Source organism: Thalia democratica, chromosome 5 (assembly GCF_965202585.1).
Source record: "Thalia democratica chromosome 5, ktThaDemo2.hap1.1, whole genome shotgun sequence".
NCBI classification, from domain to species: Eukaryota; Metazoa; Chordata; class Thaliacea; order Salpida; family Salpidae; genus Thalia; species Thalia democratica.
Genome location: NC_139169.1, coordinates 21,208,051 through 21,280,139, shown reverse-complemented (window position 1 = coordinate 21,280,139; position 72,089 = coordinate 21,208,051). Strand labels below are relative to the sequence as shown.

Genomic DNA, 72,089 nt, shown 5'->3' with positions numbered 1-72,089 from the left:
TAAAACATTTTTTGTTCATAACAAAATATCTTTAAAATAATTTTTAAAAATAAATTTTAACATAATTTATTTTTTACTTTTAAACACAATGTGATTAAACATATCTGGTTAGATATCATTTAATTAGAATTTATCTTTAAACAACGTTGTATACGTTTTGCTCTACAACCTCTGTTGACTTTCCCATCAAACAAAATCAATACTTGCAATTGTATATATTGAATGTAAAGTTTTAATAATTTTCATTTTTTTATGCAGATATTATGGTGTTTATAAAAAACCCTTTTAAAAAACTTATATCAAATAATTTTATCAAAACTTTTCAAAAAACTATGTAAATCTATAAATTCTATGATGTTTTTTATATGAATCAATAAAACTCCCTTGATTTCAAGTTAATCGGATAAATTGTAACATTAAAAAATACTAATATAATAAATAAAACGTAGAAAAAGTGTAATTAACTAGATAATTGAGATAAGTAAAATAACAGCATTTTTTATTGAACGATAAAAGAAAAGTACTCAAAAAGCTCGGTAAAGGATTTTGTAAACGAAAGAACCTTTTGGTTATCGAATCTTATACAACGATATATAAGATAAATAATTTATATTTTTTCCAGTTTATTTGGAAAATTATGCTTGGTTATTAAAATATTAATGAAGTGTTGACAATTTTCTTAAGCGTATTGAATGAAATCAATAAAGGTTTAGCCAAAGAATAGTAAAGTTTGAAAGGAAAAGTTTATGCTAGTTTGTGACGTAATGTTTAAAAACAGGTTTCCTTTTTGTGCAGACGTAAAACATGTTTTCTTAATTTTCATTTCCTTCTTTATGACACAGTTATAGAAAAGTATTAACTAATTAAACTTAGGTAGAGATTTCAAAACAAACTGAACATAAACACGTAAAAGGTGAATTAACTCAAAGTTTAAAGCAAATACATAAGAAAAACTATAACCATTTTATATTTCTACACATTTTTTCTAATGATAAAAGGTTTATACAAACTAAGTATAAAAAACGCTAAACTACGGCAATTATCACTAATAAGTACTATTTAACCTATTTAATTACTAAAGTTTAAAAAATAAGCCTATAAAAAAGTTTATAAGTTTGTTTCTAATTAGCTATTGAAGTATGTTCAGACTTCGATCACTTTAAACTTATCTATTGTAAATTTAAAGTTTTTTTTTCATTTTCAAAAGAGCTTTACATTAAAATAAAGTTTTTTTCAAGAATACTATCTACTCCTTGAACATTTTTCTCAGATTTAGAGTAGTAGAACTTATTTTTTTTATGAAATGATTTTATTTAAAATTATTTTGTTTTTGTATATTTTTTTACTTTTCTTTTTTTCTTAAATGATTGTCATGTTTTTAAACTCCTTTGTTGGAAACTGGTAAAACAATATTAGATTTTCTGTATCTCGATTTAAACAACATAACAACTTCAAAAAACTGAGTAATTTATGTTCTTTCGTCTGTTTTTTAGTATATTATGTTAGGCTGTTAAAATATTTATTGAAAGTTGACAACTTTTCTGAAGCGTAGAAATTGAAACCAAAGTAGTTTTAGTTAAATGATAAAAACCCTAATAGGAAAAGTTTATGCTAATTTATTTTGGAAATTTAAAAAGAGTTAAACTTTTTGTGTAGACATACTATTCTTTTGAAACTGTATTTTATAAGTTTTTTAGTATTCTAAAAGCAATATACTTTTTTTATTTAAAATTCATTTTAACTTATTAAAAAATTGTAAAAATTATTTTTTCTACAATTTTTATTATATTTTTATGAATTTAGATAGTGTGGTTACCTTTTGTTTTTTTGTTTGAATATTAACGGTTATTACTTAAAACATTTCAGATAATATTAAACTAATACAACTAAAATAAAATTTTATAAACAAAACACATGCAAAGTCTAAACATTTAAATAAAATGCTTGTGAATATACTTATTTTTGATATTTACTACAGATTTTGGTTGGCTTTTAGAACAATAAAATTCTTTAAGTACTTAAAAAGAAAATATCAACTAAAATTGATTTATTCTTTTTACAAAAAGCACATCATGTTTCTTTAGGACTTTATTGATTTTAGGAAGAAGTAATAATTTAATGTTAATGTATTCTTGAATACGAATAAAAGTCAACATGATAATTAGTTACAAATTAAACTTAAGTAGTTATTAATGAAATTACTACGTTAACACCTCGCCTAAAAATGATGATTATTTGTAAATATAGCGTTGTTATCTAATCTTTTATTTATAAAGCTTTTTATCAACTTTCACATTGCTCACTATTAAGAATGGCAATAGTATAAACCAAATGTTCAAGTTTTATCAGCTTCAGTTTGAGGTAAAAAAAAACTTATAACAATATCTGTCACATTTGTGAATAATTTTTTATTGAAATATTCATGTGAGGTTGTCTAAAATGCTTTCTTCTTAGGATAACAATTCTTTTTAATTCAACTTACAGTAAATTTTAAACTTTTGTTTAAAATATGAGGTTTAAATAATAATGAAAATCAAATAACAACATTCAATTTTACAAATTTTACAATACAAATATTAGTTGTTTATTTATACTAGTAAAATATCGATAAAAAACTACATAGTTTATTTTAGTATTTTTTAAATTTTAAAACATCAAAACAAAAAGTATTAAACTAGTCAAAAACATTAAACCTAAACTTATAAGGTTTATATTTATACTTTTTCTCTTTTAAAACTCTATAAAAAACGGTAAAAAAATTATAACTGTAGTTTACTGTTAAGTAATACTTAAATTATTACTAGTTAAACAAAGTATGTTTTTATTTTTTATTGACGTTTATAAATTTAAGGTATCATGTTTTTAAATTAATAAAAAATATTTTAAAAACTTATTGTTTACTTTTAAATAATCACAAACAAACAGGGTTTTGACTTTTATTTTACTTTTTTTTTAATTTAAATTCCAATATTTTAACTTGATGAATATCAAATTTGAGCTAATTATTTAACAAAGCATAGAACAAAATTTGGACATTTATATTTTGATAACTTACAACATATACGCTTATAATTATTAATTGTGTTAGTTTTAGACTACAATCATTTGTTAAAGAATTTTTATTGTTTTGCACTTAAAAATAGTAGAACAACAAATATTAAAACTTCAATCGACACGAAGCTATTAAAATAAGCAATTTAGACAGTTGGCCACATAATACCTTAAATATCGGTCTTTTTTATTTATATATAGTACTTTAAAAATGAGCAAATAATTACTTTAAATGAAAAAAAAGCTTTTAGTTTGATTAAATGAGACTTTTTAATGTTCTAATAATTGGTCTAGTTTCTACCAAAAGCTGTCTTTCAAACTCGCGTACTAAACGATTTATATAGAAAATATACCTCGTGGTCTAAAAATAAAAACAAATTACTGCAAAATTTTACCATTACAAAACTTACAAATGTTTTTATCAGCACCTTATGCGTTTTATTGCTTCTCTCTACCATAGTTAGTTTTTATTTAACTTGTGAATGTGCTTTTGTTTTGTTATTATTTGTAGTGAACATACAATTGTACCGACCAAGTGAAGAAAAAATTATGCTTATTAAGTTAAATTCGAATTACTAGCTAATTTTATAAATTTACTAACTTTTATTAGTATTTCAAGAAATAAAATTAATTTTACACATGTTGTATGCTTTTTAAGAAATGGATTTTGAACTGGTTTTAAAAGAAAATTCCGAAAAAGAATCTAAAAAAAGTGACTATCCAATGATTTTACATAAGCTCAGTCATCCATTTTCTTAATTTTAATTGAAATACAAGTAATTAAGTGTTTCAAAACATTTTTTTTGCTTAAATGTAAATTAGTGAAAACTGACAAATACAGCTAGTAATTCGAGTTTTCTTCAAAATTTTAAAATGCAAAGTAATTTAAAAAAGGACTATTTTAAACTTAAATTGATTAGTACAGTAACACATTTATCATAGAAAATTTAACTTTAATAAAAAAAATATCTACAAAATTTGTCAGTGCAAAAGTCATCACAGACTTTTACGTGCCGTGAGACGAACCGAAAGTTTTAGAAAAAAATTTAAACTTTGCTGCAAACTTCATTTTATTAATTAGTTTTAGTTTCTTTTGGCTAAGAAAAAATCCCGTGTTTGATAGAAATTTGTACATTACTTATCGTTTCAAGTTTTAGATAATATAATGAATTATGTTTAATATTAAGTATCTTAATAAGATATTTTAAGTTTAGTAAAATTCAAGCTAATAGCAGTTAGCAGTTATACTAATGCTCTGATCAAGCAAAATATTGGTTTTAGTAAATTGCAATGATTATATAGAACATAACACGCAATTATTTTAATGTTTCATTTAATTGTTTTAATGACTAAAACTTCGCTTGTGCAAACAATATATCAGACTTTATTGTAAATAAAGTTGTATAATGCATTTTAAAATGGCCCAAATGTACTTATAAAATATAATTTCTTATGACCAATTTAAAACTTTTCATAATTAGTTGGTACATAAAGCATCAAAACTAAAATACATGTAGAATAGTGAATGCACAATGTAATATATGCTTTATATATTATTAAAATTAATTATTCATTAATACATAGTATTAATAATACAAAAGCTTGAAAATTTAAAAAAGTAGGTATTAGAATAAGTTAAAAAAACGTATTCTACTTCTTTTATTTTTTATTTTTATATGAACTTCACACAAAAATGTACACTTTTTAATTTATCCTTTTTTTATTTAAAATTTTTATTTATATTTATTTTTCAAAACCTAAGTAAAATACTTTTTATATCATCAGATGCTGTTTTCTAGTTGGCAAATAAGGTTAGAACAAGATTAAAGCTTTAATTACAAATAAAATTGTTAAAGTTTTATGATCTAAAGAGATGTATAAACATATAGTTATGTTAAAAATTAATTATTACGCGGAGGGTATAAAGTAAAGGTTAATTTTAAAAACTGAAGTGCTTGTCAGTTTCAATGCAAAAAATCTAAAACTATAATTATTTATGATTTTTATTTGTGCGATAAAATCAAATAGTAAAAATTATGTGAGCTTTAAAAAGATTGTAACACTATAGAAATGAATATTTAAATTAATTAAAAGTTTTGAAGTTACATCACAATAAACACAAAAAAAACGGTATTTAACATGAACTAATTACTTATTTAAGAGCTATAAAAATCAAAATATTGATAAAAAGTTTGGCACAATTTCAGTAAACTATCATGAAAAATCTAAAATAAAACATGTAAAATTGAAACTTAGATACATTATTTTAATTATGTTTTTGTAGAAAAAAATTCTAAGTATCTCTTTAAGAATTTTAAAAACTTGTCTTTACAGTGAAAATGGATTCGAACCAAAATCAGATTAAGCAGTTTATACAAACTATCTATATGTCTGCTTAGAACCAGATCTTTGAAAAAGTTTAAACTGAATTAAAAGCGATCTTTCTACTGAAGAAAGACCTACAATAAATATTTTTGGAAACTCTTACTGTTTTTTTATTATTTGTTTTTACTAAATATTAATAATTTATATTTATCAGTGATTGAGCTGCGCGTTGACCAGTGAGAAGTAGCTTCCCTTCAGTTCAAGCAACTTGTCGTGACTTCCGCTTTCCACTACCACCCCGTTCTCAATCACCATTATGACGTCACTGTTGCGAATGGTGGACAACCGGTGCGCGATGACGATGCACGTCCTTCCCTCCGTTGCCCTGTCGATGGCCGCTCGCACGATTTGCTTTTGGAATAAAAATTTATTTTATTATGACAATTAACGTTAAATAAGTTTTGATTATTTTTTAGTGAGTGAAGTGTACTTTCAAAGAACTTAAAACAAAGTAGTAACGAATAAACAACATATATTATTAACTAAAGTGTTTCAATAGTCAGTTATATCATTTCGATTTTTTAGCCGTTTAATGCAACAAAAATTTAAATAAATAAAAAAAGTTTATAGTTTAAAACAATCGCTTAATTTACTGTAAACTATTGCAAACGCATTATTATGTTTTTTTTACCAAATTTCGATACAAAAACTTCCGACCTTGTCAAATACTAATAAAATCGTAAACTGCACTAAACAATGTCCATTTGAGCAGTGTTTAATGTGTTTTATTTGAAAGAATATTGTTCAGTGCAGTTAACTGATTTACTAATACTTAAAAAGGTCGAGATATTTTTCACTGAAACTTAGTAACAAATAGAGTAATTAATTCCGGCTTTTGTTGTTATTACAATAAACAGTTAAAAAAATATATTGGCAATAAAAAGTTTGAAAGATACTGTTTTATACTTGATTTAAAAATATTTAGTTTGCTAAATATCCACTTTATAAAATTAAAATTTTTAAAACAATGTTATACAAATAGGTCAACTTTTTTAAACTTAATCCCTTATAACAAATTGTTTCTTATAAAAATAAGACAAGTTAGTTCATGTTTAAGTTGTTAACAAAAGCTATATACTATAATAACCAATAAAAAAGATAGTTGTATATTATTACCTTTTTATTTTCAGTCTATAGCGCAGAAGAAGCTTTATCCAGTAATATAACTTTCGAATTTCTAAACAATGCCCCGGTGATTTCAAAATTCTGTTTCTGACTTACTGACAGCTTGGCACCTTTAGATCTACTGAGAGTAAAACGTTAATCGCCATCACACCATCTCTTCAAGTGCTTATTTTCGGCGAACACCTGTTGTCTTCGTAGCTCGACAGTTTTGATTTCATAGCCAGCGACAAGTAGTTCTGCTGGGAAAAACTTCCGCTCGACTTGGAAGATTGCGGAAACGAAACTTCGCTCGGATTGGACAACCTGCCGATGGAAGTTGAGTTTGTGACGTCATAGTTGAAAACGCTCTCTCGGTGCGGGTCGTAGTAGAAATTGGTGGGTTTGTGCACTTGGGGTCGCTGCTCATCGTAAGGAAGGGTTTTTGGCTCGCTGCTCGAGGTTGATTCTTCTGGTAAGTGTTGAAGATGAATCGTGTTTCTTTGGAGATCGTTTACTGTTATTTATTTTTTTTTACTTTAAAATATATAATAGTCCTTATTCTTTTTATTAAATCATAAAATTAAAAAACATAGTTTTGTTTTCAAATCTATTCGTTTAAAGTTATTTCATCCCTTAAGACAAATTTTTGAGTTTAGTTTAACGAAATCATAGACTAAGGCTTTTGCTTTTGTTTTCTATTTAGTCAAATGATTCCTATCAAAAAAAGCTGTGCACAGTATATCGTAAAAAAAATTGCACCTCATTTTAAATACTAAAATTTTATACCAATCTTATTTTTACTGGTCATATATAGTTTAAGTGAAAATAAAAATATAGAATAATCCTTTTTAAAACTTATCTTTTTAACATTTTAATTTCTATGCACATTATTTTGATTTTAGAAAATGTCTCTTTCAAAAAATATTAACTTGTTTTTTAGCTGTTTATTTAAGTAAGTAAATAATTTAAGTACCACATTTGTTTCCAGGTAACCAACAGTTATCGCTATGTCCGTAAATATTACAATCTTCAGTGCATTGTGACGTAATAATACTTTTTTGAGTTTCTTCAAACTTCATGGGAGGACAAGATGGGATTGGTTTGTATATGTGGCCTAAAAAAATGATAAAACTTTCAGTAAGATTGTCAATAAATTAAACATAATCTTTCTTTTTAATTGTATTGTAAAAGTTGAACATACCGTTGTAAGGATTTAGACTTTTTATCAGCAATTCATTGCAACCGCCAAATCTTAAGCAAGGGTTTCTGCTTAACGGGTTTGTGTTCTGTAAAATTATTAAATAAAAATTCATTTTACTTTGAATAATACTTTTAAAATTATAAGTGAATAAGAGTATAGAAACATGCAGTTTTTACTGAATACAACTGGAGTTTATACAGCACAAATATATAAATTTAACAAACTAAAAGTTTAAGGCTTTAATGGATGTTTTGAGGTTGAACAGATACTGGTTTTAGAGTAGACGTGTCTTGTTTACCGTCAGTTTCATTGAAAACTTTAATTCAACTCTTATTCTTATTTAACGAAACGTTAAAATAATCTAAACGATAGTTTTTTAACCTTAAATCTCTAAAAAAGTAAAAAAGCAATAAAAATTCTTTGTACCCTTTGAAACCTGTTCATTTAGTAAAAAGATTTTTTGAATTTTTAATTTTGTACATTTCTAACAACCTGGCTAGTAAAGTTCATTGGTTGTTGAATGTTGGTGTATAAATTCGATGTATATTCATTGTCACGTGACGTCATAAGTTTTTGTGACATCATATCTTCATCATTTAAGTTTTCTTTATTTCTGAAGAAACATTATAAATGTTAAAACAAACCAAAACTAGTGTAATGTTAATAAAAAATTACAAACCTTGGAAATGTTTCAGTGTTGTATGAGGAAATAGGTGACAGTTGATTTGATTCACTTATTTCCGTTTGATGCATTATTTTTTCGTTATTGCAATTGTAAACATGAGTTGTTTCCTATAATTTTCATTAGAAATTTTTATAATATGATCACACGTATAACAATAATTTAAACGTTTTTAATTTACCATGTTATTTATATGTAAGCTGCAAAATTATTTCATTTATTCGAAGTATATTAAGCAACAAAGCATTTCTTATGTACTTGATAATTTTCTTAATTTACTTAATGTTTAGTACTTAACAATTTAAATGAAATAACAAAAGGTAAAAGCAATCACTTAAACTCAATTAAAATAAAAATTCTTCTTTCAACTAACCTTCTTTCTTTGTTTCTTGATAACACAACCAATCATAAAAACCAAAACAACTACAATTAGAAGTATTACGATCACCAAAATTAAATTCATTGTGTCATCGCCAACTTTCACACTTGAAGTATATGTGTTAGCGTGTTTTATATTAATGTTTAAAACTGTTGTTGCTTCTTCTAAGTGACCTTTAGTGTCAGTACTTGATGCCTATAAACATATACTGTTTTAATATTTTTAACAATTATTTCAGAAATTTTCTGTGCATATTATAGTACATAAATAGTATTTATTTATTTATTAGTATAACGGTCATACTAGTTAATGATATGTTGATTGAAAACTATAAAAAATTACTAGTTTATTTCTAACCTTCACCACAAGCTTATGCATTCCAACGAGAGAGTCGAGATTATTTTTATTGTGATTTATTTTCAATTCATTATTTTTTATCACAAAACAAGGTACAAGATCCGGTTTACCGTCCAAACTTAAAACTTCAAAAATTGTTCTTTTATTCCAAACTTTATTGACCTGTTTACGATTCATAAAAAATAAACTCTTTACTTTATTTCTTTATAACATCGTATATAAACTTTTAGTGTTACTTTAGTATTTGAATTAAAATTTTCTTATTTAAACATAACAAATATCTTTTTAACGAAATCTATTTTTAAACTATTATTATTACAAAACGTTTTAAAACCTCAAATGTAATTATGACATCATGACTGCTTATTGATGTATTCACAGTCGAGTAATTTAGTGAAGGCGACTTAAACATCAATTTGTTTTCCATATTTGTTTTGTTTATTGTAACTTTTACTATTGTGCTTGACGTTAACGGTTCTGGACTTCCAAAATCCGAGGCAGTAACATTTATCTTAATTATTAAAAAAAAATTAGTTTGTATTGTTTATATTTTTCACAATCTAACATTAATGATTATTTATAATATTTGAACTATTAAACTGTAGAATTGAATACAGGCAAATTTTTATGTCAAAAATGTTACAATTCTTATAAAGTTTGCTTTCTAAAATATTGTTAAAACTACTACAAAGTTAATGCGTTTAAGAACAGAGCTGTTTCAAAATTCTCTTTGTAAGGTTTTATTAATAGATTAACTACAAAAAAAGCGCATTTGAGCTACGCAAGGTTGTTACAGAACTTTGCTCTGTAAAAGCTTTAAAATGTCATGACAAATTATATTCCATTAATCATAATTTTCGTGAAAAACAAAGTTCTTTCGACATTTGAAAATATTTCGAGCTTGAACATAATTACGGAAAAAGTTTAGTGCGAATCTTTGTTGCTATGACAACAAAGCCTAAAGGCATTGAAATTTGAAGCAAACTGTATCTATTAATTTAATTTATTCAACTTGATAAAAATTAATAATATTTAAGCAAGTCTTTGTTAAAAAACGCTATTATTTTTTAAAGTCAATTAGATTTGTAAATTTGCTGAGTCAGTAATAAAAGTTTTTTTTTTATTTTAAGTTTTAGTTACTAAATATTTATTTTTAATTATTATTTATAAGTTCGGGTAAGTTGGATAAGAGATAAGGGTATAAGTTTAAAAAACAAAATAAAGCTTTTAAATATTTTCTGGCTCAGCAAATATGCAAATCAGACAGACTTTTATGTAAGCTTTCCCTTAAAATGCTTATAATAGTACTACCAGGTTTTAATATTTGATATAGTTCCAAGCTTATTAGGTTTGTTTAGTTTAAACAAAGCCTATACTAGTTCAGAAAACATAAAGAAATAAATTTGGTTTTAAAAATGTTATTTACTCTAAAAATCAACTTACCATTAAATACTTTTCGTAATATCTATCAAGTTTTGTTCTTAATGATATTTTTCCTGTACTTTTATTTATTCTAAAATATTTTTTGGACTGTTCATCAATATCGTAGCAAATAACTCCGTTTTTGGAAGTTTCTACATTTTGAGTGTCCTGTAATTTTATAAACAAAATTAAAAAGTGTTACCAAGCTTTGGTTGAGTTTTAATTCAAAATATTCTCAATTGTATTTATTTAAATAAACAACAAGAAATTAAAAATAGTTTAATTAAACAATTACAGTCTACTTTAGGTATTCATAAATTAATTTACACCATAAAAAACGTTTTTCAGTAATTTAGACATACGTTTTATATAATACAATACAAAACATAGATACAAAAAACTATAAACAAATAATCTTACTTCATTAATAGAATACACCGGTTCGTTTATCGAATCGTAGTCTTTTGCGTTGACACTTATTATTTTCTGTCCAGCTGTAAAATTTTCATTGATAGTGACTTGATATTCACTTTTATCAAATGTTGGAGAATGTTCGTTTACGTCCAATACGTTTATTGTGTAGTTATCCAGTGTACACCTGTAAAATATTCAAGTTTAAATATACCTTCAGTTGAACTACAACCAAAGTATAAAATTGCATTCGAAATAATTTTTCCTATCATTAATTACACTTTAACTAACAACGAAGGTACTCCATTATCGCAAGCTCGTATTTTTATTTTATAGCTATTTGATGTTTCTCTATCTAGATTTTTCTTTAACACAAGCAGGCTTGTATCTTGATTATACTCGAAGTATTTTGATTTTTCGTTTGTTTCTGCATGTTTAAAACATTTGAAAACTTTTTTAATTTCATTGGCTTTTTAAAATATTTTAAACTTTGGTGTTATAGCTATTGAGTATTAAGTTGACTAAGAAACTGTTAGGTACTGTAAATGTACTCCTAAGTATATATTTAAACGAAAATGTAGGTTAAAAATAAATAACTAGTTTAGGGTTTTTGTGAATAAACAAACCTTTATCAAATATTTTTATATTTGTCATGGAATTTTGACCATTATCTGCGTCAGTTGTAGTTATATACGCTATGACGTCTCCTAATGAACTATCTTCTTTTATTAATCCTGTTTTGGTAATTTAGCTTGTTTAGATAACTTTATACAACACTTACTTGTTTTAAGTAGTAATATTAAAAGTCCTTTATTTAGTATTAAGTTTTCAAATTTCATCTTTGAAAATTATATATTGCAAAATCTATAACTTAAGCTAGTCTAACATTGTTTTGATAGCAAACTTGCTTATTTATTTTGTCAAGAATATGCTAAATTGGAACACTCGAGTGCTAATAAAATGTTAAGTAATAATCTGAGTACTCAATTTAGTATATAAAACCTTTATATATAATTAATAAGATGTTAGTATGGTCTTAAAATACTTAATTGTTATGACTATTCGCTGTCTTCAATTATTTACATACAAAAACAGAAAAAACCTTTATTGTTTATAAAAAAATACAAGTAACAAAGTAAAATTTAATAATTTATTTATTATCATCTATTGACGAAATAAATTCTGAGAAAATAAATAAAGTAGATTATAAAAATGGTTAGATACATTCTAAAACTAAATAAACAGCAAAGCTTATAATTTTTTATAACCAAAATCGCTAATTAAGTAAGCTCCAATCAACTTTGTAATAAATCAGTTAAGTTTATACATATTTAGTTTTATAAAAATATGTTTTTCTTTTGCAAATTGTTTACTACACATCTTAATTTGCACAATCTAACACTGAATAAAATTCGTTTGCTGTTATCCAAATACACAAATAATAAATAAAGGTATTTTGACAGAAAAGTTTCAAAAGTATACGGTTTAATAAGTAGCATTTTAGATGTTTTAAACAAATGCACTTGTTTTCGTATCAATCTTTTCTACAATGTTTATTGTGTATAAAAGCTTTTAAAACACTGTTACTTGATATTATAAGGCGCTTAAAATATCTGTACAAAGTTTAAGTTGCGTCTATTACCAGTTTACTGCATAATGTTTATAAACACTAAAAAACGTTGTAAATAAAAAAAGTTTATATTTTGTCTAGATTGGAGCTTTAAAGGTTATAAAGTTAAGAAACTTAATAGTTTCAGACTATATTATATAAATTAACACATTTTTTCCGTAAACTTATTCAAAAATAGGTAGATAAACCATTAAAAAAACATTAAAAACTATTTGAAATATTTTTTATCTATACTAGTGTCTAATATTGTTAGTACAACATTTTCAATTATAAACTCACCTGTGTTTTTATTAAAACTATCAGAAGTTGTAAAGAAATAAACTTCTAGAACAGGTTTGTGATCATTTACATCTTCGATATTCAGAATTACTTTTGTTGTAGCATGTTGGGGTATTTTACCGTTATCACTCGCTTCAATTATAAATGTTATGCTGAAAAATATAAGTGAGAGTTAGTTTTGTAGAGATAATCTCAAACATCCAAAAAATATACAAAGGTTAATTTTGTACATACCCGTTATGGAGTTGCCAGTTCAGTTTCTTTTTAATGATTACGTCACCACTTTCCCTGTCAACCGATAACAAATCAGGATATGTAGATTTATCAACTCTAGGTGGAGCATCCATTTGACCCACAATTTTGTAGTGAACCTGATTGTTGTCATGACTACCATCTTTGTCCTTAGCAACCACAGTGGTAACCAACGACCCAATCGGGGAGTCTTCTGGAACTGAAATAACAGAATTTTCAACATCAAACTCGGGTTTGCAGTCGTTTACGTCACTGATGTGAATTGTGACGTATGTTGATGACGTCATTGGGGATTTTCCCTTATCAGTTGCAGTTAATCTTAATTGAATCATCGACTTGGTTTCGTGATCTGGTAGGAATAAACTGGTAAACTAAATTTACACAGTCACTGATTTGAAACAGTCAAAGCAACTAAAAGAAGTAGTCTTATGAATACTTTTTTTAACAATAAATAATTAATGAAAACTGTAAAGAACCTTAAAATATTTTGTAAAAAATGAATAATATTTTGAAGTTAAATTGTTTTCCATTTAATTTAAAATATAATGTTAATAAGTTTTTTTTTGTAAAATTTAAGTATAATCCTTAACAAACTAGTAGTTTCACACAGATTTTAAAAATTTACTTAAAAATTTTAGAACTTATAATTTGTGAAATTATACTAACCAAGTTTCCTTTTAGTTCTTAGTTCAAGATTTTGTCTTTTTGACAACAAAAATTGAGCATTAGCTGTATAAGGATCGTAAATTTCAAAGTAGTCATTATTCTGCAGTTTGTATTCAACTACTGCGTTCTTGTCTAAAAAGGTAAAACAACTATTAAAAAAAACTAATATTTCTAAATAAAACTAAGCTTCGGAAGATACAATTTATATAAAAAAAAACTAAGTTATACAGTTTACAGTAAGATTCTATTAACTTTGTAAATGTAAAATAATCTTAAATTATTTTCTTCAATTAGCCATTTGATAATACTATAGATGTCGTAATTCTCATGTTTACTATACACCTATCACAAAATACTTATTTATAGTAAAAATTATAAAGCTTTTTGATAAGAATAAAAAAAATTATGTAAGCTAGTTTGTGTCAAAAATAGAAGTTAAAAGTGACTTTAACTGTCGGATGTTTTCGGTTGTCGTAAATTTTGACATTAAAATCAAAAAGTCATTGATAAGAAAAATATGATGTTGTAAAAATAACACGTTTAAACCATATGGTGAACTATTGTTATTTGATCTGACATTTATAAAAGGTTTTAGATTTATCTTATGAAAATACTTGACTTTTGCAAGGATAGATTTACACGTGTTTTAAAATTGAATTACAAAAGACACAGTTTTATATATACTTTCTAACAATCCTTTATTTAATTAAGCTTTTGTCTAATGTAGATAACTTACTGTTATCATAAATTCAAAAACACCTGTAGAACCCAACCTAGTTTTTTTTGGTCAAACTTAAAAACTAACCGTTATATCAAAGCATTGTTAAGCATTTAAAATAAATAATATTTTGTTTGTACAAATTTTATTAAAGTGGAAGCGAGTTTTTTTCTTTTGTTAAATACTTTTACTTTTATTATTTTAGTCGCATAAAATAAATATACTTAATTTTCAAGCAAAGTAATTTCAAAGCCATATATTCTAAAGCCTGAAGGAATTTATTATCATTAATTGTATACATATGTTTTTTTTAAAACATAACTTACTACAGTCTGCATCGGATGCTTTATATTGATTTATGTTAAACAGAGATCCAACTTTTGAGTCTTCAGGAATTTCTAGCGGACTCAAATCTCTTGCAAACACGGGAAAGTTATTGTTGACGTCATCAACTTTAACTCTGACAATTTTGACGGCGCGAATGTTGTCGCTGTTCAAGTTTTTTGACAAACCTACCTGTTATGTGATCAGAACCGTTTATTTGAACGTTTTTATTGTTTACTTACGTTTATACTTTTTTTTAGAAGTCTTGTAATAACTTAGAATTTCAATTTATTCTAAAAAACTTGATATTCAAGTTTGAACTGGATATCATATATTTTTTTTAATTCAAGTTTATGTGAGAAAATCAATTTACTTTTTTTATTATATCATTTATCAAAAAAAAATAATACTTATTTTTTTGTTTAGTAGTAACAAATAAAAGATACTAACTAGTACATTAAGAATGCAATAACAGTTCCCAGCACAGTCTGATGTGAAGTTGATGTTTCTATTTATTCTTATGTTTCCAGAATAAACATCAATTAAAAACAAGTCTTTAACTTCAATCTGATTATCTTGTTTTTGAGTGTAAACTTTTTTGATTGAGTAAAACCAAGTTTCATTATTATCTGAGTTCGTAGCTGGCATGTACTGTGACTTTTCTGCTATTGTTGAGCCTAAAGTTGCATAAAGCCCATTAGAACTATATAAAAAATCATAGAACTTACTTGATAAACAATATTTTGTCAAAAGTATTCAAATGGTTTGTAAAAAAATATTTTGTTTTAAAGATTATATCATTAAACAAACCTATTTTGATATCTTCTTTTATGATGACATCAGGTATTTCGACAGATCTTGTTTGTTTACAAAAACTACTTGAAAACACAAACAAAAATAAAACTAAAACTTTTATCATTTTAAAATCTGAATAATGTAAAAATGTTCAAAAGTACGAATAAATATTTTTAAAACAAATTTCACAGTTGTATAAATAACTTAATCATGTTTTATAAACAAATTTGATTCTAACATAGTAAATATCTGCAACCAGTATTTAAATAAAGGATTTGAAAAACAGTAATTATCTATTAAATAGTTCGCTTAAAGACTAGATATAAAAAATAGCGATCACTTAAAGTAACAATAGTGGTAGATTTAAAATAATTTCAATCATTTTATCACTGAATCAAAGTACTTAGCTCAGCTCAAACGCGTGTCATTTCACTTTTTTCAATACTTACATCAAACACACAAAAGTTTATAAGCCGAGACAGGTGGGTATAAATACAAAAGTATTACAACTTATTACAACGTCACTCATAAACGTAATTATCTTCACTTTTGGCGCACTTTTAACATGTTCTTTGGTAGTTGCACAAAATACACGTCTATTACACAAAATGACATTTGAAATTACATCCGCTGCAACTTTGAAGCCGGTTCGGTTTCATTAAAAACCAATTTTGTCAGGAGTTATTATGTATGTAATCGAGTTTTAAATGTTTTTTTATTTCAAAAAAGTTTTTCTCATTTAAAATAACCTTACTTTTTTATTCTTTGTTTTACTTTTGTTGTTTTACTTACTTATTCTCTCTACATGCACTATTGTTTACTAGCTTTCTTTTCATGGTGGAAAAAATTTGCTCAGAGTGTGGAAAAGAATATTAATAATGTATGATTGTTGAATGCTTTCCAAAAAAAAAGTTTTGGATACGATAATATTATATTCAGAAACGTTGAAATATTAGTAGTAGTTTTCAGAAGTATTAGTTTTGAAATATTTTAGTACAACTAAAGTTCATTTCAAAACATCTAGTTAAAATTTGAATCGTAACAAGATTAAACATATATATTTTACTTAAAATTATCAAAAACAAACCTTTATTTTGTACTTTACAAATATACAAAATTTTACTCAAAATAGAACTTTATGATAAGCTTGAGTTTCTAAGTTAAGTAAAGAGTATTGCTAATTGGATTTTCGAAAATGTATTGAAATTTGTATATATACTTGAAGCATCATCTACCAGACGCAGTAAATGTAATTATAATCAAGATAAACGTAATAAACCATTGAAAATTAAACAACAAAATTAAACAAAGTTGTAAAAGTTTTAATTAAGCAGTCATTAAAGTTAATATGATACTTTTACATTTTAAACTTTAATATATAAAAGATGTTATGCATTCTTTTATTAAAGTATCCTAATTAAAATCCCTTAACTAAACTAGTTTCAACAAAATTTATATTACCTAATAATGTTACAGTTTAAGATGAAACTCTTTAAATATAAATCATATGTTAGTCATAAAACAAAAATAATCTATTTTCTATACTAGCACAAAATTCAATAGAAGTAAAAATAAAACCAGCTATTATAAAGAAAAATTAAATTAAGTTTAAGCACAACACACACCTTATTGTGTTTAGCGTTAAAACAGATTGAAAATTTATTAATGAGAGAAAAGATAATTTTGAGAAAAAATACAAACCGGTTTTTAAATGAGAGAGAAACTTTAAATTTGTGTTTTGAGTTTTGTTGCAGCAAATTCTATGTAAAAATATTTTTCAAATGCATTTAAAATAACTTATAAGGTTTTTGATCGTTTATATATTAGAAAACAAATATTCAAATATTCCTCAACAGTTTGGAAATAAATTTCATAAAAAAAAACATTTGACTCGTCTTATAATTTGAAACAGTTTCAATTCGTAATACCTTATCATCACTGAATGATTAAGTTAATTAATATCTTTAATAGTTGATAGAAAATAATGTAGATGATTAAATAATTTAAAAAATACTTAAGTTTTCTAAATAAGCTTTAAAAAATCATTAACGAAATATTTGATTGAAAATTTATTCAAAACTACGTAATATTTGCGCTAAACTCAAAATTGTTTGATTACTCAGTATTCACCTTAAAGTCTTTTTCAAAAATAAAATCTCCTTTTTAAACTAGTTAATCTTCACTACTAGCTTTAATTAAAACATATAAGTCTACTAATATGTTAATGTATTTAAAGTATACTATAACTTAATTTTCGACTATTATTCGTTTTGTTCAAATAAAAATGTTAATAGTTTACCTGTAAATCTTGTTATTTATAGAGTTAATAAATCTATACAAAAAACGAAACATAAACTAAAACATCTATGATTTAATGCACTGTATCGTTGTTTTTTTTTTTGTCAATTTTAATTTAATTGAACTGCATATCGGTTAAATGTGATCTTAAGTAAAATTATATCGTTGCTTCATATAAAAATTTGTTGACTTTCCCACAAAAACAAAAACCAAATCTTTGTACTTGTATATTTTCGCTATAAAATATCACTATAAAACTTATTTGTTTTGTTTGTCTTTCTCAAGAAACAAAAAAACACTTCTTTTAAATGATATTAAACGTATATTTACTTCATAAAAAATATATCTAGTTATATTTTTTAAACTAGTATTACAAATATACACTAAATAAAACTTAACACTTTTTTAGTAATTTCCCATACAATACTAAAAAGTTGAATCGTATGCATTATATTCTATTTAAGATATATAATGTTACTTAAAACTTGTCTACTTTTAATGGATTTTCCCACCTAGACGAGTAAAACGCTATATTTTAATCGATACCACGAAGATAAGGTTAAACGGTGTAGGTAGTTAAGACAAGTAAACGATATTTAAACTGAATTATTTATGTTCTGTCCGGTTTATTTGGACAATTATGCTTGATTATTAAAATATTCATGAAGTGTTGACAATTTTTCTTCAGTGTATTGAATGAAATCAATAAAGGTTTCGCCAAAGAATAATAAAAGTTTGAAAGGAAAAGTTTACGCTAATTTGTGACGTGATGTTAAAAAAGAGGTTTCCTTTTTGTGTTAGATGCAATCATGTTTTCTTAAACTAAATTTCCTTTTGACTTAAGTAAAACTCGGGTACAATATAAAATATTAAAAGCTTGGTTAATAAATAACATAAACAAAAACTTAAATATCAGTTACTTTTATTGAGAATGAGTAGTTAAACAAGCTTTTAAAATGATAAACTAACAGTTTACTTTACATGAACAAAAAGAAAAAGTTTAGTTATTAACAGTGACTGTTGTAGAAAAAACTAAACTTTAAAAATTGATCTAGAATTTAATACTTTTAAGTGTGAATTTATCACATGCTTTTTATCAAAACTAAAAAGTAGACATTAATACTTAAATAACTAAAACTTATTTCAATTGTAATTGGGATAAGTGTGCAAAATAGATGAGTATAATTGTACTAATTGATAACAATTTATAAACAATAAGTAAATTAAAAATATTGAATAAACTAAAATTATTTATAATTAATTTTTCATGAATTTGTAATTTTAAAGTTTTAGCCAGTTTTGTATTAACCAAGGTTTAAATTTTGTCAGCTTGTTTTGGAAGCACAATTTAAAACTTATTTACACGTCAGTCAGCTCAAATAAATTTATTCAAAATTGAAAATCAACATTAGATTTTTTTAGCTGAAAACTTTTAATTCAAATGTTTTTTGTAAACACTTTTAGGATGATTATTGTATTTTTAAATCAAACATTTTCAAAATAAGAAAGTGTATGCTATAATAAACTGTGTAAAATGACTTAAACTTAGTTCTTTAAAACACAGCTGCAATTAAAAAACATAAGTCTGTGTTAACTTTAAACTGTAAACTCGTAAACAAACACTTAGCTTTTATAACAATTATCCGTCTAAAGTTTTGATATTAAACGCAAGTTCATGTTTTTACTTCAAACAGTCAAATCAAATTATGTTTATCGAGGTAGTAGAATTTTTAATAACTTGTTTGCATAAAAATATTAGGATTACATGTTATATCATGTTTTGTCTCTATGTATTATTTTGCACACAAAAAGTAAAAAAATGGTTTTGACCTTATTTCTTTCCAAATTTTATCTTTAGAATTTTTATTTTATATAGATATTTAATAACAGAAAAATAGTAGTCTATTTAGAAAAATAGTTTTTAAAGCTTACTAAATTAGAACTAAAAAATAGTTTTATAATATTTTGGTAATATAAAAAAAATTGCTGTTATGTTAAAACTAATAAACTTTAACCAAAGTACTAACAAAACAAAAACTCATTTCATTCTAAAAGATTAGTTTAGATTTTTGTAAACAAAATTAAAATTAAATAAAAAAAAATTCTGCAATTACAAACTTTCAAAACAAAAATTAAACTTTTTGCTCAATAAAAAACTTTAATAAAAAGACAAATGAAGTCTTAAAATTTTTGAATTCAAATATTAAAGTTACAGACGATGCTCGTAAAAGTATTATACCATCGAAGTTAAAATTTTTAATATTCAGCTTTTTAGCAATGTTCTACTACTACAAGTTGCTAGTTGTTTGTTTATGACAAAATAAACAATACACCTTCTGAAGATACTCAAAGTGTTCAAGCAAACAAAAGCACACTTTAAGTATTTATATAAAATTGTTTTAAAAGTGCTTTATCAAAAATACTAGTAGACAAACAAATTAAAGCATATCCTTAAAAAATGCTACATCAAAACAAATAAGGTAAAAATTTTATTTTTTATATTTTTTTTTCAATCTATTTTGTTATTCATTTGACTTTTATAAAACAAAAACTTACACTCTTAAATGTATTAAAAGTTCTAAAAAATATCAAAGACAATACATAAACTAAAGCATATTATTAATTTTTTTTAAGTAGTTCCACTTAACTTTTGCAGAACATAGAGGTTATGTATTCCACATACATCTTGTAGTGCATTCTGCATGGGAATAAAGAAAATGTTAAAAAGAAGAGAAATAATGCTAAAGAAAAACAATTGTATTACAAGTTAAAATATGAGAGAATGTCTTCATACGTTTTTTATAGCTTGTTACACTTAGAAGTTTTATATATAAATTGTCTCAAACTTACTTTGTAGTATCAGAAATTATAGTTAATGTATAAAAAAGGTTGCTTTGATAACTGCTTTTAATATAAAAACTGATTAGTTTTTAATCTTAAGTTTGTATAAAGAAAAAGATCGATAATATTCAAAATCTTGTAATAAATTGATGTACGCTTAATTAATAAAAGTGTCGATAATGATTAATTTTTTTGCCACAATTATTTTATTTTTTAAGATCAAAAACTGTTATAAAAGTAGCATTTATCTTCAAAAGTTTACTTGATAAAATTTTAATTTTTTAAATCACAAAAAAGTTATCAAACTGTCATTATACATTAACTTATTTAAAACAATAGTTAAGACGATCAATTTATCATTAGATTGCAAAGTAAAAAATAAATTATTATCTATTTTATTTTTTAAATAACTGTTTTTTTAAAAATATCAAGTAACATCAACAAACAACAGTGCTGAAGAATATTTAAACGATAACTAAAACAAAAATTTTAAATACTTCTATATATTTAAAAAACAGCTTTCATACCTACCTAAAATAATTTGATTGTTTTTAATGTTAAAGTATTTAACTAGGTCAGGATTTCCAAATAATTTTTTCATGGTCGTTTTTGAAGAAATTAAAAAAGCTACGGCCCCCTTTAATACTTTTTCTCAGAAAACTACCCGTAGATACGTCTAGTACCTTTTTTTCGCTCTTCATTATCGACTCCATAAAATTTAGTATAAGTTAAAAATAAGGCCTCATGGCCCCCTTAGACCGCTTTACTACTCACGGCCTACTTTTTCGACCCTTTGTAGTTTATAACCCCCTAAGTTTCTAAAAAATCGTAATGTTATGGCCCACTTTGAAAAACCCTGATCTAGATACTGTTTTACTTTAACGAAATGTTTGTAAAAATAATTGAAAATAAATTCTCTTTATAGTTATTGCAATTAAAGTTGATACCATAGTATCCTACTAATTGCTTTTGTTTTGTCGTTGTTACTTCAATTGATATTCATTAAGTTATATCAAATCTTTTACATTTTTCAGAAAAAAACCGAAATTAATTTTTCCGACATAATATTAAAAAACAAACTTGTAAAATTTTCATATTCACTAAAAAAGTTATATTAATTGTTCTAAAACTTAACTAATAAAATAGAGGTCTTTAGTGTGTGTATTACTAAGAAACGTTAGTTGTTGCTATTATACAACATAGCACAAAATAACTCAACTCTGACAACAAAAATGTGAATTATTACATTTGTTAATATTACAAAAATATAACTAATCTAATTAATTTTATTTGCTCAAAAACTGAACAAAATTAACCTGAAACACAACTAGTTAACACAAGAAATAAAACTGAAGCGTAATATGATAGCAAAATGCTAGTATAAATAAGTATACTAAGTTCAATTTGGCTCAAGGCAATTTGTATGAACTTGATAATCTGTGTGAAATGCTACTTAGGGCGACATTAAAACAGCAACATTTACTTTGTACTTTAAAGTTTAACTTTTGTTATTTGTTAAACACTAATTTAGTATTGCTTTTTTTTTAACGATACTGTAGTAATAAGTTCATAAAATTAATAAGCTATTGGTTAATACTAATTCATAGTTTTGGATTAAGTTTCTTAGAGTTAAATTTAAATTGATAATAAACTGTAAACTAATTTTTTTTTAAGTTTTAGTAACAATTTGATCTGTTCAGTGAAGTTTTTAACATCGCTAATATTTACTTAAGTAAACTGAAAATATAATTTTTTCAATTTTGTTAGGCCAAAACACTTTCCTTTTGCTAGTTTAAAAAAAAAAATAGCTAAGTTTCAAATTTAACAGTTACAAGTTATATTTTATTAATAATGTTGCAGTTTTGTTTAGTAAACTGACGAACAACAACTGTTTTTGTTCGAATTCGTATAAACCAAATGTTTACCTTACATTATCTGGAATTCGAAGTGTAGTTATTTCTATCAACTTTTAATTTTATATTTGTCAAAATTTAACTATTATGTGACTAAAGAGTTTCTTAAAGTTATATGATCTAAAGTCAAAAGTTGCACAAAAATTTTATTAAGTTATTAAACAGATTTTTTATTTTATGTAAATTTTCACTTTTCTTAATTTTTAACACTGGTTCAAATTATGTTCAACGCTATTTCATTAACAAAATATGTTTTGAAAGACTAATGTATTGCAAAGATCTAAACAAAATTTATTTTATTTAACTTTATATATGTTATTACTTGAATCGAATACATATATTAAGTATTTAAATTAGTTATACAATACAACTCTAACAAAACTTTCAAAAAAAGTTCTTTTAATCAGATAAAATGTGTAAATGCGTTGAGTGCAAAAGCAGTATCAATAGTAGATGAATTTTCAAAAATATTCACAACAAAAGAAATCGTATTACTTTTTTTCTTTACAAACAAATTCAAACGCAATGTATATGTTTGTTGAAAAATAATCAGCATTTTCTATTTATCACCAGCACTATAAGTGGTTTAAGTATTAATTAAAAAAAATTCATTAATACTTTATTTAAAAAATTAAAATGTTTTCTCAAATAAATATTTTTAAAAAAGTTTAAGTACAATTTACACTTAATCCTTTTCTTTCGTTATAAAGCTGAAACAAGTTATTCGAAACTTAATTACATTTTGTTATTTTTTATTTTAATCTGCGTTTTCAAAGCTTATTGAACTTATAAAAACTTAAGCTTCTACAATGCAAATTATTCTAGTTTTTATTTAAAGCATCTTCAACTGAAGGATAATTTTGAAATCTTAGTAAAACAAAACAAAAAAAGTCTTGCATAGATTTCATAAAATAATCTAAATGTTTTAGTTTGCTTACTAGTTTAGATGAGCATAAACATTTTTAGACAACTCTAGAAATCTCAAAGCATTATATTTATACTAGAAACTATTTCAGGGAAGAAAATAAGTTTATTTAATGTTTCCGGTTAAAATTTCCTTTTCTATTAAAACTTACATTGAAAGTTTTGAATTAATTTTTTATTTCGGAAACTATAAAATTTTTATACGATGTAAATTTACTGAAGCTACCTGTTTAGTTTTTAAATTTAATAAAGCTTTAAAATTTCAACATTAAAATTTATGAGACAAACATAAAAAATCTGGTTGAAGATTGAACTAACATTTTATTACTCCAACAAACACTTTACATTTTTTTAAGCTCCACATTAAAGTATTAACTGCAATATTTGTTTGTTTTTATTATTTTGAATGTTCTGTTAAAAAAATTGCAAAATTTGTTGATTACTAAACCTAATCAAAGGAAAAAGTTCAAAGATTTATCAACTGTATGTATTTGGGAACGCAGAAAAATACTGACCACATTCTAATTTGAAAAACTGAAAAACGTCTTCCTAAATCGATAAACACCGCTTTACAGAGATAGTTTCGGCTAAAATTTGAATAAACAGTTCAAAATATATATATATAGGAAACGTTTAGTGTTACAGTTTACTACAGAGAAAAATTAAATTATAAACTTGTTAAAGTGTTTTATATTATTACTTATAAGCCTTATACAATTTAAGAACAATATTGGCTTAAAATATCAGTTAAGTTCGTAATATTTTCTACATAGTTATATTTGTGCTGTTTTTATCGAGGTGCATTTATGCAAAAATTTTAAACAAAGTTATTTAACATCTGTTTTATATTTCTTTTAAAATATTAGAACAAAAGATCAATAACACTGCAATAATTGGGTAATAATTAGTTATTCTATTTATGTTAAAAAACAAAAACATAAAACATACTGGTAATTAATTACAAATTAAACTTAACGAGTTATCAATCAAATTACTACCTTAACACCTCGCCTTAAAAAAATTATTATTTGTAAATGTAGCGTTGTTATCTAATATTTTATTCATAAAGTTTTTATTAACTTTCTCAGCGTCAACCGTTGATGTTAACAATTGTATTAACCAAATGTTCAAGTTATATCAGCTGGAATTCGAAGAAAAATAACAAAATGAATAACTATTATTCACATTTGAAACAGTTGTTTTTACAGTGCCTTTATATATCAACTAAAGTAGTACTTTACGTAAGTTTCATTTCTACAGCTTTAACTGATTTCAATTAAACTTGCATTAGTATAACAACAAAAAAAGTTTATTAAATCATGTATTGGTCGAAAACTGTTTAGTTTTTTAAGTTTTAAAAAACTAAACAGTTTTGACCAATACATGGTTTAAAAAACTTTTTTTTTGTTTTTCATTCAAAAACGTACTATAAACTTTTGGTAAAACTGAAAACTTGTTTTAAATTAAATTACTAAATTTCGTATGTTTTGATATTAGTTCAGTTACGGTGCAAATAAAAAAATTATTAAACATATAAAGCCACTTTCAATTCTTTAAGTTTAAATAAGTTTGGTATTATAATTTTAAAGTATGTATTTACAACTGAATTAGTTATAAAATATGTCCTCTAAAAATATTTAACTTTTTATTACTTTCATGATCTGTTTCATACTATGCGACAACAACTATTATTCATTATTTTGATGCTTCAACTTTTAAACAATACTATAAAATACTTATATGGTTGTTATACGGAAAGTAAAATAAAACATTTATGGCCAAGGTTTTCAAATAAACTAATAAAACTTTCATAACAACTGTTAATTTTGAACTGTTATATTGCAAATTCAAGCTAAAACTAAAAAAATGTACTTGAATATTTTAGCTTAAAAACAAAACAATGTAGTATGTTTTTTACAAACATACTATGGACAATTTACATTGAAGACTGGGTATTCTTGTTTATATTCAAACAAAAGAAATAGTTTAAAAAGATTAATTAAAAAATTTTGAGTTTCTTAAAATATGGACTATAAACATAAATATAAATTAAGATATGCTTTAAAAAAAAGTTTTTTTAGATAAAAATAGTTTTGATAGAAATAGAAATTAGTCTGTTAATTTCTAAGAAATTACAAAAAATTAAACAACTGTTATAACCTACAAAATAATCAGTCAAAATCAGTAAGCTTTGTACTTTTAATGAAAAACCTCCACTAATCGTGCAAAACTATCTATATTACAAAGTATTTATTAAATCATAAAATATTTACTTATCACTATATTTAATTTAAAGTTTACATGTTACTCTAATATGCTTTCACAAAAGACATAATAAAGTGTTCGTAAATAAAATGTTTTAAACATTTTATCCAATACTATAAAATACAAATAGCTTTTTTTAATACATTATATGCACTTGTTCTTATTGATTCTGTTTGCTTAAGAGTACGGGCAATTGTCGAAGTAAGTTTATTGATTTGATCTATACAAAAGGTTTGAAAAAGCATATTTACTTCAATCGATAAAAACCGACTTAAATGAGCAATTTAGACAAGTGGCCGCAATAAAAACTGAACTATCGATGTTTTTTACTAGTTTTTTGAGTTTTCGAAAATTATTCCTTTTTAAAATTATTTTAAATGGTATACCAAAAAACTTAAATACTAAGTGGTAAAGTGTTTGATTAAAAGAAAATGCTGAAAATAAGACTATTAAGTTTACTTTTTCTATATTTCAATAAGCACTTTAGGCTTATACTTTGTAGTCAACTTAACCGACTTCCTGAAGATCTGATTTAACCAGTCAAACATTTTTGAAGGATAAAATTAATATGTTAAATAAACTTATGAAATGATTAAGTTTTATTAAAGAACAATTGAAATTTAAAGAAAAGTATAAATGAAAAAAAGGAATAATCATTTTTGTAGGTTTTATGATAATTTTTATTAAAAAAAAAGTTTATTGGCACATTCGAAAAGTTTGTCTAAGCATTCATTTCAATAAAGAAATCATTTCATTTTATTAGTAATAATACAACGTTCTTAAAAAAAATATTTCATAAAGTTGTTTATGATAAAAAACAATTTTAGAAATATGTTTAAAATATTTAAAAATTTCTTTTACCTTAGTTATGTAAATTTATATTATAAAATGAGTAAAAGGTAATAAAATAAATTCTTTGATTCTATTTAAAAATTTAGGAATTTAATCTTTAGTTTTGCAAATTAATTACTTTTATTAGTTCAAATAGTTTTAATACTTTACTTGATGTTATTTAAATTTAGAAGTTTTCCTAGATAATTTCTTTTATTAAAACTAGTTCTTACAACATCTAAGAAAATAAATTTGCATTTTAAATAGTTACTCTTACATGAAGCTTTTATATTTTAACAAAAGTGAAAGCAATTGATTAAAGTTAATTAGAAATAGGATAAAGTTATTATAAAGAAATTAAACATGAGCTAAAAAACTAAAATGTCGAAAAAGTATAACTTTTCAGAATTTTTTAAGCTAATTGAATTTTCTACAGATAGTCTTTTAGAAACTAATAACTGGTTCTTTAACTGATGTTAAGAAGCTCAAAAATTTTGTTCGTCCGAGGGCAAACAACAAAATTTTGATGAGATAATGATACCTAAGAAAAAAAAAATAATTTTACAAAAGGAGTATGAAAAAATCTACTCTTATTGCTTTGAAATCCTATTAAACATTATCCAGGTGTTATTGATTTTTACTCAACAAATATTTCAAAAATCGAGGAATAAAGTTTAATCGATTGAAAAATAGACAAGTAGACAGTAGGCTGCAGTAGTATAAAAATCAATTAATGGTAAACTATTTGTTGATTTGAGTGACTGTAGTTTTAATACTTTTTTGTTTGAAGCTTTATATATGAACGGTTAAAAAACTGTTTTTTTTTTATTTTTTGATAACATATCTTGTTTGAAAAATATTTAGGATAAGTAACATAACTAATGAGTAAATTGCTGGGTGGTTTGCCATTGTTAATTACTTATGTTTCTAAAATTAACTAATGGCTGTACAGTTACAAACTAAAGTTCCTAGTAGCAATTACTAAAAGAATAATATTAACTAAATATTTAACTTATTAAAAACATAGTTTGGAAAAAAGGAAGAATAATATGATATCTAAATATGATAAACTTTAGCAATAATTAAAAGTAATATATTTTTCTCGTTAAAAATTTTTATCTCATACTAAGTTTTAAGCTAAGTTAGATAAAATTTAAATTAGACTAAACTTGAAGTTAAAATAAGTATTTTTAAACAATTGTATACGTTACAACTTTTTATTATTTGACACTATCATCTACTTCTTTGAGAATGCATACTATAGGTTAATATAACTAAATTTAAACGCAGAAAACACTTTTATTATACGATTAAACTAACACATGTGTTTATTATCGATTTAGATGTTATTATGGTGTTCGAAACAGTTTTTCATATCTACTATATTTACTATATTAAGTTACTTTATTGTGAAACTGAATCTAACATTTGCAACAAAATGATATTTATTTGTAAACGACAAGTTAAACACATTTATATGCGGAAAAAACAAGGTTTACCATAACTTGAAAAAATCTTTTAGAATATAAATACTAAACGAATGAAAATTTTCTCTTAGTGTAAAAATTTCTTATGTTTAACTTTTTTTTTCTTTTTTATTCTGTTATGAATGTTTTTATTATTATTATTATTATTTTTTTTTTTAAACACTAAACTCTATTAAAATCAGGTTATCTTCTAAAATCTAGTACAAGATTTCTTTGTTTCAGTAGATCATTATTGTTTGGCTAAAAACTATTGGGTGACACCAATGTGTACTTTCTTTGTGGTCTAATTATGACCACTTTCTTTATATTTACGAAAATTCAAAGATGTTTATTTATCTCAGCTTGAAAGCTGTTCAAAGTACATTTACATCTGCTTAAATTGATTAAGTTATATCTAATATTCACATTATTCTTAATTTTTGTTGTTTCTACAAATGGTATAATGATTTTTAAATCTAGTATATTAATCTATCTTTGATATCTTTCATAGGGTCGTATTTATCGATAATTCTATATATAAAATAATCGTGAATTACCACCTGACTTTCATTTATTATTAATTTTAACAAAAAAAATATATTGTAATGTTTAAATATCTTAAGTTCTTTTAAAAGTACAATATAATAAATTATTTACGCTAGTGTAATACAGGTTTGTCTTGTTAAAAAATAAAAGTATTTTTTACTTATTTTTTACTTTATTGTGTTCATTATCATAGTTTTAAAAACAACAAAAGCCGAATAACATTCAATAAACTTTTTGTTCAAAAATAAAAAATAAAACTACATTTATCATGTTGAGTAATCATTACAAGATTTCCAGCTAATGAAACCACTTATCAGTCCGACTTAATGTCTAGGGCATAAAGCAGCAAATTTAAAAACAAATATTTTGACTTTCAGAACTATATAAACAATTCTCATTAAATCAAAGTACTTTGCTAAACTCTAAAGCATGTCATTTCACTTTTTTCAATACTAACATCGACTATACATAAGTTGAGTCAGATAGGTATGAATATTACAACTTGTTACCACGTCACTCATAAACAAAATAATTTTCACTTGTGTTAAAGCGGTAGGAATTTTTATGGGTAGTATTTTATGGGCACTATATTATGGGTAGAATTGCTGCAAACAATTCTGCCCATAATTTGCTGTGATGTCATTAAAATTATGGGTAGTATTGAGGTGTTGCTAGCGGATGTAATTTCAAATGTCATTTTGTGTAGTATTTTGTGCAATTACCATAGAACATGTTAAAAGTGCGCCAAAAGTGAAGATAATTACGTTTATGAGTGACATTGTAATAAGTTGTAATACTTTTGTATTTATACCCGCCAGATTCGACTTTTTGTTTGTTCGATGTAAATATTAAAGAAAGTGAAATTACATGCCTTAGAGCTGAGCAAAAAACTTTGATTCAATGATAAATTATTTATAGTCCTTTTAAAGTCTTCAAACATAAAAGAAACTATTTTTTTAACTTGCTTTTTTATCTCTAGAATTTAAGTTGGACTGATTAGTGGTTTCATTAGCTGAAAATCTTGTAAATAATTACTCAACATGATACATGTTTTTTCTTCTTTGTAACATAAAGTTTATTAATTTGTTACACGGCTATTGTTGTTTTTAAAACTACTCTAATGAACATCATGAAGTAGACTTACTTTTATGTTTCATTAAGACAAACCTGTATTACACTAGTGTAAATAGTTTGTCTTAATAAACATTTAAAAGAAATTTTTAAAAAATAAATAGTTTTTATAAATAAACATTATATTTTTTTTTGTAAAAACTAATAATAAAAGAAAGTCAAGCAGTAATTCACGACTATTTTGTATAAAAGATTATCTACATAATACAACCCTTATAAAAACATATCAAAGATAAATTTATATACTGTTTTAATTTTATCAATTTAAGCAGATGTAAATGAATTTTGAAATGCTATCAAGCTGAGACAAATAAACATCTTTGAATTTCATAAAGATAAAAAAGTGGTCATAATTAGACCACAAAGAAAGTACACATTGGTGTAACCCAATAGTTTTTAGCCAAACAATAATGGTCTAAAGAAACAAAGAAATCTTGTACTTGCTTTTAGAAGATAACCTATTTGTAATAAAGTTTATAGTTTTGTTTTAAAAGTGAAAGAAAAAATACTAATCAAAATATTTATAATAAATATCAGACAAAAAAAGATAATTATATCAAGTTTTCTAACTATAATTTAAACTTCATTAGTTTTTTTTCTAATAGGCTTTTTAATGTTATGTTTATTGAAATCTAACTTACTTTTGATAGTGTGTATTTTTTTGTCTTTTACAAATACAAAATATTTTTTGCGGTAGATCATTTCAGTTTTAGAAAAAATAAGTAAAAACAATAAAGGTGCTATATATTAACAGTTATTTAGTGTAATACAATAACATATAGAGTCGAAAAATAAACAAAAGTGTAAGTGTTTATTTGTAAAGAAATAAAGTATTTTCTGTTTTTAAAATCAGCTGTATTTTACTCTAAACTTTGCATTCTTAAAAAGTAGACGACAGTGTCATATAATAAAAGTTATTAATATGTAAAACTTGTTTATAAATGTTTATTTTAACCTACTATCTTAATAACATCTAATTTAGGTTCAAACTTAGTGAATTCAAAACTTATTCAACGATAATAAAATTATATTTTTATTTATTAGTTTATTTTACTTTTTCTTACTTTTTCCGAAGTGTATTATTTTAAAACTACGTATTTAGTTGAAAAATTCTTTTAGTAATTGCTACCAGGAACTTTAGTTTGCAACTATACAATTATTAGTTATTTTTAATTCAAATACATAAAGCGATTAATTACCAATGTTAAACCACGTAGAAGTTTTGTCGTTAATTAAAACAATGGAAAAGTTGTTTTCTTATGTATCTTATCCTAAAATTTTATTGGACAGTAAATGTTATTTCAAACCTAAAACAAATAATTTTTACAATTATACTTTTATCAAAATTCAGACAAAAATGCTCTTTACATGAATTTACAAAATAATGGAGAATCAATTGATTTTTTATACTGTTGCACTCTACTACTTATTTACTTATGTTTATGTTAATAGATTAAAAACAATTTCTCAATTTTGAAAAGGAATTTGTCGAATTAGAATCGATAACATCTGGAAACCGTTTAAAAGGATTGTAAAGCAAACAGAGTAGGTTTATTTCAAACTTCTATATTAAAACTGAATGTTGAATAAAATTCTGGGGACTTTAAGAAAATTATCTAGATGGAAAAAACCGTATTTAGTACTGTATAATTTATATTACTTTTTAATTTATAGTACTTTAAGTTTTTCAGTTTTAAATACTAAACACAAAGCAACTTAATTTTTCGAATAAGAAAAATCTTAAATTTTTATTGTTTTAATTTTTAAATGCCTTTTTTAACAAAATCTCTATGTTTTTACCTTTGAAACTTATTGTGCAATTTCACTTATTCAACTGTATCAAATATTAAATATACAAGTGATTATGTATAAGATAGAAATGCAATAAATGGCTAAAATGTAATTATAGAATTACTATAGTTCAGAAAAATATTTCTGATTTTAAGTACGTTTAAACTATAAAATTTGTACGAATTTTAAATGTTAAAATGCTTAGAAAATAAAGTAAACAAGGGTCAACTAAAGTGTAAAATTAAGAAAAAAAAATTAATTAAGCGCAGTTGTATTTACGATAGAAAGAAAATTAATTGGATATATCAAATACAATATTTTCACATTGGGTCACCAAACTTAGAATATCAAACAAATTTTACATTTATAAACTAATTTCGTTTAATAAGTATATCATAAAAAAACAAAACTTTTGTTTTAAATTTTTCAAATTTCATCATGTTATACAAATATGTTAGTTTGCTCTTAAACAAAGGGAGTTTTTGAACGTTTTACTAAACAGGCTTTGGAAAAATAAAGCAGTTATTAGTTTATGTGACTTTATAATTAGAAAAGCCAAGTAGCTTACAAATTGATAAAAACGAAAATTATTTAAAAATATTATGTATAAAGTAATTCGACCGATTCAGCGATGTAAACTTATGTTATTAAGTCTTTTTAAAACTACTTTTAAAAGTTTTTAGTTTCCACATCATAATGATACTTTTAGATTTTTTTTTCCAAAATGTTAAAATACTAACTAAATAAAACCATCGATAGTTCAGTTTTTATTACGGCCACTTGTCTAAATTGCTCATTAAAATCGGTTTTCATCGATTGAAGTTTATATGCTTTTTCAAACCTTTTGTACGGATCAAATCAATAAATTTACTTCGATAATTGCCCGTATTCTTAAGCAAACAGAATCAATAGGAACAAGTGCATATAATGTACGTAATAAAAAGCTATTTGTATTTTACAGCATTTGAGAAAATGAAAAAAATATAAAACATCTTTTTTTGTTGTTGGCAAAAAAATTTAGTAACCTGTAATTTTCAACTTAAAAATACATATAATTTAATCTAAATTTAGTAATAGATAAAGTTATATGTATCAAAATCACCTACTAATCATTAGTGACTAATTTGAAACATTTATTACGGCTGTCTAACTTTATGTGATTTAAAAACATACCAAATTAGTTTCTGTTTCTAACAAAAACCACTTTATTTTATAAAAAAAAATTTCAAAACCATTTCAGATGTGTCTTTTTTTGTTGTATTCAATATTTCAAGAAAATCAAAAGTTTCAAATTTATTTTTATGAGCTATGCTTGATGTTTAAAATTTAAACAAAACACCTCCATGACTAATATGTTAGTAGTTCAGTAAGTTTGTCGTAAAATTATTACATTGTTATATTTTGATTCTAAAAAGTTTAAATAGAATTTTATAGTCTTAGCTTCAATACATTAGGAAAGAGTTCAAATTTAACAGTTATTATAAAACTTTCGCTAGTTTTTTTGAAAAATGAAGTCATAAATTTTTTTATTTCACTTTTTGTATTACAACCACATAATGATTTTATGTTTGAAAGTTGAAGCATCAAACAAATATGTAGTATTCATGTTGTCGCATAACAAAAAATGAAAATATAAAAGTCGTTTATTATTTGTCGAAGGACATATTTTATAATCAGTTTAGTTGTAAATTTTATTCAAAAAATAATAAACATCAAAATGGTTTAGAACGTATAGACTTGAACATAGCTTTGTATGTTTTATAAAGTTTTTGTTTACACCGTAAATAAATTGATACTAAAACATTAGAAAATAACTAAACACTTGATTGCCTTTTACCGAGGTTTTCAAATAAAAACTGTGAAAGTTAAACAGTTTTGTATAAATATATAGTTAAAAAACATTTTTTTGTAGTTGAACTAATGTAAATTTAATTGATTTTGGTTTTAGTTGTAGAAATAAAATTTCCCTAAAGTACTACTATATTTACTTTTTTTTCTATAAAGGCACTGTAAAACACAGCTATTTAAAATGTGACAGATATTTTCATAAGCTGTCAGTTAAATCTCGAATTCCAGCTGACATAACTTGAACATTTGGTTTGTACAATTCTTAATCTTAAAAGTTAGCGATGAGAAAGTTAATAAAAAACTTTATGAATAAAAGATTAGATAACAACGCTACATTTACAAATAATCATTACTTTAAGGCGAGGAGTTAAGGTAGTATTTTGATTGATAACTTGCTTGGTTTAATTTGTAATTAATTACCAGTATGTTTTACGTATTTATTTTTTAACATAAATAGAATAACTATATCTTACCTGTTTATTGCAGTGTTATTAATCTTTTATTCCTATATTTAAAATAAAATATAAAACAGATGTTAAAAATATTATAATAATTTCCATAAAAGAAGCTTCTTAAAAATTGCACAAATATAATTGTAAAAAAAATATTACGCATTTAATTCATATTTTAACCTATTGTTGTTTTAAGACCGTTTTAGGCTTGTACATATAAATTTAAAACACCATAACTAGTTTATAATTTAACTTCTTTCTTAAATAAACTGTTCAACTAAACGTTTCCTAGATATATATTTTAAACTATTAATTTGAATTTTGGCTTAAACTATCTCTGTAAAGCGGTGTTTATCGATTTAGGAAGATATTTTTCAGTTTTTCAAATTAGAAATCAATAAAATGTGGTCAGTATTTTTCTACGTTCTCAAATACATACAGCTGATAAATCTGTGTGCTTTTTTTTTAATAAGGTTTAATAATTAACTTACCTTGTAAATATTTTAGTTTTATTAACAGAAAAATCTAAATTCAAAAACAGATACTGCAATTAACAACTCCATGCAGAGTTTAAACATTCAAAAGTAATTGTTAGATTAAAAAAATGTTAGTTCAATCTTTAGCCAGATTGTTTTATGTTTGTCTCATAAATTTTAATGTTGAAATTTCAAGGTTTTATAAAATTCAAAAAATACACAAGTAGCTTTTGTAAATTTACAACGTATAAAAGTTTTATAGTTTCCGAAATAAAAAAAAACTTTAAAACTTTCAATTTTAACAAAAGGAAATTTTAACCGGAAACTTTAAAAAACCTATTTTTTCCCTAAAATATTTTCTATATAAATATAATGCTTTGAGATTTCTAGAGTTGTCTAAAACTCTTCAAGCTCATATAAACTAGTAAGCAAAAGCTAAAACATTTAGACTATATACACAATTCTATGCAAGACCTTTTTTGTTGTTTTAGTAAGATTTTAAAACTATCCTTCAGGTGAAGATACTATAAATCAAAATTAGAATACTCTTCATTCAATAAGTATTAAATTTGCATAAATTCAATAAGTATTAAAAAACACATAATAATAAAAAGTAACAAAACGTAGTGAAGTTTCGAATAATTTGTTTTAACTATGTAATCAAAGAAAATAATTGAGTGTAAGTTGTACTTAAACTATATAAAAATTGTATCCATTTTTATTGGAAGTCTTTTAATTTTTTAAACAAAGTACTAATGACCTTTATCAAAAGTATTATTAAAACAACTTATCGTAGTGAGGATAAGTAGAAAATGCTGATTATTGTTCAAGAAACATATACATTGCGTTAAGAATTTGTTTGTAAACAAAAATAAAAACAATTTCTTTTGTTGTGAAAATTTTTGCAAGTTCATCTATTATTAATACTGCTTTCGTATTCAACGCATGTACACATTTTATCTGATTAAAAGAACTTTTTTTGGAAGTTTTGTCAGAGCTACATTGTATAATTAATAAAAAATTTTTACTTAGACTCAATTAAGAATAAATAAATTAGAAAAAATAGTTTTATTCAGACTTTTGCGATACATAAGTTTTCTAAAACATATTTTGTAAGTAAAATAGCGTTGAACATTAATAAATCAGTCTTAAAATTTAAGAAAAGTTAAAATTTGTAAAACAATATTTGTTTCAGTTTATTATCTTACTAATTTTTTGTGCAACTTTTGACTTTAGATCATACAACTTTAATAATTGTTTCAGTCACATAATAGTTTACTCTTGGCAAATATAAAATTAAAAGTTGATAGAAAATACATCTCTTCGAAATCCAGATGATGTAAGGTAAACATTTGGTTTATACGAATTTAAACAAAAACAGTTGTTTTTCGTCAGTTTACTAAACAAAACTGCAACGTTATGAATAAAATATAACTTGTAACTGTTACATTTGAAACTTAGCTATTTCTTTTATTTAAATTAGCAAAAGGAAAGTGTTTTAGTCTAGGAAAAATTGTGAAAAATTAAAGTTTTTAGTTCACTTAGGTAGTGTTTAGCGATGTTAAAAGCTTCAATGAACTAATCAAATTTCTACTAAAACTTTAAAAAAGAATACTTTACAGTTTATTATCAATTTATATGTAAAAGGTCTAAGAAACTCATTAAAAAACAATGTATTAGTATTAAGAAGTAGCTATTTGAATTTAAAGAACTTATTACTAAAGAATCGTTAAAAAAATTAAAAGCAATACTAGATTAGTATTTAACAAATAACAAAAGTAAAACTTAAAAGTACAAAGTAGATATTGCTGTTTTATTGTCGCCCTAAGTAGCATTTCACACAGATTATCAAGTTCATACAAATTGCCTTGAGCCAAGTTGAACTTAGTATACTTGTTTTATTTATACTAGCATTTTACTATCATATTACGCTTCAATTTTATTTCTTGTGCTAACTAGTTGTGTTTAAGGTTGATTTTATTAGGTTCTTGTGGAAATAAAATTAGTTTTGTTAGTTATATTTTTATAAGATCAACAAAAATAATAGTTCACATTTTTGTTGTCAGAATTGAGTTGTTTGTTATATTTTGTATAACAACTAATGTTTTTTTGATAATACACACAGTATAGTTTTTGTTGTTTAAGTTAAGTTTTAGAACAGTTAATATAACTTTGTCATTAAAGAAAAAAATTTGACAGGTTTGTTTTTAAAATATCATGAACAAAAAAAACTTTGAAACTGTATGTAACTATTGTTTTTCCTATTGTTTACCATTAAAACAAGTTATTTAAAAATTAAACTAGATATTAGGAATTTTCAATATCAAATTAATGTTTAGGAACATTATATTGCTTGCTAAGGCAGCAAATAAAACATAAACTCTTAGTCACAATTGCCACATATACACCAAAAACTTATGCAAACGATCGTTTATTCATTCATGCAATCAAAATAGAACTTTTACCAAACTTCTTTAGTCTTTTCTTCAAAAATGTAAGAAAAAAATAATTTAATAAATATTTTTAAAATTATAACAACAAAAAAAAATTATTATTATGATACTATGGTATCAACGTTAATTCATTAAATTGAGAAATAATTTATTTTAGATTTAACTGTTTTTACAAACATTTAGTTAAAGTAAAACAGTATCTAGATCAGGGTTTTCTAAAGTGGGCCATACCACTACGATCTTGTTAGAAATTTAGGGGGCCATAAACTACAAAAGGGTCAAAGAGTGGGCTGTTGGTAGGGAGCCATGAGATCTTATTTTTAAACTAAAACTAAATATTATGGAGTTCATAATGAAAAACAAAAAAAGGTTTTAGGTGTATTCAAGGGTAGTTTGTTAAAAAAAATTATTAAATTGTCCATATTTTTTTAAATTCTTCAAAAGGGGCCATAAGAAAATGATTTAAGAAGCCCTGATCTCGATAAATACTCTAAGATTAAAACCAATTAGTATATTTTAAGAACCTTTTAAAGCTGTTTTTGAAATATATATAAGTGTTTAAAGTATATATTTTTGTCATGTTAACCTTTTTTTTTAGTTATCGTTATTAATTTTCTTCAGTGATGATAATTGTCAATATTACTTGTTATCCATAAAAAATGCAGTTATTTGTAAAAGGTTTAGATAATAAAAAATTTTTTGATTGCGCAAACTAGTGATACATTGATATTGTTAACTATTGTTTTAAATTATTCAATTTATAATGACAAAATATTATTTCTATAATGATTTAAAAGCTCAAAGTTGTAATAAATAACACTTAAACTACATTTTTAAATTTTTTGACTTAAAAAAAAATTGGCATAATTAGGTTATCATTATCGACAATTTTATTAATTTAGCGTACATCAAGTTATTACAAGATTTAACGATTTTTTTTCTATATGCAAACAAAACATTTAAAACCAATCAGTTTTCAGTTTAAAAGCAGTTGTCAAAATTATCTGTTATATACGTTAACTAGAATTACTCATATTACAAAGTAAGTTTAAGATATCTTATTTATGAAAATTGTAACTGATACAAGCTATAAAAAACGTATGAATACAATCTCTCATATTTTAACTTTTAGTACAATTGTTTTTCTTGAATAATATTTCTCTTCGTTTTAACATTTTCTTTATTCCCATGCAGTATGCACTACAAGGTTTATGTAGAATACATAACCTCTATATTGTGCAAAAGTTAAGAAAAAAAAAAATTAATATGTTTTAGTATATGTGTTGTGTTTGATTTTGTTTAAACTTTAAATACATTAAAGCAGGGTTTCCCAAACTTTTTTTGCAAATGGCCCCCTTTAAAGAAATTGAAAAAACAATGGCCCCCTAAAACAAGATTACTCATAAACTACGATAGAAAACACCTAAAACCTTTTTTTTTTTTGACTTCATCTGCAACTCAAGATTATCTAGTGTAAATTTCTAAACTACCATAAAATACACATAAGACTTTTTTTTTTGCTTTTCATCTGGAACTCAAGAATATCTAGTGTAAGTTTCAAGTTATGGCCTCATGGCCCCCCTGTGGCTCCTTTACTGCTCATGGCCCACTTTGGGAAACCCTGCATTAAAGGCTGTAAGCTTTTATTTTAAAAAAGTAAAATGCAAAATTAAATAAATTTAAAAACAAAATTAATTTTTAAAAAAATCATATGTTTCCCTTAGTTGTTTTGATAAAGCATATTTTAAGGATATGCTTTTATTTGTTTGTCAATTTGTATTTTTGATAAAGCACTTTTAAGTAATTTTATATAAATACTTTAAGTGTGCTTTTGTTTGCTTGAACACTTTGAGTATCTTCAGAAGGTATATTGTTTATTTTGTCATAAACAAACAACAAGCAACTTGTAGTAGTAGAACATTGCTGAAAAGCTGAGTTTTAAAATTTTAACTTCGATAGTAAAATATTTTTACGAGCATCGTCTGTAACTTTAATATTTGAATTCAAAAGTTTTAAGACTTTATTTGTCTTTTTATCAAAGTTTTTTATTGAGTAAAAAGTTTAAGTTGTGTTTTGAAAGTTTGTAGATGCAGAAAAGTTTTTTATTTAGTTTTAGTTTTGTTTACAAAAATCTAAACCAATCTTTTAGAATGAAAAGAGTTTTGGTTTTGTTAGTATTTTGGTTAAATTTTATTAGTTTTAACATAACAACTGGTTTTATATTATCAAAATAAAATAAAACTTTTTTTAGTTCTAATTTAGTAAGCTTTAAAAACTATTTTTCTAAATAAACTACTATTTTTCTGTTATTAAATTACTTCACAAATAAAAATTCTTAAGCTAAAACATTTTAAAGAAATAAGGTCAAAACCACTTTTCTACTTTTTGTGTGCAAATTAAAATAGAAAGACAAAACATAATACAACATGTAATCCCAATATTTTTATACAAACAAGTTATTAAAAATTCTACAAATTAGATAAACATAATTCGGTTTGACCGTTTGAAGTATAAACATGAACTTGCGTTTAATATCAAAACTTTAGACGGATCATTGTTATAAAAGCTAAGTGTTTGTTTACGAGTTTACAGTTCAAAGTTAACACAAATTTATGTTCTTTAATTACAGCTGTGTTTTAAAGAATTAAGTTTAAGCGCTTTTACATAGTTCATTGTAGCATATACTTTTTTATTTTGAAAATGTTTGGTTTGAAGTTACAACAATCATCCGAAAAAATATTTATAAAAAAAACACTTAAATTAAAAGTTTTCAGCTAAAAAAATCTGGTGTTGGCTTTAAATTTCAAATAATTTTTTTTGATTGACTGACGTGTAAATAAGTTTTGAATTGTGCTTCCAAATCAAGCTGACAAAGTTTTAACATTTAGTAAATAGAAAACTGGCTAAAACTTTAAATTTACAAATTCATGAAAAATTAATTATTAATATTTTCAGTTTATTTGAAAAAAAAACTGTTTATTTACTTATTGTTTATAAATTGTGATCAATTAGTACAATTAGACTCATCTATTTTGCACACTTGTCAAAATTACAATTGAAATAAACATTAGTTGTTTAAGTTTTAATTTCTACTTTTTAGTTTTGATAAAAAGCATGTGATAAATTCACACTTAAAAGTATTAAATTCTAGGACAATTTTTAAAGTTTAATTTTTTCTACAACAGTCACTGTTAATAACTAAACTTTTTCTTTTTGTTCATGTAAAGTAAACTATTAGTTTATCATTGTAAAAGCTAATGACACATGTTTAACTACTCATTCTCAGTAACAGTAACTGATATTTAAGTTTTTGTTTATATTGATTATTAACCAAGCTTTAAATATTTTATATTGTACCCAAGTTTTACTTAAGTCAAAAGGAAATTTAGTTTAAGAAAACATGCTTTGCGTCTAACACAAAAAGGAAACCTTTTTTTAACATCACGTCACAAATTAGCGTAAACTTTTCCTTTTAAACTTTTATTATTCATTGGCGAAACCTTTATTGATTTCATTCAATACGCTTAAAAAAATTGTCAACACTTCATGAATATTTTAATAACCAAGCATAATTGTCCAAATAAACCGGACAGAACATAAATAATTCAGTTTAAATATCGTTTACTTGTCTTAACTACCTACACCGTTTAACCTTATCTTCGTGGTATCGATTAAAATATAGCGTTTTACTCGTCTAGGTGGGAAAATCCATTAAAAGTAGACAAGTTTTAAGTAACATTATATATCTTAAATAAAGTATAATGCATACGATTCAACTTTTAGTATTGTATGGGAAATTCTTAAAAAAGTTTTAAGTTTTATTTAGTGTATATTTGTAATACTAGTTTAAAAACTAAAACTAGATATATTTTTTATGAAGTAAATATACGTTTAATATCGTTTAAAAGAAGTGTTTTTTATTGTTTCTTGAGAAAGACAAACAAAACAAATAAGTTTTATAGTGATATTTTATAGCGAAAATATACAAGTACAAGGATTTGGTTTTTGTTTTTGTGGGAAAGTCAACAAATTTTAATATGAAGCAACGATATAGTTTTACTTAAGATCACCTTTATCTAAAATGCAGTTCAAATAAATTAAAATTGACAAAAATAATGATAAAGTCTATTAATACATAGATGTTTTAGTATGTATAAATAAAAACATAAACTTTGTTATGTGTATGTTTTTTTTTTGCGTAAACTTGTCAACCAGATTAATAAATCAACAAGATAAATTGGTAAACTGTAAATATTCTTAAAACATACTTATTTAAACAAAAAGAATAATGTTCGAAAATTAATTTATAGTACTTTAAATACATTAAAACTTTAGTAGAGTTATATGTTTTAAAATTTAATTAAAGCTAGAGATGTAGATGAACTACTTTATAAAGATTTAAAAATTATTAAAAAAAAAAGATTTAAAGTTAAATGTTTAGTTTTTAAACAATTTTGAGTTTAGTGCAAATATTACGTAGTTTTCAATAAGTTTTCAATCAAATAATCGTTAATTAATTTATTCTTTCAAGAACTATTTTACAAACTAAGTTTCGGTCAAATACCTCGTCAGTGCTTAGATAAATCTATAAAGATATGTAACAGGCATGGAAGATAGCATTTAAACAATAAAATAAAAACAAATGTTTACTGAAAATTTTTACTTAAAAACTAAACAATTTAAATTTTAATATCAAGATTGAATTTATAGTAAAGTTTAAATTTTAGTTAAATTTTAAAATCAATATAACAACAAGAATAGTGATAATAAAAGCTGTATTAAGCTTTGTTTTTTCTTATAGTTAATTTTCAAAGTAAACATTGCTTAAGTAAAAATGTAGCTAATAGTACTAAGTGAGCTTAAAGTTGAGATGAATTTTAACGTAGCTTTATTCTAATTTAAACTTAACTATTGAAAATTTAAACAATCTTGTAGTTGTAATAGCTATGAAAATTTAAAATCCTTACCGAATGCTTTTTATAAAAACTTTTAGTTAAAACCAAATTTTTTACTTAAAACCATTGAATTTATGGTAAAATATAAATTTTAGTTAAGTTTCAAAATCAAAAAACAACACAAACAATTTGATTTGGGAATTCTTGAAAAATAGTTTGAAAGAATAAATTCATTAGTGTTTAAATATTTTATAAATATAAATTTTAGTTTAGATCTCTTTATTTGTTTTCTTAAAGCCCAAACATATAAAAATATTCGTTTATGATTTTTTTCAAAGCCTTTTTAGAAAGCTAAAGTAATTTTTAAATTGTTTAAACAACTTCATATTTTTATGTCAATTATTAAAAAAAATTATTAGCTTTATTATTCTATAATGAGAAGGTACTGTGACTTTAAACTGTTTTAAATTGTAAGACCAGTTATATGATTTTTATAAAATTTATTTCCAAACTGTTCAGCAATTTTCGAATTTTTTTTTACTGTTTTGAAATATAGAAACAATAAAAAACTTTATAAACTTTAAAATTATTTTAAATGCGTTTGAAAAATATCTTTACATAGAATTTGCTGCAACAAAACTCAAAATACAAACTCAAAGTTTTTCTCTCATTAAAAAACCGGTTTGTATTTTTTCTCAAAATTATCTTTTCTCTCATAAATAAATTTTCAATTTGTTTTTACGCTAAACACAATAAGGTGTGTGTTGTGCTTAAACTTAATTTAATTTTGTTTTAGCTATTTTTTGTTTTACTACTATTGTCTTGTGATAGTTTAGACTTTAAAAACAAATTGCTTTTGTTTTATGACTATCATATGATTTATACTTTAAAGTTTCATCTTTAACTGTAACAGTGTTAAATAAAACAAACCTTTTTTTTATTTAGGTATTTAAATTAAGATACTTTAATATAAGAATGCAGAATTTTTATTTTTTAATTTTAATTTTAAAGTATTGTTTAAACTTTATATTCTGTTTAGTTAAAACTATTTTGAAAAAAAAAATATATTTTTAAGTGTTCAGTACATTTATCTTATTTATAATTACATTAACTGTACCTAGTAGATGATGCTTTGAGTATAAATACAAATTTCAATACATTTAAAAAACTCAAAATAACTATACTCTTTACTTAAAGTCTTAACCATATCACAAAGTTCTATGTTGACTAAACGTTTGTAAATTTACTATAAATAGTCATGATAAAGGTCTGTTTTTGATATTTATAGCTAAAACTTTTGTGTTTAAACTTGTTACGAGTTAATTTTAAACTAAATGCTTTTTAAATTAGTGTTAATTGTACTAAAATATTTCAAAACTACTACTTATGTTTAAAATATGGTTTTTAACGTTTCTGAATATAATATTATCGTTTCCAAAACTTATTTTTTAGAAAAGCATTCAACAATCATACATAATTAATATTCTTTTCCACACTCTGAGCAAATTCTTTTCCACGATTAAAAGAAAGCTAGTAAACAATAGTGCATGTGGAGAGAAAAAATAAGTAAAACAACAAAAGTGAAACAAAGAATAAAAAACTAAGGTTATTTTAAATGAGCAAAACTTTTTTTAAATAAAAAAAAACATTTAAAACTCGATTACACACATAATAACTCCTGACAAAATTGGTTTTTAATGCAACCAAACCGGCTTCAAAGTTGCAGCGGATGTAATTTCAAATGTCATTTTGTGTAATAGACGTGTATTTTGTGCAATTACCAAAGAACATGTTAAAAGTGCGCCAAAAGTGAAGATAATTACGTTTATGAGTGACGTTGTAATAAGTTGTAATACTTTTGTCTTTATACCCACCTGACTTGGCTTATAAACTTTTGTGTGTTTGATGTAAGTATTGAAAAAAGTGAAATGACACGCGTTTGAGCTTTGCAAAGTACTTTGATTCAGTGATAAATTGATTGAAACTATTTTAAATCTATCACCATGTTACTTTAAGTACGCTACTTTTTATATCTAGTCTTTAAGCGAACTACTTAATTGATAATTACTGTTTTTCAAATCCTTTAATTAAATACTGGTTGCACATATTTACTATGTTAGAGTCAAATTTATTTATAAAACATGATTAAGTTATTTATACAACTGTGAAATTTGTTTTAAAAATATTTATTCGTACTTTTAAACATTTTTACATTATTCAGATTTTAAAATGATAAAAGCTTTAGTTTTATTTTTGTTTGTGTTTTCAAGTAGTTTTTGTAAACAAACAAGATCTGTTGAAATACCTGATGTCATCATAAAAGAAGATATCAAAATAGGTTTGTTTTATTATATAAACTTCAAAATAAATATTATTTACAAACCGTTTAAATACTTATGACAAAATATTGTTTATCAAGTAAGTTCTATGATTTTTTATATAGTTCAAATGAGCTTTTTAAAACTTTAGGCTCAACAATAGCAGAAAAGTTACAGTACATGCCAGCTACGAGCTCAAAAAATAATGAAACTTGGTTTTACTCAATCAAAAAAGTTTACAATCAAAAACAAGATAATCAGATTGAAGTTAAAGACTTGTTTTTAATTGATATTTATTCTGGAAACATAAGAATAAATAGAAACATCAATTTCACATCAGACTGTGCTGATAACTGTTATTGCATTCTTAATGTACTAGTTAGTATCTTTTATTTATTACTACTAAACAAAAAAATTAGTATTTATTTTTTTTGTTAAGTGATATAAAAAAATAAGTAAATTAATTTTCTCATATAAACTTGAATTAAAATAAAATATATGATAACCAGTTCAAACTTGAATATCAAATATTTTGGAATAAATTGAAATTCTAAGGTATTACAAGACTTCTGAAAAAAAAAGTATCAACGTAAGTATAAACACAATAAAAACGTTCAAATAAACCGTTCTGACCACATAACAGGTAGGTTTGTCAAAAAACTTGAACAGCGACAACATTCGCGCCGTCAAAATTGTCAGAGTTAAAGTTGATGACGTCAACAATAATTTCCCCGTGTTTGCATCTAATCTAACTCCAGTCGAAATTCCTGAAGACTCAAAAGTTGGATCTCTGTTTAACATTAATCAATATAAAGCATCCGATGCAGACTGTAGTAAGTTATATTTAAAAAAATATCTATATATAATTAATGATAATAAATTGCTTCAGAGTATAAAGGCTTTGAAGTTATTTTTTTTAAGTTAAGTTTATTTATTTTATGCGACTAAAATAATAAAAGTAAAAGTATTTAACAAAAGAAACAAACTCGCTTCCACTTATAAAAAAATCGTATAAACAAAACATTATTGATTTTAAATGCTTAACAATGCTTTCATATAACGGTTATTTTATATTTAACTAAAAGTTTTTAGGTTGGGTTTTGTAGGTGTTTTTGAGTTTAAGTTATACTTACTAAACAAAAGCTTAATTTTATAAAAGATTGTTAGAAAAAGTATATAAAACTGTGTCTTTTTTAATTCAATTTTAAAACACGTGTAAATCTATCCTTGAAATAGTCAAGACTTTTGATAAGATAAATCTAAAACCTTTTATAAATGTCAGATCAAGTAACAATGGTTCACCATATGGTTTAAACGTGTTATTTTTACAACAAAATATTTTTCTTATCAATGAATTTTTTGATTTTCTTGTCAAAATTTACGACAACTGAAAACATCCGACAGTTAAAGTCACTTTTGACTTCTATTTTTGACAAAAACTCGTTTACACGCTTTTAAATTTGTTATCAAAAAACTACTCTATAGTTTCTACTATAAGTAGGTACTTTGTGATAAGTTTATAGTACACATAAACATTTCGACATCTATAGTATAATCGTATGGCTAACGAAAAAACAATTTAAGATTATTTTACAGTTACAAAGTTGACAGAAACTTACTGTAAACTGTATAACTTAGTTTTATATATATATAAAATGTATCTTCAGAAGCTTAGTTTTATTTAGAAATACCATTTTTTTTATAGTTGTTTTAAATTTTTCAGACAAGAACGCCGTAGTTGAATACAAACTGCAGATTAATGACTATTTTGAAATTTACGATCCTTATGCAGCTAATGCTCAATTTTTGTTGTCAAAAAGACAAAATCTTGAACTAAGAACTAAAAGAAAACTGGGTTGGTATAACTTCACAAATTATAAATGCTAAATTTTTAAAGTAAATTTTAAACCCTGTGTGAAACTATTAGTTTGTTAAGGATTATACTAAAATCTTACAAAAAATAAATACTTATTAAAATTATATTTAAAATTAAATGGAATACGGTTTAACTTCCAAATTTTATTATTTTTTTACAAAATATTGTAAGGCTCTTTACAATTTTCATTAATTAATTATTTTTTAAAAAAAGTATTCATAAGACTACTTCTTTAAGTTGCTTTGACTGTTTTAAATTAGTGACTGTGTAAATTTAGTTTACCAGTTTATTCCTACCAGATCACGAAACCAAGTCGATAATTCAATTGAAATTAACTGCAACTGATAAGGGTAATTCTCCGATGACGTCATCAACATACGTCACAATTCACATCAGTGACGTAAACGACTGCAGACCCGAGTTTGATGTTGAAAACTCTGTTATCTCAGTTCCAGAAGATTCCCCGATTGGGTCGTTGGTTACCACTGTGGTTGCTAAGGACAAAGATGGTAGTCTTGACAACAATCAGGTTCACTACAAAATTGTGGGTCAATTGGATGCGCCACCTAGAGTTGATAAATCTACATATCCTGATTTGTTATCGGTTGATAGGGAAAGTGGTGACGTAATCATTAAAAAGAAACTGAACTGGCAACTCCATAACGGGTATGTACAAAAAAACCTTTGTATATTTTTTGTTTTTTTAAGTTCTTTATAGATTATCTCTACAAAACTAATTCTCACTTATATTTTTCAGTATAACATTTATAATTGAAGCAAGTGATAACGGTAAAAAACCCCAATATGCTACAACAAAAGTGATTCTGAATATCGAAGATGTAAATGATCACAAACCTGTTCTAGATGTTGATTTCTTTACAACTTCTGATAGTTTTGATAGAAACACAGGTGAGTTTATAATTAAAAATGTTGTACTAAACAATATTAAACACTTCTATAAATAACAAATATTTCAAATAGTTTTTAATGTTTTTTTTAATGGTTTATCTACCTATTTTTGAATAAGTTTACGGAAAAAATGTCTTAGTTTATATAATATAGTCTGAAACTAATAAGTTTCTAAACTTTATAACCTTTAAAGCTCCACAGTAGACAAAATTAAAAACCTTTTTTATTTACAATTTTTTTTAGTGTTTATAAACATTATGCAGTAAACTGGCAATAGACGCAACTTGAACTTTGTACAGATATTTTAAGCGCCTTACAATATCAAGTAACAGTGTTTTAAAAGCTTTTATGCGCAGTAAACATTGTAGAAAAGATTGATACGAAAATAAGTGCATTTGTTTGAAAAATCTAAAATGCTACTTATTGAACCGTATACTTTTCAAACTTTTCTGTCAAAACACTTTTATTTTTATTTGTGTTTTTGGATGACAGCATACGAAATTTATTCAGTATTAAATTGTGCAAATTAACATGTGCAGTAAACAATTTGCAAATGAAAAAAATTTTTTTTTTAATCTAAATAAAACTGGTTTATTAACAAAGTTGATTAGAGCTTACTTAATTAACGATTTTGGTCATTAAAAATAATAAGCTTTGTTGTTTATTTAGTTTTAGAATGTATCTAACTATTTTTATAATCTACTTTATTTATTTTTTCAAAACTTATTTCGTTAGTAGATGATAATAAATAAATTGTTAAGTTTTACTTTGTAACTTGTATTTATTTTAAAAACAATTAAGGTTTTTTAGTGTTTTTGTATGTAAATAATTGAAGACAGCGAAAAGTCATAACAAATAAGTATTTTAAGACCATACCTATATACTAACATCTAATTAGTTTTATTATAAAGCTTTTATATACTAAATTGAGTACTCATATTACAACTTATAATTTTTATTAGCACCTGAGTTTTCCAATTTGGAATGTTCTTGACAAAATAAATAAGCAAGTTTGCTATCAAAACAATATTAGACTAGCTTTAGTTACAGATTTTGCAGCATATAATTTTCAAAGATAAAATTTGAAAACTTAATACTAAATAAAGGACTTTTAATATAACTACTTAAAACAAGTAAGTGTTCTATAAAATTATTTAAAAAACTAAATTAACAAAACAGGATTTATAAAAGAAGATAGTTTATTAGGAGACGTCATAGCGTATATAACTACTACTGACGCAGATAATGGTCAAAATTCCATGACAAATATAAAAATATTTGATAAAGGTTTGTTTATTCACAAATACCCTAAAATACTTATTTATTTCTAAGCATACATTTTAGTTTAAATATATACTTAGGAGTACATTTACAGTACCTAAAAGATTTTAGTCGATTTAATAATCAATAGCTACAACACCAAAGTTGATAATATTTTTAAAAACCATTGAAATTATAAAAGTTTATAAATGTTTAAAACATGCAGAAACAAACGAAAAATCAAAATACTTCGAGTACAATCAAGATACAAGCCTACTTGTGTTAAAGAAAAATCTAAATAGAGAAACAGCAAATAGCTATAAAATAAAAATACAAGCTTGCGATAATGGAGTACCTTCGTTGTTAGTTCAAGTGTATTTAATAACGATAAAAAACATAATTTATAATTCAAACTGAAGGTATATTTAAACTTGAATATTTTACAGGTGTACACTAGAAAACTACACAATAAACGTATTGGACGTAAACGAACACTCTCCAATATTTGATAAAAACGAATATCAAACCACTATCAATGAAAATTTTACAGTTGGACAAAAAATTATAAGTGTCAATGCAAAAGACTACGATGCGATAAATGAACCGGTGTATTCTATTAATGATGTAAGATTTTGTTTGTTTATATATATAAATATTTACATGTATGTGTGTGTTTTATGCTATATTAAATAAAACCTGCTATATTAAATAAAATTTGAAACTACTGAAAAAAGTTATTTTAGGACGTAAATTTATTTATAAACTTTATAAATATTTTAGGTAGACTGTGATCGATTAGTTAAACTTGTTTAACTGCTTGTTGTTTATTGAAAACAAATAGTACTGAGAATATCATAAGTTAAAGCTAAACTAAAGTTTTGGAACACTTTTGAACTATTTTTTGAAAAATTACAGGACACACAAAAAGTAGAAATCTCCAAAAACGGAGTTATTTACTACGATATTGATGAAACGTCAAAAAAATATTTTAAAATTAACAAAAGTACAGGAAAAATATCATTACGAACAAAACTTGATAAATATTACGAAAATTATTTAATGGTAAGTTGATTTTTAGAGTAAATTACGTTTTCAAAGCCAACTTTATATTTCTATGTTTTCTGAATTAGTATAGGTTTTGTTTAAACTAAGCAAACCTAATAAGCTTGGAACTATATCAAATATTAAAACTTGGTTAGTTGAAAAACCTGGTAGTATTATTACTATAAGCATTTTAAAGGAAAGCTTACATAAAAGTCTGTCTGATTTGCATATTTGCTGAGCCAGAAAATGTTATCAAAGCTCGATTTTATTTTTTTAAATTTATACCCTTATCTCTTATCCACCTTACCCGAACTTATAAAAAATTAATAAAAAATAAAGTTTTAGTAACTAAAATTTAAAGAAAAATTAAAAAATGCTTTTATTACTGACGTATGAAATTTGCAAATCTAACTGACTTTTAAGTATAATAGCGTTTTTTTAACGAAACTTGCTAACATATTATTATTTTTTATCAATTTGAATAATGTAACTTAATAGATACAGTTTTCTTCAAATTTCGATGCCTCTAGGCTTTTTGTCATAGAAACAAAGATTCGCACTAAACTTTTTCCGTAATTATGTTCAAGCTCGAAATATTTTCGAATGTCGAAAGAACTTTGTTTTTCACGAAAATTATGATTAATGGATTATAATTTGTCATGACATTTTAAAGCTTTTACAGAGCAAAGTTCTGTAACAACCTTGCGTAGCTCAAATGCGCTTTTTTTGTAGTTAATCCATTAATAAAACCTTACAAAGAGAATTTTGAAACAACTCCATTCTTAAATGCATTAACTTTGTAGTAGTTTTAACAAGATTTTAGAAGGCAGGTATTATAAGAATTGTAACATTTTTGATATTAAAATTTTGCCTGTTATCAATTCTACAGTTATTTAGTTCAAACATTATTAATAATCATTAATGTAAAATGCGAAAAATATAAACAATACTAACTAATATTTTGAAAAAAAATTTCAGATAAATGTTACTGCCTCGGATTTTGGAAGTCCAGAACCGTTAAAATCAAACACAATAGTAAAAGTTACAATAAACAAAACAAATGTTGAAAACAAACTGATGTTTAAGTCGCCTTCACAAAACTTCTCAACTGTAAACACGTCAATAGATAGTCAACAAGTCATAATTGCGTTTGAGGTTTTAAAACGTTTACTAACAATAATAATAATAAGATAATAAATTTTGTTTTGTAATAATATGAGTTTAAAAATAGATATAGTCAAAAAGATATTTGTTATGTTTAACTTGGAAAATTATACTGGTAAATAATAAAAAGAATTTAACACTAACAGTTTGTTTACGTTTTTCGAAAAAATTTAATTAAGAGTTTACTTATTATGTTTTGTAAACAGGTCAATAAAGTTTGGAATAAAAGAACAATTTTTGAAGTTTTAAGTTTGGACGATAAACCGGATCTTTCACCTTGTTTTGTGATTATAAATAATAATGAACTGAAAATAAATCACAATAAAAATAATCTCGACACTTTCGTTGGAATGCATAGGCTTGTGGTGAAGGTTAGAAATATACTAGTTAACTTTTTATAGTTTTCAATCAACATATCATTAAGTAATTTGACCTTTAATATAAATAATAAATAGTTACGAATTACGTATCACCATATGCATATAAAATTTCTTAAATCGTTGTTTAAAATATTATAACGGTTTATGCTTATAGGCATCAAGTACTGATACTAAAGGTCACTTAGAAGAAGCAATAATAGTTTTAAACGTTAATATAAAACACGCTAACACAAATACTTCAAATGTGAAAGTTGGCGATTACACAATGAATTTAATTTTGGTGATCGTAATACTGCTTATTGTACTTGTTCTTGTTTTTATGATTGGTTGTGTTATCAAAAACCAAAGAAAGAAGGTTTGACTAGTTGTAAAATGCCTTTAACTCTAATTAAGTTTTAAAAATATTCTTTTACTTTTCAGACTTAAGACAAAAAAAAACGATACCTAAGCTTACTTAAGATGACAAAGTTATATTTCCTTAATGCATATTTTAAACATTTAATTTTTTTCAATAAAGTTAAAAAGGTTACTATACGCGTCATTATATTATAAAATTTTTTAATTAAACTTTTAGGAAACAACTCATGTTTACAATTGCAATAACGAAAAAATAATGCAACAAACGGAAATAAGTGAATCAAACCAATTGTCACCTATTTCCTCATACAAAACCGAAACATTTCCAAGGTTTGTTACTTTTTATTGATACTAAACTAGTTTTGGTTTGTTTTAAAACTTAAAATGATTATTTAGAGAAAAAGAAAGTTTGAAAAATAAAGATATGATGTCACAAAAACTTATGACGTCACGTGATAATGAATACACATCGAATTTATACACCAACATTCAACCACCAATGAACTTTACAAGCCAGGTTTTAAAAATTTCTATTTTTTTTCAGAATTGTTTCACTGCATGAACATGTGTTGAAGGACACAGAAACATTTTTATTGCTTTTCTACTCTTTTAGAACTTTAAGTTTATAAAAGAAAATTTAAGTTTATGTGAACGTTTTTTTAAATTTAATATTCGTTTAATAAAAGTTTTCAATGATATCAACTCACGAATTAAACACATCTACTCTTCAAACAATTATTTTTTAACCTAAAAGTTATTTCGATGAAAACTTTCAGCTATTAAGTTTATAAATTTATGCTATATATATTTCTACTTGTATTCAGTAATAACTGCCTGTGTTATATTGTTTCTATACTTTACAAAATATAAGTGATTTATACCCTAAATTTCTTATAGTTAGAAAAAACCACGCAAAATAAAATTTAAATTATTTCTAATAATTTTACAGAACACAAACCCATTAAGCAGAAACCCTTGCTTAAACTTTAGCGGCTGCAATGAATTGTTGATAAAAAGTCCAAATCCTTACAACGGTATGTTCAACTTATACAATACAATTTAAAAAAAATATTATGCTTAATTTATTGACAATCTTACTGAAAGTTGTCTCATTTTTTTAGGCCACATATACAAACCAATCCCATCTTGTCCTCCCATGAAGTTTGAAGAAACTCAAAAAAGTATTATTACGTCACAATGCACTGAAGATTGTAATGTTTACGGACATAGTGATAACTGTTGGTTACCTGGAAACAAAAGTGGTACGAAAATTGTTTACTTACTTGATAAGCAGCTTAAAAATAAACTTTTTTTTTTTTTGGAAGAGACATTTTTCAAAATCGAAATAGTGTGCATAGAAATTAACATGTTAAAAAAAGAAGTCTAAAAAGGATTATTCTATATTTTTGTTTTTAGTTAAACTATATATGACCAGTAATATTGAGATTAATATAAATTTTAATAATTGAAATCTAATGTTAACTTAGTGTGCAATTTTTTTTACGATTTACTGTGCACAGCTTTTTTTGATAGGAATCACTTGACTAAATAAAAAAAAAAAGCAAAAGCCTTAGTCTATGATTTCGTTAAATTAAACTCAAAACTTTGTTTTAAGGGATGAAATAAATTTGAACGAATAAATTTGAAAACAAAAATATTTTTTTTTAATTTATGATTTAATAAAAGAAATAAGGACTATTATAGAGTTTTAAAATAAATAAAAACAAATAACAGCAAACGAGCTTCATAGAAACACGATTCATCTCCAACACTTACCAGAAGAGTCAATATCGAGCAGCGAGCCGAAAACCCTTCCTTACGATGAGTCGCGACCCCAAGTGTACAAACCCAACAACTTCTACTACGACCCTCGTTTCAACTATGACGTCACAAACTCAACTTCGATCGGCAGGTTGTCCAACCCGAGCGAGGTTTCGTTCCCGCAGTCTTCCAAGTCGAGCGGAAGTTTTTCCCAGCAGAACTACTTGTCGCTGGCTATGAAATCTAAGCTGTCGAGCTACGAAGACAACAGGGTTTCGCCAAAAACTAGCACGTGAATAGTGTGAAGTAGATGGAGGAGTACAGAAGGACTTAGTTTTAATCTGATTAACGTTTCAATCCCAATTGATCTAAAGGTGCCCAGCCATCAGGAGGTTAGAAACTGAGAATTGCAATCGGCAAGGCTCTTCTCAGAAATCCCAAAGCTCTGTTTCTGAATGACGCTCCCTCTGTGCTGGATACCGAAGGTGAAAAGGTAATTTGTAAACTGTATATATAGTTCTTTTTTATTGTTTTATATAGCTTTTATCAATAAATTAAACATGAACTAACTTAAAAACTTTTTTTGATCAGATGCAATTTTTTATAAGGAATCAAGTTGAAAGAAATTTATCTATTTATATAACACTTCTTTTTAATGTTAAATTTATAAAGTTTTAATGTTTAATTATTATTAAATAAAGTTGGTATAAAACATTACTTTAAAACTTCTTATAGTTTTTGAAACTTTTAAACTGCTTGTTGTAAAAATAAATAAAAAAACTAATTACTAAGTACTCTATTTATTACCAGGTCTCAGTATAAAAAAGTTCTGATCTCGTCAGATACTAAAATTTTAGTAAACTGCAAAAAAAGGATATTATTCAGTGCAGTTTACGATTTTTCAGTTTTTGACAAAGTCGGCACTTTTCTTACTGAAACCTGGTAAAAAGTAGATTAGCTACTTCACACTTTTATTATTATTTAAATAAACTGATTAGTTTACAGTGTTTTAAGCTACATTTAATAATTACAATTTCTTTTTTGTTGTATCAAACGTTAAGAAAATCAAAATGTTCTAACTGACTATTACAAAACTTTAGTCAATAAAGTTTGTCGTTTACCCGTTAATACTTTGTTTTTAATTTTTTTTAAATAATTCTAACTCACTAAAAGTAAGCAAAACCTATTAAAGATGTCACAACAACAATAATGATATACTCAAACAGATCGTGCAAGAGGCCATCGACAGGGCAACGGAGGGAAGGACGTGCATCGTCATCGCACACCGGTTGTCCACCATTCGCAACAGTGACGTCATAATGGTGATTGAGAACGGGGTGGTAGTGGAAAGCGGAAGTCACGAAAAGTTGCTGGAACTGAAGGGAAGCTACTTCTCACTGGTCAACGCGCAGCTGAACCACTGTTTATAGATAAATTTAGTTAACAGTACTAAGGTGATAATGAAGTATACAGCTTGTAAAACTATTTTTTGTTAGTATAACGAATCGTTTTTAAGATTTGTTACTTTGTATTATGTATTATAAATCTGTGTGAAAGTGTTTTTTTCAACCAACAAAACTAGTTTGTATTTTAAGTTGTTGCTTATTTTTGTTGTTGTTAATCCATAATTACTGTAAAACCATGTTTCAGTTTTTGATGAACATAAATTAATATCACAATTTTTTCTTTCATCATCTTTAAAGTAATGTAACAATGTATGATATATTTTAAAACTTTAGAAGTTCCTTTTTTGCATGTTTAAGTTTAAAAAGTTTCATCAAAGTTTCTGAAATTGTGCCAACTTTTTATCAAAAAAAGACCTTTATAGCTTTTTAATAAGAAATTAATTTATGTAAGAAACCCGCTTTTTGCATTTATTGTGGTGTGGTTTCCAAATTTTTAATTAAATTGGCTATCTATTTGTTTTGTAGTGTTTTGATTTTTTATAAGCTGAGCTGACATGAGCTGAAATATATTTAAATTTGAAATTCGGTTGTGATGTCATAAAGAATTAATGTTTTAAAGTTTGACTTTTTACTCAGGTGCTTAAGATTTCCATTATAAAATGCTATTCAATGTATTTAAACAGTAGCTATGCATTTATTTTAGACTTTTAAGTACTATTTTACTTCAAAAATGTTTAATGTAATAAATAAAGTTTAATTACGCTTATTTTTTGTTTAAAATAAATTTTCAAGAAACAAACCGTATCACTTCAAACTACAAAGCAACTGGAAGTTGAGTTGAATGTTTCAAAGTCAACACATATACAATATTTTTTAAAGTTTTGATTCTTATAGCTTATTAGAAACTTACTATGATATTTTAACAACTTGACCACTACATTAATGTAGCGAAAATTCAAAATTTTCTTGAAACTTCTGTTAAAATAATACTTTCTATACAAATAACCAATGACAGGTTTTAGATATTAAAATGATTAACCCAGAGAATTTAAATAACCATCATTAGGACCCTTACACCATCAAGGTACACATTAAAATAACATTGTTTTATAATATTTATGATACTGTAGAAGTTGAAATAACATTTTAGTTTTGTTAGATTAAACTACTTATAAAATTTTGTTTTATTAAAGAAATATACTTAAATGTTGAGGAAATTAAAATTTTAAGTAAGATTTGCAAGGACATCATCTACATAACTTGCAACTTTTATTTTTAATTGAACACATTGTTTTTTAGCTAAAAAGTGCAAACTCAATCGGCGTATCTAAGTGACAGGTTACTGTACTTTATTATTGAACAAAAAGTTATGCATTCACACTGAAAAAGTATAGACACTCCCCTGCTATAGTTTAGTGAAACTTCTTTAATTTTTATGGATTTTTGACTATTTAGCGGCTGCTTAGCTGCATCATAAATTACCGATGATGTTTAAAAATAATGATTTAATCTTCATTTAAAGAATTACTGTTGAGTACACATTAATAAGGTCTGAATAATGTTAAACACATTTTTTAAGAAATTAAAAGTTGAAAGAAACACGGTTGGTCGGTTGTGTTGATTATTAATTAAAAAATTATTAAAAAAAATATTTTTTTAAAATAAACATGTAAAATAGAACTTGTTAACTTTTTCAAGTGGTTACATGACAACTCAAATTCGGACAAATTAAACTCTGACAAACAAAACCCTGAAAAAAGTTCAAAGGGCGACAATTTAAAAAGTAATATACATATATTTGAGAAAAAACGCGTAACTAGGTCTATCTAATACCTACAAACACTTGTTTGTTTTTGAAAAATGAATCTTTTTCAAAAAGAATTTGGTTAGATACTAAAATTTACTATATATCATTACTTTTTTATAATCATATCTCTAAAAATACTTAATGTTTTTCAAAAAAAAAGTTGTTATAGGTATAAATTAAACCTACATTCGCAATTTAAAATAAATATATATACTACTTATTGAGTTGTGGCCGTTTAAAAATATCTAAATTAAATTATCGGAATTTTGTTAGTCGTGCACAAATGTGAAAGATTAAGCTGTTTAGATTTTACAGTTTGTTGAATCATTAAAAAGTCTAGGAAAAACTTTAAGGTCTACTATAAAACCGTTAAGTTATAAAATCAACCATTTATTTAAGAAGCAACTTAATGAAAAACTAGTTTTTATTACATATCACGTATATATTACATAAAACATACAACACTCTAACTGTTTTTTGATTTTGATGCTTTATGTTCCTACTGTTTATGAAAAGTTTTAAACTGGTCATCAAAAATTTATATTAATAAATAAATTCTAAAATGTATTGTATAATTGAATTTACTGTTAAGTTTGTTAATTTTTGACTGATAAAAAACCTTTAGTATTCGATCAAAAAAAATCGTATGCATCACTTCAATAGTATTAAATTGTACTAAATATGTAGTATATTGTTTGTACAAACAAAGTTTTAGTCGTTAAATAATTTAAATATAAAAAACAATATTTTCTTATTATATTCCATATACTCATTGCAATTTACTAAAACCACTATTTTGCTTGGTCAGAGCATTGATATAACTGTTAATTATTTATTGTAGCTTAAAGTATCTTATTAAGGCATTTAGTTTTTGACCATAACTCATTGTATTATTTAATGCTTAAAACAATATGTAATGTACGTAGTTCTAACAAACACCGAGTTTTTTCTTACCTAGAAGAGATTAAAGTTAACTAATTAACAAAATGAAGTTTGTAGCAAAGTTTAATATTTTAATTTCTAATTAGTAATCTTTTACAATATTAACAGTAAAGCACATTTATAAAATTTTATACCGCTTCTTAAAGAGTTTTATAAAAAAAATGTGACTATAAACCTTATAGGTTTAGGTTAAATATTGTTGACTAGTTTAAAAGGGTCGGTCTTTTTATGGGCACTATTTTATGAGTAGAATTGCTGCAATCAATTATGCCCATAATTTGATGTGATTTCATTAAAATTATGGCTAGTATTTAGATGTTGCTGCAATTAAGTTGCTGCAATTAAACGAAAAATAAAATACTGTCTTGGCCTTATTTAAATATTATGGATAGTTTTTTTTTTTGACACAAAATGACATTTGAAATTACATCCGCTGATGTAATAACAGTTTAGTTGCAAGAAATATAGTTTTTATATTTTTATTTTTTAATGAATCAAGTTTTACATGCAGTTTGTTTAGCAATTGAGATTTCTTATTTATAAAATAACTTTATTGTTTTTCTTTAATCCACTTCTAAAAACTTACTGTTTTATTTTTTTGCGTGCATTATTGTTGAGTAGCTATTTTCAAATCGAACAAAAAATTCTTTGACTGCAAAATAGAATCCTAATTATTAATGACTTTTGAACTTTTTCCAAAATAAAGTTGGAAGCTCTGAAACCCATTTAAATATATCCTTTTGCAATGAATAGTTCTAAAAACCATTGTTGAACAGTTTTAAACGATCAATAAAATTGTTTTGAAAGTATTATCTTAAAAGTTGTTCATGCTTAGTTAAAGTTTAAGTTTAAACCATGAACAATGAGTGTGTAGTATTTTTTTCTAGTCTTAAAAAACTGCTGATCATAACAATATTCAAAGCGTGTAACACTTCAACGTAACATCTAAATTTTTATTTTAGGAAAGCATAAAAGTACTTAATTTTGTATTAAATTATAAATATAAGAAGCGGAATCAACTAATCAAGCTGTAGACAGACTAACTATTGAAAATAAGTTGAATATTTTTTAATTTAAAACTAAACTAAACGTTATACCTTTTCTGCATACTTTTAAAACTATGTATCAAAAAGCATCTGAATTTGAATAACTTTGCTATATTATTCAACAAAGTGATATAGTACGTTACATTTGATAATGGATATATTACAAATTAAATTACTTTATGGCAACAGTTTGAAATATCTGTTTTAAAATACTTGTTTATTTAGACAATTATGCTTGGTTATTAAAATATTCATGAAGTGTTGACAATTTTTCTCAAGCGTTTTGAATAAAATCAATAAAGGTTTCGCCAAAGAATAATAAAAGTTTGAAAGGAAAAGTTTATGCTAATTTATGACCTAATGTTAAAAAAGAGGTTTCCTTTTGTGCAGACGTTAAGCTCGTTTTCTTAAACCTAATTTCCTTCTTTACTTACACAGTTATACAAAAGTATCAACTGATTAAACTTAGTTAGAGATTTAAAAAAAACTTTAAAGAAAAACGTAAAAATTAAACTAGCTTAAACTATAAAGCATATACATATAAAAAAAATATAATCGTTTTAAATTTCTACAAATATTTCCTAATAATAAAGAGTTCATGCAAACTGAGTACAAAAACATTTACTACAGCCATTATCACTAATAAAAATTTAAAAACTAATTAACTACTAAATTCAAAAAGATTAAAACTTTTACAAAAGTTTGTAAGTTTGTTTCTAATTAGCTATTTAAATTTAGCTTGTGTCTATTGCATTGTGACTTCGATCACTTTAAACTAATCTATTGTATATTTAAAATATTTTTTTTATTTTAACAAGAGTTATACATCAAAATAAAGTTTATTTCAACGATACTGTCTACTTTTTGTTTATTTTTCTTAGTTTACTTGTTTTTAAATAAAACTGCATTAAGTTTTAAAATTCATAAAGACTTCATTTAAACTTCATAAAAGCTAGTTATAAAAAGTTATAGTTAGAAAAGAACAAGCCTTATAAAGTAATTAGTGATACCCTTCAAAATTTCGATAAATAAAGCAAGTTCATGTTATTGTTGAAAACCTAAAAAAATAGTATTACTACATGTTGTATCATGAAAATGAAACCTAAATTAAATTAACATTATAATGATTATGAATCTTAAGGTTAAAATTTTAGTTAAACAAGAAAAAGTATTTAACATACTTAAAAATTTCTAGTTTTATCTAAAATGAACTATTCAAATTTAGTAGTTTATTGTTTTGAGTTGACAGAAAACTTTTAAAAACTCAAGTTTATTTTCTCTTAAATTTTTATTTCTAAAAAGCTTACAACCTAGTTGTTCTTTATGCATTTTCTTTATTATAACTACTAAACGTCTTATAAAATGACTCAATAATTTCAGTGTAACTAAATTGATAAAACAGAAATATTATTTCTACCTATAGATACTTTCTAGAATTAAAAATACGTTTGCACTAATAACTGTAAATAACAGTTGATCAAAAAAATGTCACAAAGTCACCATATATATGTTTTATTTAGTAAAAATTAACAGACTAATTTTAGTACAGATTAAATTTTGTTAGTGTATTAATGTTTTTTAGATTGTATAATACCGTACTCCTCAAAGACTGAGTATCTGAGTACTTTTCATAAATTTAGGTTAAAAAACAAATATTCTAATAAACTAAGAATCAATTAAAAACTTCATCACATCCAAGTAAAAATGAAGTTTTATCATTTACAACTTCTGAGACTAGCATAGTTATCAATGATATGTATCTTATACTGTTGTCTATAATGCTAATCAGTCATTAATGATACTAACAAAAGTAGAATTTATTTGTTTCTTACAAGACTTTTTTTTTTCTACTTTTGTTAGTCTCTTTATTGACTATTATTTATTATTATTAGCATTTAAGATATATTAAGATTATTTAAGATGAGTATTAGCATTTAAATAATATTTTTTTATTTTAGTGAAAAACTGTTTTTATACCTTATTATTCTTCAGTAATGTTTCTGGAGATATATAGTGAAAATAACAAAACATTTAAGAATAGCATCCGAGTATTTATTATATATTTCGATTTATTTACAATAGACTGTTGTTAAAAATGTGTTGTTAAAAAAGCGTATTTGAAACATTATTTATGCCTGTGTTTATACCTAGATATATCTTTTTTCATTTATGCATTCAAAACAAAAACATTTTGCATAAAAATATACAAGAGTACAGTTATTAAAGCCGATTTTTCGTACACAACTAGCTATTTACCTGTTAACGAAACTTACTATAATATGTATTAGAATCTAATTATAGTTCAAAATTTTAGTTATTTTTTAATTTTCAATCTAAACCATTTAATATATACAACATTTGATAATTTTTTTAATACATTTACCAAAAGCTATAGTTATACACGAATACTTACAAACTTTAAAAGATAAGACATTAATTTAAAATCACATAGTTTTCATTTTCTATAAAGGTTCTAAATTAATATTCACAATATATAAAGACAATAGATACACTTGAACATTACTATTATAAAAGTTGTCATGTTCTTAAACTCCTTTGTTGAAAACTGATAAAACGATATTAGCGAGTAAATTTATCGTATCTCGATTTAGACAACAAAACTACTTCAAAAAAGTGACTAATTTATGTTTTTTCGTTTGTTTTTCAGTAATTATGTTAGGTTGTTAAAATACTTATTGAGAGTTGACAATTTTTCTGAAGCGTGAAAATTAAAACCAAAGTAGTTATAGCTAATGAATGAAAAACCTTGAAAAGAAAAGTTTACGCTAATTTTTTGTATATTTAAAAAAGAGTTAAACTTTTTGAGTAGTCATAATATTATTTTCGTATTTTACTTTATAAGTTTCTTAATTTCATAAAAGGTATAATGTTTTTTTTATTTAAAACATAAATGAATTTATTAAAAAAAGGGAAAGATCTGTGTTTTCACAATATTTATTACAGTTTTAAGAACTTAGATACTGTGGTTAATGTTTTTTAAAATAATTTTATCCTAAATTTTAGTTTTGTTCTTATTTAAACTATAAAAATAATACAATTTTAAATGAACTTTATAAAAACAAGATACATGTAAAGTCAATACGTTTGAGTAAAAAAAATTGTGAATATACTTATTTTTGATTTTTTTTACAGATTTTGGTCGGCTTTTAGAACAATTAAACTCGTTAAGTACTTGAAAAGAAATGTCAACTAAAGTGTGACTTTATTCTTTTTACAAAAAGCACATCATTGTTATTAAACACTTTATTGATTTTAGTAAAAATGTATATCTTAAACTTATTTAATTTTAAAGACAAGTAAAAGTAAACAAGATAATAAATTACAAATTAAACCAAGCAAGTTATCAATCAAATTACTACCTTAACACCTCGCCTTAAAAAAATGATTATTTGCGAATGTAGCGTTGTTATCTAATCTTTTATTTATAAATCTTTTTATTAACTTGCTCATCGCTAATCGTTAACGGTAGCAACTGTATAAACCTAATGTTCAAGTTTTACTAGCTGGAGTTCGAGGTAAAAAAAACAACTTATAAAAGTATCTGTGACATTTGTCAATGTTTTTTAATAAAATATTCATGTGAAGTTGTCTAAAATGCTTCTGCTTAGGAAAACAATTCTTTTCAATTCAACTTACACTAAATTTTAGTTTCTGTTATTTTAATAAGCCTTAAATAATGATGCATTACATTTTAAAAAAATTAATTTTTATACAAAAATTAGTTGCTTATTTATAAAAGTAAATGTCGCTAAAAAAATACAAAGTTTTTTTTTTAATATTCTTTAAATACTAAAACATCAACACAAAACATGTATTAAACTATTCAACAAAATTAAACCTAAACTTATAAGGTTTTAATTTATACTTTTTCATTTATAAAACTGTGTAAGAAGAGGTAACAAATTCTATAAATATAAATACTGTTTAGTAATACTTAAATAATTACTATTTAAAAATAGTATGTGTTTATTTTTTGTTGACGTTTATAAATTTAAGGTATTGAGATTTTAGTTAAATATAAAATATTTTATAAACTATTTTTTTTTACTTTTAAATAATCACAAACAAAAAAAAGAGTTTTGACTTTTATTTTAATTTATTTTTAAAATTTAAATTATAATGTTTTAACTTGTTAAATATTAAATATAAACTAAATATTTAACAGTACATACAACAAAATGTAGAGAATTGTATTTTTATAACGTACAGCATATACGCCTAAAATCATTAAATGTGTTAGTTTAAGACAACAATCATTTGTTATAGAACTTTTATTGTTTTGTACTTATAAAGGGTAGAATAAAAAAATTTTAAACTTCAACCGACGTGAGGCTACTAAAATGAACAATTTAGAAAATTGGCCACATAAGACTATAAACATCGGTCTTTTTTATGTATCTATATTACTTTAAAAATGAGCCAAAAATCAAACTAGTTAAATAAAATGCTTTTGATTTGATTAAACAAATTTTTTTAATGTTCTAATAATTGGTTTAGCATTATATGAAGCTGTCTTTGAAACTCCCGTACTAAACGATTTATATAAAAAGTATACGTTGTGGTCTGAAATTTAAAAATATATAATGGAAGCATGCAATAAAATACACCATTACAAAACTCTCTAATGTTTTTTCAGCAAAAATTTGTTACGAGGGTTACTTTGGCTATAATGGCTTTTTTTGTAATTGTTTAAATGTTTTTTATTGCTTTTATGGTTAGTGTATGTACAACTTATGAATGAGCTTTTATTTTTTACCAATTGTAGTGAACACACAATTGTACCGACCAAGTGTAAAACAAACTTTGTATGTATAGTGGTTGTTAAAATAAATTTAAATTACCAGCTGTATACATCAAGTTTCACTAATTTTGATTTTAGCAAAAAAAATTGTTTTTAAATACTCTAGATTTTTTTAATTAAAATTAAGAAAATGGATGCTTGAGTTAATTCAAAAAGTATTGAATAGTAATTTATTTTAAATTCTATTTCGAAATTAATTACTAAGACCAGTTGAAAAGCCATTTCTTAAAAAAGCAAACAACATATGTTAAATTAATTTCATTTCTCGATTACTGATAAAAATTAGGAAACATGTGAGAATTAGTTCTTTAAAGATGTAAAACTTTGTGTAGTTTAAAAAAAATCTATTTTAAATTTAAATCGATAATTAAACTAAAAAATATTTATTTTACGTAATTTAATTTTTATTAAAAAACATCTACAAAAGTTTTCAGAGCCCAGCTATTCAAATTCGAACTATTCTAATTCCGACAACTCTATTTCTTAAGATACTTTTTAACGGGCCAAAAATCAAAAAGTAAAGTATACTCGAATAAAAATAAATTTGCGTATTTAGGTCTAGCTAACACTCAGAAATACTATTTGAAAAATTTAAAGTATTTCGGAGGATATGGTTGAAAAACGTATTAAATATAGTAACTTTAGTATTTTACCAAATTCTTTTTTAGTAATTTTTTACCTTCAACAACAAAAAAGCATTTGTAGGTATTAGTTAAACTTATATACGCATTTTTCCAATTATATATAACTTTTTGTGTTGTGGCCCTTGAAAATATTTTTTAGAATCTGATTTGTCGAAATTTTAATTGTCATGTGACCACTCAACATTAAAAAGAATTCTATTTTGTAATTTTATTTTTTACCACAATTAGTTTTGGGTTGTTTTTAGGGGACACGTTCAAAATCCACCCGCAATCAAAATCCACCCGCGATCAAAATCCACCCGATCAAAATCCACCCGATCAAAATCCACCCGATCAAAATCCACCCGAGTCAAAATCCACCCAATCAAAATCCACCCGGGTCAAAATCCACCCGATCAAAATCTACCCGGTTCAAAATCCACCCGATCAAAATCCACCCGGGTCAAAATCCACCCGATCAAAATCCATCCGAGTCAAAATCCACCCGAGTCAAAATCCACCCGTTCAAAATCAACCCGGTTCAAAATCCACCCGATTAAAATCAACCCGATCAAAATCAACCCGAGTCAAAATCCACCCGAGTCAAAATCCACCCGTTCAAAATCAACCCGGTTCAAAATCCACCCGATCAAAATCAACCCGGTTCAAAATCCACCCGATTAAAATCAACCCGATCAAAATCAACCCGAGTCAAAATCCACCCGATCAAATTCCACTCGGTTCAAAATCCACCCGGTTCAAAATCCACCCGATCAAAATCAACCCGAGTTCATTTTTTTTCGAAATAAGAATTAATTTCTAATAGAATTTTGTAATATTGAATAAAGTTATATGTTTAAACAACTATTGGTATAAAAAAGAGTAAGTATTTATAAAGAAAGAAATTTTAATTTATTTAATAAAATAGTTAAAAAAATAAGTTAAACAATATAATTAAACAGCATTAAAAAAAAAATTCATAGTAGCTTTACAAGTATTTAAAATGTTTATAATTTATTAATGTTAGTAGTGTTGGTGTTACTTTTAAAAAAAGAAGTTAAAAAAAAATAAAAAAAGAATTACGCTCAGTTTCAATCCATTTAAACTTCCTTCTAATTTAATTTCCCAAAGTCAATCATAATTAAATAAAAATATTTACTAAGGATAACTCATAGTAAATTAAAATATCAAACTATAGAAGTTTATAAATTAGAAGAATCTTTAATAACATTTATTAAGCTAAAGAAAATTACAAAAATCAAATACCAAATAATGTAAATTTATGGAAAATGTTAATTAAATGTTACAAAAAGAAAATTAAAATATTAATATAAAATTTTTGAGCTTTTTTTTTTTGATGTAAAAAGTTTTGTGTTTTGTGCTTTACTTAAATTTCAAAATAGTATTACATACAATATTTTATTATACAAAAAATTTCAACTAACAGTGTTTATAAAAAATAAAATATAGATAAAGAATAATATAAAATTGCTACGTGATAATAAAATAAAAATCCTTTGTTAAATTTAGAAAAACTATCACCTATTAATTATATTTTAAAAATTATTGTTTTCGACGTGGAAAAGACGTTAAAAGATATTTTTGGTGTGCGACTCGATAACTTTAAGGTATGTTCGTGCAAGAGGACTTAGGACCAAATATTTTGAGCGCTTTTATTTGTCGTTTAGTAAACAATTTATTGACGTTTCTTTTATTAGTAATTTTTAAAAACAGAACATAAGTTTTAATATAAAAATACGAAAACTAATTTACTAAAAATATAAATGAGGAATATGTAAGAAATCAATAACTGTTTTAAAACAATTTCATTGTTTTCTATCTAATTTTTGTTACAAATATTTTTTAGTTATTTTTTTTTAATTTATACAATAATTTTAGCTGCTATTATCTTTTTTTCAAAGTGTTTAAGTTAATTGAATTTTATTTTATTAAATGTTTTTTTTATAAACCACCTATTTTTGAAAAAACTAAAAATATTTTCGTCTAAAGTAACTAAAGTTATAAGTTATTTTTAATTAGATAACAACTTAATTTGCTAGTTTTTAACTAATAGTACAAATTAAAAAGCTAAACATTTTCCTATGAATTTTAAAGTCCTTTACATAAAACAAATATCGACTCTACAATTCATTGAGTTTGTTCAAATAGCTTGTAAATTGCAACTAAAAAAGTTAGTAGTTAGACTTGAGCTAGGGAAATTATATACTTTAGAATTGTAGTAGTAAACAAATAAGATGAGTTTTTTTAAAATGACACTATAATTATAACAAATATTACGAAAAAAAAACTTTTAACATTTTTAATTTATTATTAAAATGTTCTATTTTTACATAGGTTCATTAAAAAAAGTATGTATTTCAGACAAGAGAGTTTAAATTCAAGTATAAGTTATTTTTATGAATTTTTGTACCAGACTGTATCAACTTAAACAATCGTATTATTAATTTTATTAATAGGTTAAGGCCAGTTTTGAAAGTGATTAATTAAGTGGTTTTATAAAATTTAATCTCCTTTGGTTAACGTTTAAATTTTAAATTTAAAATTGTCTAATCTAAAACTTTTAATTTACATGCGATAAATTTTCTTGAATTAATTTCCGACAATTTAAGTTAAAAGCTATAACTGCATGTTTTTAATTAATTAGTTGTAAACGTTTTATGTTTTTTTTATAAATATAAAGTTGCATAGAAATTGTAATTAAGTAAGATAAATTATTATTTACTGTTCAATATTATATTGTTAATTGATATTTTTTAATTCATAGAAATGAAAATGTTATTATTTACCACTATTTTTTTTAAATATAATCTTCATATAAAAAAAGTCCATTTGTTAAAACTTAAGAAATTTTAAGTAATTTAATAAAAAATGAAACAATATTAAAATTAAACAAAATTTTATATTGGTTATAACGAATTTAAACGGTAAAGACAACTATTGTTATAACAAATTGTTTAGTAGACAAATTAACTTTAAAAGCGTGAAAATTTTGTCTAACAAATAAAACCGAAAATTAATAAATATTTAATTGAAAGTTAATATTGAAAAATCTTTAAATGGCAATACAGTAAAGGTAACTATCTAAAGTAAATTAGTGACCTTTTCTTAACAAAGAGAACTTTTATAGATAAATATCTTGTTAAGACCTTTGACATAAAAAAATTATAACAAAAAAACACAAACTAAATGAATTTTAAACGTTTGCCTTTTACTTTTTTGTAATTAAAAGTAACGAAGATGCAGTTGGATTTAATCAGAGTCGGCAGACAATTGTTTATCTCGGGCCAAATTTCATGTTTCAATTTTTTCCGCGAGCCGTTGTTTTATTCAATTTTTGTTTTTAATCTGTTTTAGTCACGTTTATCTACTTAAAGGGATCAGACCTGGCATATTTAAAATGTATATTTTTTTCTAAAGTCGAAAACTATTTTTTTTAAAAACTTGTGTCATATTATTATTTCTATCATTATTTACAAGGTGTAGATCATTAAAAACAGGTGTAGATCATTATGTACACTTTTTATAATCAATTTCTATTATTTTATTTGTATTTTCTTTTTAGTAGTTAAAAAAAATCTTTTTCTATTTAATGCACAGCATATCACGTATTTAAAATTTTAGTGATTTTGTTAAACTAGTTAAAATATAAACAAATATTAATACTTTCATTTTAAACAGTGTAAGTTTTTCTTTTAAAACCTTTAAATACCTTAATAATTTATCTAAAGTTTTTCGGGTTGCAACTTTTTGAAACAAAAAAAGTACAACAGTTACTTCAACCCAGTCACCGTGTTTTTAAAAGTTAAAAACATGTAAAATTGCCAATTAAAAAAACTTTGCAATATTATATAATAAATTATCCAAGTACGTAAGCTTTTGTTGTTTAAAAGGAAAAGTAAAGTCTAAACTTTAAAGAAAAACTTCTAGATTTACTATCTGTCTTTTTTCACATCTAAGGCTTAAGCATAATAAATGATTTTTAAATGATATTTAGAAACTTAAAAACAAACTATTATAATTTCTTTTTCTTTTTTGAAAATTTCAATTTCAATTTTGTTTTGTTTAATTGACCAAATTTACATGCTCGAGGGCCACATATTTACACTTCGAGGGCCGCAGTTTGCTGACCCCTAAATTAAATGGATTAATTTTTAGTATAAATGGTAGCTTTCACTTGTAATACTCAGTTTTTATAAAAATTATATCGTGTGACGTATTTGTTTAAAAATTACTTAAAAGTTCTAAATTATTAAATTTTATACCTAGAAACAGTAAATTATAATTGATTGTCGTGTAACTGTGATTGAGATAATACAAGATTATTTTTTCTGGCACATCCTTTAGTTTTCTAAAAGTTTTAACATAATAATATTTGTATAGTAAAACTTTAATTTATTTATCCTGACGTTGTTAAACTTTTATTAGCTCTTATAGTTATACTTATATCAAAAACAACAGTACCTTTAAAAACTGCTTGCCGGCTGTAGCTATTCAAAATTATATTCAGTAATCAAAAAAACAAAAATATTTTTGTCAAAAATTCCTTATAATAAGCAAAAATACCAAATAACAACTCAAAAAACCTCACAAAATAAGTTCAATCTGTAGTACAGTTTTTATATTCTTAAGTCAATTTATAAGGGACAAAAATACAAGATTTTATAAGTGTTTTTTAAATAATACTTGTTTAAGATTGGTACTTTAGAGTGGTGAGATTTGTTTAAATGATACTTGATTTAAAAAGAAATAAATAAACAAGGTGCTTGTTTCGATTCGGTTGGATTTTGACTTTGGTTGATTTTGTGTCGGTAGGATTTTGACTCGGGTTGATTTTAACTCGGATGAATTTTGATCGGGTGGATTTTGACTCGGGTGGATTTTGATCGGGTGGATTTTGACTCGGGTTGATTTTGATCGGGTGGATTTTAAACCGGGTGGATTTTGATCGGGTGGATTTTGAAACGGGTGGATTTAGAGTTGGGTTGATTTTGATCGGGTGGATTTTGAACCGGGTGGATTTTGATCGGGTGGATTTTGAAACGGGTGGATTTAGAGTCGGGTTGATTTTGATCGGGTGGATTTTGAACCGGGTGGATTTTAATCGGGTGGATTTTGACTCGGGTGGATTTTAACTCGGGTGGATTTTGATCGGGTGGATTTTGATCGGATGGATTTTGAACCGGGTTGATTTTGATCGGGTGGATTTTGACTCGGGTTGATTTTGATCGGGTAGATTTTGACTCGGGTGGATTTTGATCGGGTGGATTTTGACCCGGGTGGATTTTGATCGGGTGGATTTTGAACCGGGTGGATTTTGATCGGGTGGATTTTGAATGCGGGTGGATTTTGATCGGGTGGATTTTGAACGCGGGTGGATTTTGATAGTATACCGTTTTTAGATATTACTATAGCAAATAATCAACACAACCGACCTTGTTTCTTTAAACTTTTTATTTTTTGAAAACAGTGTATATTATCATTAGATAACAATTTTTGGTAGTCAAAAAACTTCTTTTATATTGAGATAAAACTATTATTGATTAATACCGTCGCAAGCTTATAATGCAGACAAGTAGCCGCCAAACAATTATAAAACATCAGTATTAAAAGAAGTTATATAAAGCTGTTGGGCTAAATCGATATTTCTTTGTCTTTTTGATCCTTGATCAACGTATCAAAGTTTTTAAAACGAGTCAAAACAACTTTTTTTTGAAATCCTTATAAAAATCTTATAATTTAAAAACCTAAACATTTTTATTTTAAGTTATCACACGAAAGTTCTACAACTACTTTTACAAAAATTGTAAAAAATAAACTAGCCTACACAAACTTACTTAACTTTACTTACTTACGATGTTTTTCAAACAATGCAATTTTTCTTACTTTAGTAAACTGATTTCAAAACCGACAATTAGGCATTAATCTTAGTCCGTTTAAGGGCTGGTCTGCCAAGCAAAAGTGTCTGGTCCGCGATGTATTTCTTAGCATAAGTCAACTTGCTTAAAACCAAGAAAAAAAAAATTAATCAAAATATTCGGAAGTATGTTTTTATTTGATATTAAGTATACCGTTGTATTCATAAAATGATTATTTCATTATAATTAAGACTTATTGAGTTTTTCTTTATAGTTTAATTTTATAAACCACAATTTTGAACAAATCCCGCCCGTTTGAGAATTTTGCACAAAAAACATTGTCCGAACCTAAATTGATATATTAGTAGTATAAAACCGTGAAAAATTGAAAACAAATGTACATTTTGACAAAGTTTTTTTAAAATAATTATACTTATAATAGTTAATGTTTTCATACGACTTGTACACACAATCTACACTTTTACACTGTTTATTTGAAGTAATTAATCTTTAAATTGATTTAAGTTTTTGAAATTAAGTAAAGTGCTTTCTATTTCATAAATGTTGTCTTCTACTCAGTAAATAGACTTAAGTACAAGAACACAGCTTTTATTATAAAGAAAGTTGTTTAACTTTTATGATTTAAAGACGTATATAAACGTTAAATAATTATTACGCGGAAAGAATATGTTGAAGGTTTTTTTAGTTTCCTAAATCAAAGTTAGCTGTAAATACCACATACAAACGATCTTTAAACAAATATATTTTAGATGATTTCTGTTTGTGCGACAAAAGTATTAAAGAAATTCGTGTCAGCTTAAAAAAGTTTGTAACACTGCAGAAACAACTAAATAAATTAATCAATTAAATTTGGAGACTGCATCACATTTAACACAAAAAAACGGTTTCTAACAAAAATTAACTTAATATAAAGCTATAAAGTCATTTTGTGTTGAAAATATTGGCACAACTTCAGTAAACTGTCATGAAAAATCTAAGATTAAATAAGTGAAGAAGGAACTTTAAAAGTTTTCAAATAGATCATACATTGTTACATTACTTTTAAGATGATAAAAAAAGTTGTTGAATTATTTTATGTTGATCAAAGAATGAAACGTGTCTTTACAGTAAACCTTGATGAAGAATAAATAAAATAAGCTAAAACTTAAACCACAAACTACTTTTTTTCGCTGAAGAGACAAACTTTGACACAGTACTAGAATAAATAAAACAAAGTAACATATCCTTCCAAAGGATTCATTAGATCTACAATTAAAATATAAACTCAGACTAATTATTTTCTTCTCTACTACAGTCAAACATATATTAATTTATCATCAGTGATTCAGTTGCGCGTTGACCAGTGAGAAGTAGCTTCCCTTCAGTTCAAGCAACTTGTCGTGACTTCCGCTTTCCACTACCACCCCGTTCTCAATCACCATTATGACGTCACTGTTGCGAATGGTGGACAACCGGTGCGCGATGACGATGCACGTCCTTCCCTCCGTTGCTCGATCGATGGCCGCTTGCACGATCTGTTTGAGTAAAATAGTAGTTTCGGTATGCCAGCTAGCGATTAGATTACATTTGCTATTATTTAAATGAATTGCCAAATTAGTGGTTTAAAGTTAAGAACTTAAAGTATTACAACAGTCAATGGGACTGTTTTAAGTTTTCAGTAGTTCAATACAAAAAACTATCAAAGCTTTTATAGACAATAAGTAATCAGTAAGGTAATCTTTGTATATCTATTGAAAAACATTTACTATACTAAATTCTCACTTTTTATAAGTTCGAAAATTAAGTTATATGCTTTTAGTAATAGGTTATTATCTCTTTTATTACATTTTCTTTAAGAAATTTTTTTTGATTTATTGATTTTTATTTTATACATATATATGTATATATAGATTAGGGGTGGGCAACGTAAATAGTTGACGGGCCGGATCCAAAAAAAAAAGTCCTCAGCGGGCCGGAGTATTTCGAGTTAGCGATCTACCGGATTCAGCTGGATCCTAATTTGTAAATATTATCCGGAACCGGCTATATACTAATTTTAGACAAAGATCCGGATCCGAATGTAAGCTTATTTGAAAAAGATTTGGATCCGGCTGGGTGCTAATTTATCGTGTATATCAGAATTTTGAATCAATGTAATAATTACCAAGGTTCTCAAGTATAAAATTTTGTTTTAATTTTTATGAAGTATTCATAACTATATATTTATTATAGCTCTGGATCGAATTAGTACTAGTTAGTCTTATAAAAACAATAACTTACTTACTAAAAAATACCTGAGCCTAATATTTCAAGCTAAAACATTAAAAGATTGTTAACTATTCGAAATTATATAATTTTGGCAATTCTTGGCTGGAGTTTTCATTAATAATATTATTCAGAAGTTAACTATCAAATACTATTACAAAATAAAACTAATACCTTTAAATTTAAACAAACTACTTAAGATTCATTACAGATTTTTGCACGTATAAAAGAAACAAAACAACAAATAATTTTGATATAATAAACAGTTTTACCATAAAAAGCGAAAAAATAAAATTAAAATATCTTGATGAAACACTTAGTTTATATAGACCTAAACAAAACAAGTAACTTCATTGCCATCTTTTTTAAATTAACAAACTTTGACTTGTTACGTAGGGCATAAAATCTGTTAAAATTTAAGGTTTGAACTTTTTTTTAGTGTACTGT

At 24.5% G+C, this 72,089-nt stretch overlaps 2 protein-coding genes across 2 annotated transcripts in view; one reads left to right on the top strand and one right to left on the bottom strand.

The window, feature by feature from the left end:
- Nucleotides 1-53,310: 53,310 nt before the first annotated feature.
- On the top strand, nucleotides 53,311-54,285 carry LOC145836336 (phosphatidylcholine translocator ABCB4-like). The gene is made up of 2 exons (XM_082944146.1): nucleotides 53,311-53,340; nucleotides 54,082-54,285. The coding sequence occupies exons 1-2, from the start codon at nucleotides 53,311-53,313 to the stop codon at nucleotides 54,283-54,285; spliced, it is 234 nt and encodes a 77-aa protein (XP_082800272.1).
- A 16,429-nt stretch (nucleotides 54,286-70,714) lies between these two features.
- LOC145836335 (ATP-dependent translocase ABCB1-like) overlaps nucleotides 70,715-72,089 on the bottom strand; it is a 19,468-nt gene continuing 18,093 nt past the window's right edge. The window contains exon 26 of the mRNA XM_082944145.1: nucleotides 70,715-70,912. Coding sequence (XP_082800271.1) covers nucleotides 70,715-70,912 — 198 coding nt within the window. The remainder of the gene's footprint in view (nucleotides 70,913-72,089) is intronic.

What these genes read in the sequence shown, in the direction of transcription:
- LOC145836336 (XM_082944146.1), top strand. Translation starts at nt 53,311, where the DNA reads ATGACGCTCCCTCTGTGCTGGATACCGAAG. An exon ending in CTCTGTGCTGGATACCGAAG is followed by an intron (nt 53,341 to 54,081) that starts GTGAAAAGGTAA and finishes ATACTCAAACAG; the next exon opens with ATCGTGCAAGAGGCCATCGA.